The sequence below is a fragment of the Glossina fuscipes genome, unplaced genomic scaffold (assembly GCF_014805625.2).
Source record: "Glossina fuscipes isolate IAEA_lab_2018 unplaced genomic scaffold, Yale_Gfus_2 60, whole genome shotgun sequence".
NCBI classification, from domain to species: domain Eukaryota; kingdom Metazoa; phylum Arthropoda; class Insecta; order Diptera; family Glossinidae; genus Glossina; species Glossina fuscipes.
The window spans coordinates 5,925,163-5,997,251 of NW_023998432.1; positions in this window are offsets into that span (position 1 = coordinate 5,925,163).

The window sequence follows — 72,089 nt, forward strand, 5'->3', positions numbered from 1 at the left end:
GGATTCTGATGGTAAGGCAATGAAAAAGTATTTATTATATTTTTGAGGACGAAAAGTTAAACCCTTGATGCAGTCAATGCTGGCTTATTCACTTTCTCGTGAAAGTGATTTAACAAACTCTTAAATGTTAGTTTTGACAATGCATTTTGGGTCGTAAACTGTGTAGGCTTCTTGAGAAAAGTATGTAAAACTTGTATTTTTATTCAAAAAAACAAAGCGCGTTTGCGGAAAAGTTTATTCGGTTCACGTTTTGGTGTCTTATGTCAAATTAGCAGAAGTTCATATTATCACTAGCAATAAACATTAGCTGCCAAATGGTGTTTGTTTTAGCTTGCTATTCGGAACATTAACACCATCTTGTGGGCAAAACTTCGCCTCTTTTAGATTGTCCAACATATGTTTGCATATATGTATAATATACACACTTCTTTTTTTTTTCTTCTTCGCTTTTCGTTCAGAAAAGTCTAGTAGTCGACTGCCTGTTCCATTTTGCCATTCTTAAAGTCCCGGCAATAGCTCGCAATTTCGTAGCGTTCATTTCTAATATTTATGTAAGCGCCGAGTAAATTGAAGTATTGTGCCTACGAGAAAAGACGTTTAATTTAAATTAAAATTTTTTCATTGACCCAGAAATCAATTTGAATGCTATAAATTGTCAGAATATAACAACAATTTCACAGCCACCTCCAGCACCATTGTTAGCAATGTCGTCATCACCACCTTCACCTTCATCATCGTAAATAACATTTGAAATTTCCAGAGAAATTCTGCAAGGTATTGTTGCTGTTGTTGCATTCAAAGAGTGGGTGAAATTTTCTTACACTGCTTTATTTCTCGATCACTGATGATGATGTTGAGGTTAACGACTTTAACATCATCTTACACAAGAAGCCTGTACACAAAAGGTACTTTTTCCATTGTTGCATTGTATTTGCAATTGTTGTTAGAATTTTAAGTCATTATTTTTTTTTTCTATGTTTTTTCTTGTGTTTTCTGGACTTTTTCTTTGTTTTTTTTTTTTTTTTTTTTTTTTTGTTTTTTACGTTGTGCGAGATTGTTGGGTCGCAATTTGATTGTGTATAAGATTTTTTCCCTTTCTCTTGTTTTTTGCTCTCTCGTTTCCCTAACTTTTGACTGAAGTCAATATGTTTTATTTCAACAAAGGCAAGTTTATGCGCGTGCATTTTTGTTTCTGTGCACATTTTAGTTTCTTTCTTGTGTAAACAGTGGATTGTATGACTTTCTCCTTGCAATTTCTAAATTATAGAGTGTGACGTTACGCGATATCTGAATTATAAAACTCTGTTTTAATATATTTTTCTACTCACTTATAAAGCGTTGCGCAGCTAATATTACGGTGAATTAGTTTCTCTATCCGTCGCTTTGGGAGCATTTTAGAAAGAAGCTAATGTTGGTAATATTGCCATTTTGCAACATAAAAATATTTACGTATATATGGTCGATTGCAGTTAACAGAAGCACCATTATATCAAATGTGCTGAAGGCGAAGCTAAGCTATGAGACAAAGGCGCAATTTTTCAATACAGTCGCTTAGTAATTTAAAGTGTGCCAGGCAGAGGGGAATTCTATTGATTACTCACTCTAACTCTAAATCGCCTATGTGACACGACGTTAGAAAGGAGTATAGATATACTCTCCGGCTGAAAAAAAGGACTGAAGAAAATGTTGTGAACATGTGGATAGTGAAATGTCAGTTTTAGATTTTTAGCGTACTGTCAGAGTTTTTAAGACTTCGTCTCCTTGTCCTATACCAGCAAGGTTAGATGGCATTTGTATTAATCATCTCAAGGTGTTGAATATTGAACATATGCTCATTTTACCCAATACTCGTGCTTAGAGTGGTATCTTGAATCTGAGTGCGTTCTCAGCAATTTCCAATTTGGTCTTAGGCGCCCCAGATCCGCCAAAGATAACATTATAAGTATCATGTTCTGATTGCCTGTTTTTGTATAAAACATGACGTTTTGATTCTGCTAACATTAACATCTTAAAGTCCTTCCTACTGTCTTTGAATTTCCCTGCTAGATTCTGTAATTTAATAATTTAATAATCTCTTTCTTTACCAGAACATTTTAATTAGCAACGATGAGGTCAACGTGCATAAGGGATTTTTCCCCAGGGTTCTATGGAAAGACTTTCTGGCTTTAATATATTGGAACATAAGCCGTCTTTCGCGATTTTTCGTTACTTATTTAATTCCTTTTGAAATAAAGTTCGTGTCACTGATTTGTGAATTATAATATAGTGTATGTTTTATTTACAAAATTAGGAAATCTATTTACAAATTATTTACAGAAACTTATATTTTTAATTCTCGTTTTGATCTTGTACGTTCTAATATTGCAATTCAAAATTGTTGATTCGACTCTCTAGACTCACTTTCGACTGAATTTTCGACGCGCTTATGACTGACAGAAATACTCTGCTTATATATCTTTTTACAAGCAGGTTACCATTACCTAAATTCAATAATCCGTTTTTCCGCTAAATTTCTGTCAATTGTTGTCAATTTGTGACCACTCGGCGGCTGCTTGACGTAGGTAAGACGCTATGAATGTTGGTTTTTTCCTTCTTTAGAGTTTAGCTTGTTAGAAAAACGACTAATTTTCATGAAAACTCAAAACATTAAAAATTGCATTTGCGTAAAAATATATATGTTAAAATAATTTTCAGCTTTCTTCAGAATATCTCAGTTGGTTATAGTGACAAACTGATCAGCTTCAATTTTCATTCAGATGAAGAGTTGTGTAGACACTCTCTGCAATCCGCCCTTGATATTAACTCCTTTCGCTTTGAGCTTCTTCAGTCCATACTTTCAATTAATAAGACTAAGTGCGTGGTCTTTTATAAAAAAGTAGAGATGCTACTCCATTTCTCATATGTGGTGCCAATATACCGTTTGTCAAAATCTCCGATTTTTCAGACTTTGTTCTTTCTCCTGCTGCTCATATTGACAAAATTACCAAGGAATGTTTCCAACTAATTAATATCCTGAAATCCATTTGTGGTATTTTACGGAGCTATGATCCTTCTTGTATAATTCAAAAATATATCTCGGACTAGTAAGGTCAAAATCGGGATACGCTTAGCCGCCTTTATTGGACATTTCCACTAAGTTTCTTTGGAATTGATGCAAAATTCAATAGAAATGTCTTCCTAGCTTTTGGCGCCTTAAAATCCACTCTTAAAGTAAGCGTAGAACAAATGACAAATACTGTGCCTCTATCTGAAAGCTTTCGTTTTCACAGTATTTTCAACGAGTAATTAAATTTCTGCCAATGAAGAAATCACACTTACTCCTGCAGAAGCGAAACGCTGTTACTTGAATTTGGTTAACGCCAAATGGACACATTTTTCACCCGTCCTTACTCTGGATGTAAGTCTGATTTTGTAGATAGCGGTCCCTAGTTCCCAAATATTAACCTCCATGCTTATTTCTCAAATCAGTCATGAAGCTCTGTATTATTAGCTGAATGCCTTAAGATCTTAGAAATCATCCGCTTTGTGAGTACTCAATCACAGAAAAAATTAAGTGAACTCATCGTTATATATTAGAAATCAAATCTTTACTATAAAGTCTCATATCTGATGCATTTTGTTTCCATTTTCTCTGGGTGCCTAGTCATATGGGAATTGTTGGCAATAGCACTGCAGATAAAATTTCTTCTTTCAGACCATCTAATTTTAATGATCGTACTCTAATTTCTGCAGATCTGAGGGCAATCGATAAAAAACATTAATTTCTTTCTTGGCAACAGCGATAGAGTAACTCACCTTATGGTCGTCATTTATAGTCTTTATTTCCACAAATAAATAAATTGGTTTATCAGTTGCAGGCTCAGACATGACATTATCTGTCTTATTAATAGGCTGATGTTTAATCACACGAGATTCTTAGGATATGAATCCTTGTCATATCCTATTTGTCTGTCCGAATGATACCGCTTATATTCGCCGTTCCGCACTCAGAAAATTGAGTAATGTGGCCTTCGTGGCCACTTCGCAATCTTTTCTTCCTTTAAATCATGACATGAAGACGTATAAGAGTTCACAGTCAAATTATAAACCTAGTCTCTTTTACTATCAGACTCATCAATTCCTTCATATGACGCTTTATACTCATGTACTACATTACTTCTTACATAACGGAATTTACTGCTCGCTGTTGTGTTCTATCTTATATGGCGGACGAGTAATATATACATTTTAATAAAAATTAAGTAAAGAAAAAATAATGAGGGGAACGTACAGCACGCTAAGTTAAAAAGACTTTAACCAAATAAACATTAAAATAAATAAATAATAATATTATATGCCAAATCTAACCCCAACTTTACTAAGGCCCAAACAAAGAACTCTGTGTTCACATTAGGTCTTTTTTACACATCCCAGCGAATTTTGGTTTGGCCGTTGATTTGTTGAAAACAGAAGAAGAAAAAACATATAGAAACTCATTTTTGAAAATATGTTTGATATTTGGACATTATTTCTATATTTAACTATCGTTAACAACCGAATCGTAAAGGCATTAGATACGCGGGCAAAAGAACTGCTCGTAATTTCACTGAATGTTTTTTGCAAGACGACCGACGCTACTCGCATAATGCGTATGCATATCATAAGCATCCAGCTGTATTAGCCTGGCCACCGTATGGCGCAGAACAAATAAAGTATCAAGCTTACGGTGTAACAATAGATGGAAAAGGGATATTAATCAATTTTGCCAAAATTAAAGGCAAACTTGCATACGTTAGGGCGCAGAACAAATAAAGTATCAAGCTTACGGTGTAACAATAGATGGAAAAGGGATATTAATCAATTTTGCCAAAATTAAAGGCAAACTTGCATACGTTAGGGATTTGTCACGCATACTTTCGCCACAAGGATATTCTTCCGGCTGGGAAAAAGTGATTAACTACGATGACAGCCATTGACTCGTAATTGTTTTCTGAGCATACTCTGGCTATAAAATTCAAGATTTTTATTATAAATTTACCTGACAAGAAAATAGACACAGGTATTCATTGCATTACATTAGAGAGCAGTGCTTATCCGGGTGTCCAGACCTACGCGAGAATGATATGTTTGTTAAGCTTAAATGACCTTCTAAAAAATATGTTAACCCTTGCATTTATACTGTTGACTTGCCCGCTTTTACTGATTACGTCTTAGGGGATATTATTGGTGAGAATTGTGATATTGAAAAACGACGTCCTTTCGTCAGCGTGTGCAAGCACGTCGTGTGGATTAAGGCGAACTTGAAACAACAACACACATTGTCATGGGAGTTTTCAGTACCAAAAATTGTTTTCAAATGTATATTACAACTCAGTTTTTGGGGCATAAATATAAACTAACCATATGTGTGAGAAAATAGAATATACATGAATGTTTACCTGGTTCGAATTGATTTCTTCAAGAAAAAAAATTAATCTATTTTTTCTTAATCAAATAATGTGGTAAAGTAAAAATTACACTATGAACTCTAATTCACCGCGAAGTAGGGCTTGTTAATTTCGATTCATTTGAGTTAAGTCTTAAATTCTTCAAGAAAAAAAAATTAATAGAAACTGAAGTTGTACGTTTACGAAATGTCTAATGAATGCGACTGTGCACGAGCGATTTGATTTTGCGAGTATCATGAAAATTAATTCAAGGCGTCTGTTTGTTGGTTTCATGAAATCCAAAAAATTTTCTTAGTAACTAAGCTGTTGAAAGGAAAGAAAAGGAACGACTTTGCAGCAGAAATCATCATTCTTTCCTTAATATTATTTGAGCTACTGCATTTTAATCGAAAAGTAAGAAAGCCGTCTTAAGCCGTCCGTAAATTTTTTTGTTTGTTTCGTTTTTATTAAAATTAAGCTGAAGCACAGCTCAGAAAGTTTTTTTAGCCCATAAAACTGCCCTTATAGCTGCGTCAAGTTTTCCATTATCATATGTTGCTTCAAAGTCTATCATTTAATCATAGTTGAAAGTTAGCGCAAATTTACTTGTGTTAACTAGCCAGTTTACGCTCATAATAGTCTGTTTCGTAAGTAAGTCTTCTATAAAAATTCGTGTTGGCATAAGTATTTAATAATGATCTCAGAAATCTTAGAAATGTAAAAAGTAAATGATGGAGACGTACGCGAAAATGCTGATGGTAATATGAAAATGGGTTCTGCACGATTAATTTTTGTCGAATTTTGCATTCGAGCGAAATTATGAATTGCTTCAACGTCAATTGTTGAAAATAAAGTTCAGTACAGCGCGTTCTTGCTGAAAAAGTCTACATACGAATAATTAGTCAGTGCACTGCTAATAACCAATTTTGTATATTTCCGATAGCTTTGATAAATTATATTGGAAAATTTTCGGTTGCTATAGGTAACAAATTACCTACAATTTTTTGGGATGTCTTGCATGTTTCGTTTATTCATTTTTTTTAAGAATTGTGCTTATGTTCATAAATTAGTTACTATCACACAAATTGCGAATATGCTTGCTGTGTTGAGAGGAAAAACAATCAATTGTAACGTCCAAAAAATCTTCAGATATCAGTTGAACTCTTATTAATCTGCAAATTACAACCGGGAAAACAAAACTATCGTTGCCCCGTACTATATATTTTTGGCGTTTGATTTTGATGATCACATCAAAATTTAAAAGAGAATCCAATTTAAAAAAGAAAAAAGTGTATCAGTAATGTAAATTGATTGCTGTTTATTAATTTTGTTGCTATTTAAAATTATATGTATATACAAAAATTGTGTTTATGATGATTACCTATACCTATGACGATGACATGGCGATGATGATAGTGTGACGAACACGTCGATAAATTTTTATTCAATTAAAAATTTTTCGATTTGAACACATAAACTGTTTACTTGACAGTTTCATAAACATGAATATAAAAGATATTAACAGAAAAATAAAAAAAACATAACAGAAAATTTATCTTCATTGATGATGATGATGAAAAGAAAAAATTCAAGAAAATATTGCAAAGCAAGTAGTTACCAAGCACAGCTGAGAAAGGCGACAGTTGGAAAGGGGGATGTAGTAAGAGACAGTGAGGCGGATGAAGGGGCGAGGAGGCAAGAAAGAGAGAGAGAAAGAAAGAAAACCAGTTAAGTTAGTTTCCTTCCGGATTCAATTATGTCGTTTTTTTTAGTTGTTTATGCACAAGTAAATGGTTGTTCGTTATATGTGTATCAGTAAGCACGTGTTTGTGTGTACATTTTTAGAGTGTTTTCCTGCATTTGGCACCGCAAAGTGCAGACATAAGCAATAAGGTAATATTTTTCATGTTCACGGCCATAACGATCTGGCAATCGAGCCGGTCTTTTTTCTCCACGTTAAAGTCGTCGCCAAGTCAGCGAATTACTAAGTCAGTCGGTTAGTAAGTAAATGTGCGAGTGCATCTTTGTTATAGCGTGCGGAGCGCTATGTCATTAGTATATCTTATTTTCCTATAATAATTTTTTTCTTCAATTTTTTAATTTTAGCTTCGTGTGGTTTTTTTTTATTGTGAGTGTAATGGTGAACGTGGTTATGTTTTGTGCTTATATGTTTGCTGGTACGTTTATGCGTGGTTGGATATAAATGAATGATAGCGTATTGTGGTTTCATAATTTTTTTTCCTTTTTAAGTTATTTTAAAACATTTTGTTTTGTCATGTTTGCCTTCTTTTGTCTCTTTCTAATTTTTCTTTTCATTTTTATTTTTTCTGGTTTTTAATGTACTTTCCTAACCAGAAATCCGATTTCTTTGAAAAGCAGTCAATAATTAATTAAATTTAGTTTAATTGAGAGAAATTGGAGAAATGTGCTGTACGAATTTGTTGTCTGTTGTCCACTGTGTTATGCTATTTTTGCGTGTTATGTTGATTTTTGTCGGAAAGTATAGCTGGCGACACATTTATAGTCAGACTTTCTGACTTATCAATATTCACCGGCTTCAGTCGACAACTGCATATAGGCGAAAGTGTTAATTGGCTACATTTTTTTTCTTATTGGGAAAGTTTTTCGTAACTTCAAAATGAAAAACTAAACTGACTCAACTCTGAAGTAGAAGATGTAATGAATTAAAAAAAAAAAAGCTGCAAGCGTGCGTTACGTAGATGTTGTGTAGAAAATAGTTTTAGTGAAATTTCAATTTTTTTACTTTATAATCTCTCACTATAATATTAGGGAAATTAAAAGACTTAAGACACAAACTTGATAAGTTAATGAAACAAAAGCTTGTAAAGAAAATTTCATTAAGGAATTTTTAATAGCTTTCATTTGTTAATGTAGCCTATATATTATCATATGTACGATTACAGGATAATATAATATACACTTACATTGATACCATCATAAACAAAGAACAGGTGACAGAGCTTCTATAGCATACGATAATGGTTCATTAGTACGAAGACGCGGAATTGAAAAAAATATCATTTTCTTTGCTAATATAAATAGGTCTCTACCTTTCTTGATAAAAGCACTTAGTGCATATTTGGTCAAATTTCGCGGAGAAACGAGTATCGCTTTAACTTATCTATGACGCGAAGGAATTGCTTTTGGTGTATGCAAAGTTTTTTTTCATTAGATTTTTAACTGCCTGATAAGGTGTATGTATCTTAGGATAAAATCTCAACACGCACTTATCCAAGTGTACATATACTTAATGAAGAAATGAATGAAGAAAGTACATTTGTTTCGTGACGCATCTTTACTGTCCAGCACTTATACCAACTTGAAAAAATATGTTGATAATTTTGGGTATTTGGCGTTTGGTAAATTAAAAAGGTTTCTATTCGGATTTTGGTAATAATATGGTTAAACTTAATTTAAAAAATTAATTACGCCGGATCATAATATAATTATTAGAAGTCAAGTGCTTTTTCTACTTTTCATCCAAATGCAAATACTTTCAAACTTTTCATTTTTTTTAGTAGATGTCTATAGAGTCGCGTAATGTAAGTAACCTAAGTAACACGAATTTTATCAAACCACTTCGTTCACCGTCTATTATATTATTATTATTATTATAATTTTAGACTAATGAAATAAGCTCTTAGACTAAAAATAAGGACATTGAGCATTAGCAGTACAGGCTATTGGCTCTAATATAAATAAAAGTACATTAGATAATGAGCTTAGTAGTATTAATAAAGCAATATATAGAATCGATATTCCGTTCTGAAGCTGATTTTAGAATGTCCAAGGGGTTAGTCGTGCCAAATGCAGTACTTCTAGCCGAGGAAAAGTTAAGGCAGTAGCAGAGAATTTGCTTTGTAGCTTTCCCCACAACTGCAGATTGGGGAGGAAAACTTCTTCAAGATCCATTGGTGAGTTGCAGTTGTATGACCAAGGCGAATTCTCGTAAATGTTTGAATCTTCGTTTTCTCAACATTTGGTATGGTAAATTTCCTTCTGCAATTTTCTCTTTAACATTTCTTCCAATGTATCTTTGAAGATCCAATTTTTCGATGACATGATCCATAATTAGAGGAGCAGAAGTAGCATACTTTGCCGCTCGATCAGCCTGCTCATTTCCCAATAAACCGATGTGAATTGGTACCCATAACATTTTAATTTTTCTGTCGGGTGTAGTAATTATATTCCTTAATTTGTTGATGGTGTTCCATCTCGAAGTTGAAAGATTCCGAATAGCTTGTAATACAGACACACTGTCAGTAACAATGACGGTTTTGAGTTTATTTTTATGGGCAAGGTTCGCAGCATGAAGGATAGCTCTGGTTTCGGTTGAGAAAGTTGAAATACTTTCTTGAAATATGTGATTGAGAAGAACCTGTCCTGTAGCATCTACCACGGCACAAACAGGAGGCAGGCCAAAAGATTTTGAGCCGTCTGTGTATAAAAGATTCCAACCAGTACTCTCCGGTACTTGGGTTTTTTCAGCTATTAGATTCCTGAAGACGTAATTTGGAGTATCTTCTTTCTTATGCATAGACAGCGAGATGTCAAAAGACCAGTCTTTCAAAATCCATGACGGTTTAACACCAAAAGAGCGGAAAATTTTTAAGGGAATATTCAATTTCTTTGCGACGTACAAACAATGGTCAATTGCGGATGGTGACTTTGGAATTTTCTTCGCAACAATAATCTTTTTCACTTCATCACCGGGAATAGATTTGTTTGAATTAAGAAGCTTGGCGACTATTTTAGCTTTTAACTCATAAAGTCTATTTTCTAAAGTTGGGAGACCAGTTTCAATTATAATGTTATTTATGGGCGTCGTCCGAAAAGCATAACAACTTGCTTTGAGGGCTTGGTGATAGATCGGTTTAAGGATGTTGATATTAGATTTGCAGCTAATGCCATAAATTATCAAAGCGTAGTCAATCTTGCTTAACGCAAGCATTTTGGTAAGATAAGCAATAGTGTTAATATGCGCATGGATTCTCCAAGCAACATACTGCATGAAATTCACCATTATTAAAATAAAATTTTTTAACCGAAGACAGTATGTTTTCCAACAATATTTATTGGGAAACGTGAGCCCTAGAATATGGAGCGTTCGCACTTTTAGTACTGGTAAAGCATTAATATGCATCAGTAGATTTCCTGCATCACATATCTGCTTTCGACAAATGTGCATGTTTTTGTGTTGTGAGATTTTTGTATAGAAATTTTAGCGCTTGACCAGTTTGCCCATGCGGAGATCTCTCGTCCCATAGATTCGATGATGTTGATTGCCTTCGTGCTATCTTTTTCTTTTGTAAAAATGTATATATCGTCCGCCTAGATATAATGTTCGATTCTCGATACACGGCAAAGCATTTTACTAATTTCATTGAAAGCGATCTAAAAAAGCCTGACAGAAAAAGAAGATGCTTGTGGAATGCCACTCCTTAGCGGAAAGGAATCAGAGAGATGATTTATGTACTTGAAGAATTTGGGTACTACATTCCATTATTTCAAGAGTCTTAAAATCAGAAATGACTCGGCCTGTTTGAAGTAATTATTCCAATCCGCATTATCTAGAAGCAATTTGTGTTGTTTTGGTAAAGTAACAGAGGACTCCCAAAGGTTAAGATCGATTATGATTGGAAAGTGATCACTGTTATGTGGACCACCAGGAATAGACCAGGAAACCAAAGGAAGAAGTGACAGATGTGAAAAGGTGTGATGAGCCGAAAAGTGCGTCGGTTTTCCATCATTTAAAATGCAAAGTGTACCGTTTTTTTGAGAACGCAGCCTAGCTCTTGGTCGGTAGAGCGGTTGTCTTCGGCCCGTGATTCCTCATCACAAAAAAACATTAAATAATAATAAAAACAAAATAAAACAAAGGTCTTTCATTTACACTATATACTTTTATACACTTTTATGCGTATTATATCGTCTGTCGTGTACGTTGTCCGTTGGTCTCTCCTTCGTGCGTCGGCATCTGTCTAGGGTCCCCCTACTTCCCCTCACGCGTACACAGCCTCGTACCCCCGCTACACTTTACTTAAAGTTTACGAATACCTGACTGTTGACAGCTGAACATGTACCGCCCTTTTGCTCCAGTCGCTGAGGTTTCACAAAAGCAGATGTGGGCACAATACTTGCAATATTGTCATCCATACTGCCGACGATCGATATTGTCCTAGTTGAAGCGCTACCGCCTGTTAGATGGAATGGCAAGGTTTAACACCTGTGGGAATGCCCAGTTGCACACAAAGAGCAATTACGGTTCCACGTTTATTTTCGTTTGGATCCAAACCTTCGAATGGCTTCAATAGTGATAGATTAGCATTAAAGAAGTGCGGAAATAGGACGGCCAAAGGTTTATTGTAGCCGCAGGCGTTATATTGCCCTGATCTCCTTTTTTTCTACCGTCACTGTCAAAGGACTTTCGTGCAATTTAAAGTTATAAGCTTCAATTCCATTAATGGTGCTAGGATGGGTAAACACGATAGGTAGTGTACGGCAGAATGCTTTGCGGCAGTTGGAAAATCTTCCCCCTTCTCTGCATCATGAGGAAATAAGAAACGATCGAAAGTGTCATATACCCAATTGCAGTTGGTTAAGTTTCGTTTTCTGTATAATAGTTTGGCTGTCGGCCCTTCGATATTTTACTGCCAGTTTAGTGCATGTTAACCACTTTACGGCCTCCATAAAACATGTGTTCTAATAACCCGAATTTCTCAAAACTAATAATTTTGAGGTAAGTCACTGTTATACCCAAGATTGGTTTCAACTGTAGTTTGCTTGCCAAAACCTTTAAAGCCATGGCAGTTATCATTGAGCAGGAAGAAGCCACCGACGTGGGACCCAAATAAGGTATCTTCTGAGCAATGATTTTATCTATCTTAGGGTCACCGGATCACTTACAAACTGGACCGTGCGCTTCGGTAGAAACGTTCAATTGTAGAATTTTAAAAATTTTATTTAACTGTAGTGACATGGAAACGGAGTGGTAGGTGGGTTAAGTTTACATGTCAGCGTCCCCGTCGAAAATGCCGCTATAGGAATTTTGCGTGAATAATTTGTTCTTACCAGCAGAATAATCTGTACTTAGGTGGCTGCGTATATTTGAACCGCCACGAGTGGGCACACGTGAATAATTTGAAATTGAAGGTTGATTAAGGAATGAAAGATTGGATTCATTACAGCTTGTAATTTGTTGACTAGAGTTGAGAGCTTCTGATTCGGGAGGATTTAGATTATTAGATTTCGGCATATGTGTTGTTGTTTTAATTTTATCAATATTTGCTGTTGTTTTAATTTTTTCAATATTTTCTTTGGCGGGCAATGGAACTGGTTTGGCAATGTAATTTTTGGTTGATGGTAGAACAGGTTTTTCGTTGGAAGGAGTTGGAGTTAAAAGTTTATTAGGCACTATTTGCGAGGCGACAACAGCGTAGGTATTGCTTCTGCTAATTCTTTGGGTTCCAGATGGATTAATTTCCCGGTATTTGCGTCGCGCTTCACCCATGCTACAGTAATTATCTGTTTTGATTTTTAGAATTTCACGCATTTGTATAAAACGTGGGCATTGTTTGTCTAACGCTGAGTGCTGATAATTGCAATTTATACAGCAACTCTGCGTACACCTTTCAACATATGGAAGAAGACACACAGCTAGCGCATAACGGAGCACTGTTGCACCTTTTTGCGGTATGACCCAGGCGTTGGCAGTGTCTGCATCTCATGGGATTTGCAATGTAGAGTTCTACTTCACATTTCTACCACGCTACATCAACCGTTGGCGGAAGCCGATAACGGTCAAAAGTCAAAATAATTCTTCCTGTAGGAGAGCGGGTTTTTCCATCGTCATTTAATTTGATGAATTTGTAGACTTCAGTTACTCCTTGACTGCCCATTTCACGAACAATTTCATCCTCCGGCATATGCTTTAAGCATTGGGCATAAACTACGCCTTGAACCGATTTCAATTTGTCATGCAGTTTAGCGGATATAGCACATAAATTAGCTAGTGATTCCGATTTTATGAGCTTTTCGGTTGCGCTTGGGTTCCCGGCGAGGACAAGTAAATTCCCATCGCGTAAAATCGATATAGAGTCTATATATGTTGTAACGCTATCTAGTGCTTTTTTAATAGCGGAAGGGCAAATTTGCGAAATTTTTGTGGAGGGATCAGTTGGAGAAATCACAGCATATTTTTTGTCAATAGGAATGATGTTACTGGTTGACAACACCGGAAAGTCGGAATTTTAAATTTTTTTTCTTTTGGGGGATACGTCTGCTAATAGATGAAATCTATATGAGTTTTTATCTGGCGCCATCGGGGCCATTATGCCTTATGGTTGTCTATTATTTAGTAAATTGGGAAATAATCACTCACTTGAAAAGGTTTGGGAGCTGCTGAGTATAATGACAATTGTTTTCAATATTTTATTTTTCTTTTATGTTTTTTGTTTTTATTTTGATTTTTTTTATTATATTTACAGAAAACGAAAGCAAATATCGTATCTGCGATAATCAGTTTTTGCAAAACCACAAAAAAAAACGCGGATTAAACACACAAAAACACCGCAAAAAAATAAAAAATCGCAGACGAAAAACAAAACACGCACTACTCAGAACACAAGTCGATGTCGAATGCGCTCACCGTCTAAAAAGCGGCAGTTTAGACGTTTTTCCGAAATCAGTGGTACAAATATAAGTCGCCCGTTTCCGATGTGGACATTGCGATGTTAAAAACGCTTCTGGATCTGGTCGGCCAGTGGTTTTTATGACATCAAAATCGTTGATAAAAATGGACTGAAAGCCATTTTAGATAAGACGACTGGCAGGCTATAAAAACAGAGTTTTATGGTAATAAAAAGATGGAGGAGCCGGCGAAGCAGCGCTAAGAGTAGCCAATTCAAATTGACCTCGCATAAAATAATGCTTTATATTTAATGACGTTGCAAAAGAATAGTGCATCGCAAACTTTTTTCATCCGCCCGGACGATTGATTTCAATCCGTAATGTTAATAACCATTGTGCAAAAATCTGCAAATGTCACTGGATTTAGTCATTGGATACAATTTTTAGAGTCATTGCTCAACGGTTTTATTAAAACATAGCGAAAATTGATGGGTCAAAACGGCGCATTTTTGGTTTAATAAAGTTCATTTAAACTATAAGAAAAATATGTCCGAAATTTAGTAAAAGAAAATTGTAAATATAAATAGATAACTTTTAAATGATGTATAAGGTATTTGTTTAAGGTATTTGTCTAGTCAGTACCATTTCACTCAAACGAAATTTGATATATTGGAAGTGTTAGCAACTGAATGCAATATTCTAAAAAGAATTATGTTTTTACTTGGAACTGTTAAAAGTATTTAATTATATAAGCATCAAATTTATAGACTAACTCGCTGCGTTAGATAAAACTTCTCGAAGAATGTTGCCCAAAGACACGGGGGCTGACGTAGCCATCGTCTCAAAAAATCTTCATCTTAGCAGCACAACTTTTTCATTTTGACCACACATTTTTGCTGGTAACGAAACTTCGATTTCAACATATGTCACAACTTCATCTTGGTTTTCACAGATGCTTTGCATGGGTTTTTTAATCGGTACAGTCACAAAGTGTTTACACCATCTTTATCTATTACCTGCCTTAAAAAATTTTCGTTTAGTTGATGGAAACAGACTATTTACAACTCCTTCTCCTTACTTTAAGGGCATCATCTGGCGTGATTACTACTATCAAAAGCTGAAACCACTATAAAAGATTTTTAATGACTTCCATCAGATTCATTCAGTGTAGTAATAAGATGCATGAAATATGTAATCGTACAGAAATAATCGGTCCCTTCGTTTGCACCAAGGTTAGAATTAACTCTCGCTTAAGAGAGCTAAAATGAAATTGTCTGACTTTCTAGAAGTACGCGGTTCAATCCTTTACACATGCTTCCCTATAGGTTATAGGTTTTTAAATCTGACCATGAACGATACACGCTCCTTTTCAAACCAAGTACGTGTTCTTGTTACACTATTGTATTCAAATTTCACATCGTAAACGTCCTTAGCGTTTCAGCTGCGCTTGGCTTTGTGCAGCACGAAAAGTATTTTTCCCAATTTTTACGATATGTGATTTCGTTGAGCAAAGAACAATCGGTCATGAATGGCATCTTTAAGGAAAATATCTTTAGGGGTTTAACGTCTGCACCTGTCATGAAACCTTAATCAGACACGTACCATAGAACCATCGGCAATTTGTCTAGTTCAATTGAGAAGCCCCCAAGAAGTAAGGCAATTGAAGGGGGCGTTACTATCCTGAGGCAGCGGAATAGAAACTTGACTACAACCATGAAAAAAATTAAAATGATTATAGTCCATTTTCTATTTCTGGTTTGCGTGGAGGTCTATCTAAACACCTCTTAGAAAGTTGCCCACGAAACTTCGGGGTAAGCTGCCACGAGTACTCCGTGAAGGGTCGCACTCAGCAGTCAGGTAAGACGGTTAGATGGGTAATGAATCCCCCGTGGACACCCATTAAGTTCATGGCTTATCGTTCATACAGAACTTACGACATACTTTGAGTGATCTCTTACTGTACGCAGCCGCAGCCTCTCTTGCCTTCGGACTCTTCGCACGTCCCGGTAGGCTATTCAAACACCATCGTTTCGGAAATAATGCTTCTATTCATTGGAAAAGGGAGCCCGCTTCCGCATATAATTTTGCTATAGGAACTATCTTTATACAAAGGTTCTCAACTACTTTGCATTGATTGGCTTTTTTTTTTAAAAATCGAAGTCCTGGCCGTGAGCACTAGCCGAAATGTTGTAAACTTTGCCAAGAGTCTGAAAATTACTATTTTGGTCTGTTTTCTCAAGCGGAAGGTTAAGCACAAATCCTTGCTGCTATGATCCATTTTTCGAACTGATCTGAGTTAATTCCAATAGCGGTGGCGAGAGGTCAACATATTTTTTTTAATTTTGAATTGAACTCAAATATGTCAGAATAAATTGCTAATTTTTTTAAAAGAATTCGGTTGCCACAAATAAATAACAAATAACAATTTTATACAGATTTAAAAATAACATTTGTCTTAAGGCGAATCTTCGATACCCACCATCAGCTGGACTCAATAATTCAAAGAACTTGCCAATTTGTTAGCTTGTTGATATGTACAACTTTACCTTAATGTATTTTATAGATCTTAATTGGATAAAGGTAATATACTAAAATTGCCATACTTTTCCATACATTGCCATAAACTTTCTTTGCATATGTGTGATTCAGGCATAGTTCACGCGTATCGTAGAACCAACAAAATTGAGCGTAAATGTGCCCGATTTTTCTTTTCAATTCAACCTTTTAACCCTTGAGGATCTCGCTTGCAAAACGGTGGATGCGGAGGTAGATATCAGAATCTAGTTCATTGGGAAAAATACACATCATTTATAAACCTGTTGGTATGTATTTTTAACTTGAATTTTTGCTTTTTTCTTTTTTTTATTGAAAATATGTGAGCACCAAGCAGATATGAATAAATTAGTTGCACAATTTCTGAATTCATTACTGCCATATGGCTTGTTAACTTTCTGATACACCTATGCATAGTTTAAAAATGGAATGATAAAAAGTTTTATATTTATATCTCTAAGGACAATAAGGTAGATTTTTAAGGCAGACCATGCCGTTTTCTGTTTGCAATTGTGCAGCTTTAATTATTAATGTCCGACTGCCGGATATATTTCAAAAATTACAATTGGGAATATATATATACATAAGCCTGTCCTGTAGTATAATTCTAAAGGTATAACACGATTTGGATATAGTCATCGAAAATGATTTAACAGCGTCCTTCAAGTTGGATTTTTAGATAGGTGACACCCTTAACGTCCCCAATGTTTTTATTGCACTCAATCGCAAGCACGTGAAGTATGAAGAAAACACATTAATCAAGTCATTAAATCGATTACAACTGCGCACGCTTCCAAACCCCATTTTTGCTGCGGGAATGCATTTTTTCACGTTTTTCTAGCTTTTGCTTCTTAAAAATTAATGGTATTAACCTCACACTACATTTGTACTCCATGTACACCATATCACGCACCCCTTTTGCCTGAGTATGTGTTCCTTAATTTGTATGTCTACCTATCAACGAGGGGGAGAACTCATTACCCGTTTGCCTCTGGGTGTCGGAGAGATCGGCGTTTTATGTTTTCTATAAAAATAATATTTAGGCACGAAGTTGATGCTGGCAATAGTCAATGTTGCCTTCTTTACGCGGTTAGCTGATGATTCGAAATCCAAATAGCGCCATTTTGTTAAAATAATGAGTTGTGTGGTATCTGATCAGCGATCGACTTTCTTATATCCTTGTTTTTGAGCCAATGTTTTCATCATTATCCGGTAAAGCATAGATAGTATTTTGTATGCTGTTTCTGCCACATTTTTGATCAGTGCTCTAAATATAAGTCAGTAGTCAGTCAGAACTTTTTGTGCTTTTGAATTCATTCGTCTCATTCGTCTCAACTATTTCCATGTTTAGAATAACTATTTCAAATTTTTTGTTCTAGCAGCGTGAAGAGTAATCGTCTGTTTCTTATGTCAAACTAAGGGTTTAAAGTTAAATTCGAATTTAACTAGTAAAGACACTAACTACTTCCAATAAGAAAAATGTGATCAAAGCTCTGTTAAATAATTATAATATAGATAAAGTTGGATTTGAAAGTCTACTCCTTCCATATTAAAAAAAGCAAAATATATTTGTGGACATTTCATTAATCGATATGAAAATACCTTCCAAGAAAACTAAACAAATTCAAATTCTGCTTATGGAAGCTACTTCTGACGATGTTTGAAATTTGGTATGTTAGAGAAAAACTGATATGGAAACTCTAGAGTCTCACTAGAGTCTCAAATTTGGGGGTTTTTCCATATTCTTTTTTCTCTAACATACCAAATTTCAATTATCGTCGTCCATAAGTTTCGATTATGAATCTAGTTCTGCTTCCGGGATGTTTTCGTATTCGATAGACCACGTTATTTATCCTTGTGATGAGTTTATACGGACCCTGCCCGTAACATCGCAGTTTTGGTAATAAACTTTTTTTACTTAAAGGATTCTGCAAGAACACTAAATCCCCTTCCTTAAATCCATCAGTATTAGCCCTCAGATCGTATCTTGCTTTCATCTGGTCACTTACGATTTGCGTTCTATTTCGAACCTGGCGGTGCATTTTACCTAATATCACCCTCAATCTAGCAACATATTCGGTCTCGGTCCATTGGTCATTAGGGGGTGTCCCGAATTTCCAGTCTGCTGGTAGCCTCAGATAACACCCGATCAAAATCTGCGACGAGGGTAGAGCAGTGGTGTTGTGCATTGCTGACCTGTATGCCATTAAAAAGGTTGGTATGTGTTCATCACAGTCCTGCTCATGGTCGTCGATCACTTTTCGCAGATGTTCTTGGAGCGTTCGATTAAACCTTTTGGCCATTCCGTCAGACTGAGGATGAACGGAGTCGTTCTAGTTTTAGCATTTAGCAAACATTTAGCAAACGTCTTGAAAGATCGAAGATTCAAAGTTCCTACCTTGGTCTGAATGCAGCTCGATGGGAGTTCCAAACCGCGTAACCCAATTATTGAGGAATGCTTTGGCTATTGCCTTTGCTTCTTGGTTAGCTATGGGCTATACTTGTGACCATTTACTGAAGTGATCAATGACCGCCAGTACATATATTTCCTCCATTTCGATCCTTTTGAACGGTATACCCACGTTATACTGCTGCAAGCGCGCCCGCGGCTTACTTTTTCGGCCTTTTGATTTGCTGTACTGATCGCAGTTGCGGATCCAAGCAGCTACGGAATCCTTGATGCCTACCCAATAGAAATTTTCGTTGATCTTCTCCACGGTTTTTTTGATGCCACGATGCTCTCCGTTGGTCTGTTGTGGTATTCCCTTATAATTTCCCGAGTTCTCGCTTGTGGGACCACCAGTAATTTCTTAGCCCACGAAGCATCCTACCTATGCCATATGCGCCACAAGCATCCATCTTCAACGATGAGGCTTTGCCACTCAGCCCAATACGCCTTCGTAATCTGACTTTTTCTTGAAATCTCTTCCCAGGTAGGACGCTCTTCCTTTTCTAAGGCCTTTAATATTACGTTTAAACCTTCGTCGGCCATGCGCATGTCTTCCTTCGAAAAGCCTCTGTCCGGCAGATGACACCTCCTTTATGCTCGTGCGCAGTATTTGCAGTGCGGGTCGCATGTTCGTCTGGACATAGCATCAGCAATGCCATGCGATTTGCCGCTCCGGTGGGAAATCGAAAATTGGTAGGTTTACAGTTTTTCAATCCACCTGGCTAGCTGTCCTTATGGTTCTTTGAGGCTGAGTAACCATCGTAGAGCAGCATGATCTGTTCTTAGTTGAAATTGTTGCCCATACAGATATTTGTGGAAGTTCTTGACAGATTGCGTTATTGCCAGCAGTTCTCGTCGCGTGACACAATAACTCCCCTCGGATTTAGATAGGCGTTTGCTGTAATTTGCAATGACCTTTTCGTTACTGTCAAATTGCTGGAATGAGCACACTGCGCAAGCCTTATGCATTTGCATCGATGTCCAGTATAAATATTTCGCCTGCTACTGGATAAGCTAAGATGGGTGCTGCGCATAAAAGCTCTCTTAACTGCGTGAACGCGTGGTCTTGGGACTCCCCCCATATAAAGGGTTGATTTTTCTTCGTAAGGTCATGCAGTCCACTAGCAACCGTGGTGAACCTGGGGACGAATCTGCGGTAGTATGTACATAGTCCTAGGAAACTGCGAGCTTCATCCAAATTGTTTGGTCGTGACTAATCTTTTACTGCTCGGATTTTCTCTTCATCCGGATGAATTCCTGTCGTGGAGACCTGGTGCCCAAGATATGTCACTTCCTTTCCAAAGAACATACATTTTTCGGCACTCAATTTCAAACCTGTTGCTTGTAATCGGTGAAAAACATTTGCCAAATTTTTCAGGTATTCCTTGAAATCTTTACCCATGACAATAATTTCATCCAAATACTCCAGGCATATCTTCCAGTGCAGCCCTTTTAGCACGCAGTTCACTAGGCGTTCAAATGTGCAAGCGAATTGCATAATCCAAACAGCATTACGGTAAACTGATATAAGCCGTCGCCAGCGGAAAACGCGGTCTTTTCCTTGTCATGCTTAGCGACCTCCACCTGCCACTACCCATACTTCAAATCTAAAGTTGAGAACCATGACAATGTGTCTAAGGTGTCGTCGATCCTAGGCAAAGGGTAGCTATCCTTCTAGGTCACTTCGTCCAACTTTCTATAATCCATACAAAATCTGGTAGACCCATTTTTTTTTTTAACAAGAACTACTGGCAAACACCGCGGATTATTAGGTGGTTCGATAATTTGTCACTTTTTCATATCTTTGATCAAGTTCGCCACTTCTCCTCTTTTTGCCAGTGGAACTCTTCTAGGCCGTTGCCGAATCGGATCAGCTCCTGCAGTGTTGATTACATGTTTCGCAGCGTTAGTACGGGCACTCGAATTTGTAACGCCGACAAAGATGGGCCAATTTTCCAGAAAAAACTTTTTGGCATATTTCCTCTGCTGCTCATCCAGATTGCTAGTCCGTTTTTTTATCAGTCCCTGGGGATACCTTTGGGCATGTTTTCGGAATTTCGGTTTGATGATTTACCACATATTCGGCTTTTTGGCATTGTGCAATAATGTCTCCTTTGTGAATTTTTGTTTTAACGCCGGTTGGATTTATTAGCTGTACTGGTATTTAATTGTTGACCGGTGAGACAACCGGTTTTCAAATGATGGTGCTGTCCTTCGTACATTCTTTGTTCGGCTCGACAACCCATATCTTGTTTAGCCTTAGCTCTTGAGTAGGTGTGGCCCACACTATTGGTTCGGAGTTTGGAGGGATCTTCTGTTGTCGTTGTACTACAACTTGTAACACTTCGGCTTGTCTGTCGTATCCCACAATCAACGGAAAAGTCACATTAGCGTATTGTAACACTTGCCTTTTCATAGCCAGTACGAAGCCATGTTTTGCCATATAATCCATCCCCAATATTACCTCGTCCATTATATCTGCCACCAGAAACTCATGCTTCATCGAAACATCGCTAATCGAAACGTTTCTCATAATTTTACCTCTACTAACAGCTTCCTCACCTGTTGCCGTTCGGAACAGTGCTCCAACTAACGGGTTGAATTTTTCTTTGAGTGTTGATAATTGAATGAGAAGAACCAGTGCCCAGCGTGATGATGTGGTTACAGCTCTGGATCGTTAGGCTGCTATTATTTCTCTTTGCTTGAGTAATAACGACCATAGGGGTACTAAATTTCTGAGTCAGCCGTTGACCGCGAGTGCTGACTCTTTTTAATTTAACGCCTGTTTGTTGGATATTTCGCTGGCACCTTCACTAATATTTCGTGTAGATGATGTGGAGCGTGTTCTTTTGTGCTTTGATCGGCATTCCGCGCAGACCACATCCAAACTATCGTTCTCGTTGGTAACTTCCGTGCGTCTCACCTTTATGCTTGCCGTCCACAGCACACTAGCTGCTTCTTGTGTAAGCGCGAAGCCAAGCGTTTTCGTAAACGTCGTCTTAGGTGACGTCCATACAGCTTTTTTAAGCTCCGTGTCACGAAGTCCTTTAACAGAGGCGTCGATTTTTAATCTTTCCAGCACGTCGTTGGGCACACTGATATAAGCCAGATTGGCCAGGCGTTTGATTTCGGTAGCATGATCTTGGATCCTCTCGTTCAGCTTTTGGTAACACGAAGCCAACTCCAGCTGGCTTACCTCCTTCACATGTTTGCTACCATATTTCCTTTTCAATGCATACATAATATTCGTGAATTCCGTTCTTTTTCCTTCCGGGATTATCTGGATCATTTCCGTTGCTGCTCCTCTCAAGGAGGTTATTAAGACGACTGCTTTCTCGTCATCATCCCACATATTTTTTGTTGCAACAACACCAAATTGTAGCTTGAATGTGTTGAAGTTAGTGCTGCCGTCAAAAAGGGATGCTTTCACTTTTATAGAGCTGGTGGTTATGTCGTTAGTTTGTAGCTTAGCCATTTCTTTTTTTAAGGCTTTTATTTCACTTTTCAAGGCGTCTGCATTCTGTTCCTGTGCATTTATTCTGGCATCCAACTGCTCCTATGTTCCGTCTGTATGTGTTCGCAGGATGCGTTGATTTTCCTGTATTTTCTCGTCAATTTTTGATTCTATCTGTTCCGTTTGTTGTTGCAGTTGTTCCGTTTGTTGCTGCATTTGTTGCGTTTTTTTTTGCATTTGTTGTTGCATTTACTGTTGTGTTTGTTATAAAAACTGCATAACATGTGATATACTTGCATTACCTTCACCTTTTTCTTCGCTGTGTTTTTTTCCTGCTGTAGCTGCATTTTCTGTTCCTCCCAAGTTGTCGGCTTGCTCCCTTTCCTTGATATTATTCGAATTCAAGTATCGACGGGTCTTGGCCGTCTTTTTCTAGCTGTTCCAACAGTCTTTGTTTTAATGCAGCTTTGCCACCGGTTGTACGAAGTTTTCTTTTTCCCTTCTTGCTCCTGTTTGAGCTGATCCACTTTGAGTTTCTCTAATTTCACCATTTCCCTTAGTTTCCATGACTCCATTTCTGACAGCAGTTGTTATGGAATTCGCCTTTTTCTAAGATACAGTCCATATAACTGGATCGCGGATATTTTGTTCAAGAGTTCAAAGTGCTTTTATTTACGATTATATTTCTTTAAATGTACGATTAATTACAATTTATTTTTGACAATACTTTCGACTGCTTAACTCAAAAATTCTTTTACACTATCTTGCCTTTCACATATATTCCATTTGTATACATTTTTACCATCATATTACTAGTACCTAATTTTATGACTTGATTTTTAATTCGTTAATCTGCTTTTCTGGTAACCGTTTTCATTGTCCTGCAGCTGCATGACGCGCCTGCGAATATTCACTCGGTTTTTACCTGTCTGCTTTTCCGCTAATCGTTTTCATACGCCTGCAGCTGCATGAAGTCTCGCGAATGTGCATTTGGTTTCTTGTCTCTTTAAGGAATTTATTATTTGACTTAGCTAGAATGAACTAGATTTGGGATTTCCGTAACAGTATTTATCAATATCTCAGTCATTTTGGAAGTATAGTTCATGTTTATCATTCGTTTGAATTAGCCAATCTGTGTGTGAAATTTGAAAAAAGTGAGTATCGTCCTACTATTAAGAATTCGTTTTGGAAATGGTTTTTAGCTATTTAACTCCTCGGCCATCTAATTTAAGCTAACGCATGAAGAAAAAGGGTAAGGCAAGAGGGAGAATAAGCAAGGTTGAAAAGCAAGTTTCCAGCGTTCCAATAGCCCAATTTATGTTATGTGCAATAAATCGGAGTTTTGGGGCCAATTAATTGCTACAATCTCAGGGACATGAACACGCTAAAAACAAAACTGTAATCAAAACAATGGACTGCGAAGCGACCGTCCGTTCCAAAACAAATTTAAATGGTTTTATCTGGGAAAGTCAGACTGACGGCTATTACGAAAATTTACGAAAAATGTTTACAATTGCTTGGCTATTGTCATTATTTACCAAATATAGCATTAAAGAGACCTTTTTTTAGTTTCTAAAGTAAAAATTGGGCTCAGAACATAGAGATTTTTGTGTTGTTATTAACTGTTTTGCAGAGAAAGGCTCCAAATACTATTTAAAACGAATGCTTTACCTGGCGGCGTGCACCACCGGTGGCTCACATCAGCTATAGTTTTGTTAGATGAAAACAACTTTGTGGTTTAAAATAATTTTTTTATTGAAAAATTTAAGAGCTTATTTTTTTAGGTGGGCTATATTACAGTTAATATGTTTACTTATTCGTTCTTGTGAGTTTTTTTAAAACATTCAAGGCATAGTTGTGGTTCACCTTCGCAAAATTGGCAAAACCTTGTAATCCTTATAGTTCTATCTCGTCGAGCAGATAAGTTTTTATAACATTCATCACATCGTTTCCGTCACTTCTGAAGAAAATGTGCAGTTCCTATTTTAGGTTTTAGGTTTAGGCATTTCATCCAGGAGCCGGTCAAGCCTATTTTCTCTAAATTGTAAAACATCAAAATGCTTGGTACTCCACTTCTGAAGAATATACCATGCATTTGCAATTGATGCTGCGCAAATCAACTCTATGATAATTTTTCGGTACCACTTAATGGATTTGGGTAAGGAATTGTAATATGGTGCAATTTGATCGGATATATCAACGCCTTTTTTTGCATTGTAGTAGTCAAAAATAGCATCGGGTTTTAGTTTACCACTTGTTCCTTCAATAATAGTACAAATATGATTGTTGCAAGTAGTTAACATGCAAACACAGCCTTTATCTGTTCATTTTAGAAATTTAACTCCTTTAGGATTTTCAACATTCACAATGTCACCTCGTTTTTGTTTTAATTTTGCTACTACTAGTAGAAATTTTCTATTCACTTTTACAGTATCACATAAATTCGTTGATTTATCTAAAAGTTCTCCAGCTAACGACACACATGTATAGTAACTATTTGTATATAAAGTGCGACCCTCAAATAACGATCCATTCATGAATCGCATTACTACATTATGTGCATGTCCTTTCGTTGTGGAGTTTACGGTCTTTCCAGTATAAGTTTTACCATTACATGTGTGAATACATTGTATTTTTCGACCATATAACTTAACTTTTCGACTTATAACAATATAACTTAATTTCTGGCAACAGTACTTGACCCACAATAACTAGTATACCAATAAACTTTTTTATTTCTCCTACCGTAAGGGCCATCCAAGATTGTTGATGTTTTCTAGTGGCGAATAAAGATTTACTTTCAACACCAACGTTAGATTGTTCAGCATATCTATTTGTTTCTTTTACTATCAATTCTAGAAGATTGTCTGACAAAAATAACTGGTACAACGAAAAAGGATCATCTCAATTAACATTTCCGTCCAACAACTCCTCTTCTCCCATAACTGCTTCTTCCTGTGACCTGCTTCCATTCTGTCTCCTCCCAATTATAAATCTCGTTCTCCTCTGTAGAAGATGAAAGCACCATCAGCCTTGGTCTTTTCTTGTGAAATACAATCGTAGACTCATCTGATGAATCATCTATTCCCGTAAAATCCATTTCATCCATTTTCTAATGGGTGAAAATGTTTCATACATATATATATTTTACCGGCTATGTCTTGAAATTTTGCTTACCAGATAAAATCAACTTTTAATTCTTTTTAAATTTCCAAATTCTGTACAAAATTAAAAACAAAGTTACACCTCCAGAACAGTTCAATATCATCTACCATTTCATTATCTATTTATCTACAGAACCAACAAAGTGCAAGCGCCGTGGGTATGAACGCTGCGTATATGATATAATAAACGTAGAATAAAAGGAAGCTACACTTTCGAGTATGAAGTTTTGGTAAAGAACATTTTGTGCAAGGCGCCGCCAGATAAAGCAAAGTACGACTTTTGCTGCCGCCCAATAAAGCGAAATAGGAAAAACTGCACCGTCCTTAACGTGTCAAATATGTTAAAGGCCTGGGAGCACCGCTGGAGTATATATGTAGACGTACGACGAGACTATGCAGAAAAATCAAAATAAATATAAGAAGAAATGCCTCGTTTCAGTCTTAGGACGGGAATTTTTCAAACAACAATTTCATACTTGTGCATGAACATATATGCATAGATTTTTGATCTGAGCATCTCTCTGTCCTCTACCCTGTTTTCTTAAAGTTAGAATGTGTTCATTAAAAATATTTGGTAAAAGCAACTTGATGTTCTACCATGCTGTGAATACTTGTGCAACAAGATGTCCATTTACTTTTTACATAAGTTTTTAAAGCCTAGTCATGTATATGTGTTCCGCTGCCGTAAATTGCAGTTTTGTGCTTTTTCTTTTATTTATTTTATATACATATACAACTATATTATGTATATATGTGTATATTTTTGTGTTGAAGAAAGGAATTGACATTCTTTTGGTGAAATTCGCTTTTTTTGGGTAATAATTTGTTTAAATTAAAATAATAGTTTTCCGAAAGTTTTTGGTTTGCGAAATATTTTGTTGATTATCTCTACTTCACTTTTTAGATTATAATAAAATTGTGAAAAAGAAAGACAGTAAATCGTTTAAGAATTTCGAATAGTTGATAATATAACAATAAATCATTTAAAGATCTCATTAATCCTGATCATATCTAGCAGAAATTGTGGATTAAAATCTATTGCATTTATATATTTCAATTTTACGTTATCGTGATTAAAAACTCTCGTTTGTTGACCAATTTGAAATGTAATGTGATAATAATAATACTATTATTTCGAATCAGAGTTAAGAAAACATAAGCGTTTTCGGCTAGAAAACAAGGTAAACTAGTGAAAACTTTGTTACAATCTTTTCATATTTGACTAACAAACCCAAAAAAACTATTTTAAAAAGTGTTTCAATTTTTTGGGTTTGTATTTTCATATTCGATTTACGAGTTAAGAATCACTTTAATTTTTAGCTATTCCTATATTCTACATCCCGCCGTCTATTTCAAGGCTTTCATAAATGCTGCTGATCATAATATCTGTCATTGTGCCACAGCAGAAAAAATAAGTGTTCTTATTTTTAGAAGAGCAATCCCCATTGTTTTACTTTAGATCAATTGCCACCATTGAGAAAGACATTTTTTGACTGCAGAAAATGGTGTTGAATTATTTGGTTTCGCTATAAGTAATAAAGCTCTCTTTATACTTGTATTTTGTATAGACAACAGTTTAATTTTACCAAAGTCAAACTCCTCTAAGTTGGCTGCTAAATTTTCTTTTTGATGTCAGAAGGCACATATTAAATAATATGCTGAAGGTGGGTGTATTGCAGTTTATTTCAACCAAATGAAATTATCAGTAAGGATAGCTACCAATGAAAACTAATGCAAGTGTTGTCGTTTGATATAGAACCCAATATGATAAATATTATGAGAATATGACTTTTCAGTATAAGCAAATTCGGCCCCATATTGAAAGTCACTCATATATTATTTGCAATTGTAACGTCTGGAACGTTTTATTCTGGCTGCTGTTATCAGAAGACATTACTTCTTACGAGTTAGAAGACTTCCCGTTTGTTCGAATGGTGCTTCTATTAGCTCGACGACACACAAATATGGCTTCTTTATGCATAACTTCACGAATAACTTCACGTCGACCTCGCATTTAATTCGTATTGTTCTTTAAATATAACAGAGTAATGGCTACTGAACGATGCAACTGTTCACATTTTTTTATGATTCCATTTCAATTTTTCTTTAAAAGGTACGGATACTTATTGACACACCAACTAATGTTCCAAATATCATTAATAAGAACTTGGATTTAATTTATTCAAATGAGCATAATACTTCAATTAGTCGTATTTTGCTCGTTGTCTTACCTCAGTCATAACCTACCACGATTTGCTTTTAATATGATTGATTTTACCTATTTAAAAGTCTATTTTCGTGCATGAATTTGATATCATACTTTACGAACATACATTTTCTCTTCATATCTCAATTGTAGCATTTCACAATCTATGTTGGTTTGCAAAATTTTCCAAACTAAAATTTAGTTGAAGTAAAAAAAATTCCAAAAATTAATACTGTCTACAATAGACGTGATCTGGTCAACACATATTTCTCTCCATTCAGCAGTAAGCATTATTCTAAATGCTTGCTGAAGATGAATCTTCTTTTCTCTTTTATGAACTTTCCTTTCGTATTTTTAAAAACTAGGCCACGAAAATCTAATAATTGAGCGTGCAAGCCTGCCGTTAACCGTTGCCTGAGTTTTAATATTTCAAATTTTGGAACCAATTGTCAAAAAAATTCAAGAACTAGTAAATAACAATTCTTTGACTGCTGTATAGGCATGGTTGGGAGAAACTTTTCAATGAACTAAATAACCCTTACAACCGCCAAAGTCCAATAACCGACATAAAACAGTTTGCATGATGATTTTGTATAATTTTTACATATACATACATATAAACAAAATAAGTAAATTTTTAAATTTTTGATGTTGTATCTGAAGCAGTTAGGTTGCGTCTTTTTCGGTATCCTATGACCGATTTGGCTCAGTTTCAATACCAATCTGCGTGCAGGAACTTCCAATCTTTGAGCCAATTTCGAAACCGATTGCTGCATTTTTACGACTAGGACAATGTTTACCAAAGATAGAGAGCAGGCGGATGAAATTTGATGATGATCAAAAATGTATGTGTCCTTTGTGGGGTGTCTGAAGCTTTCTTTTGGTCACCGTACTGTATCCTCATAACATCAATCGCATTTTAATACGAGAAATGTAACGAATCTACGATTTCCAAGGTATAGATTTAGAAAGGCGAAGCAAGCATAAAATGTAATAACTTACCTTCTGCTTTAAAGTCGCTTAACAGAATATGAATTCTTAAATTTTCTTGCAAAGAATATTTCCATAATAAAATGGAAACGCTCCTATAGTAATCTAAATTATGTTACAAGTACCTTATGAATAAGTATTTTTCCTTTATGCTCTTTATATTGCTACGTTGTATATTTAGAATATATACACAATTTTGCCCACAGTAAATATTTATCTACAATAAATTAAATAAATAAATGTAAAAAAAACTAAATAAAACAATAATATATATTAAGTCAGAAACATTAAAAACTTATTATAACCGTGATACCGAATTATTAGAAAGTTTGAATTAAAAAAACGGACTAGTTATCCTCATGCATTAAAATAGTTCCTTACGACAAGCATCGCAGTAAGCATTAAAAAGATCATAAATATATGTATAATTTTAAAATTTAAATAAATTGAAGGATTTTGTAATATTGAAGTTAAGATTTAACCTAGATTCTTCTTTGGTACACAATTCACATGAAATAACCATTTTCAAGTAGATGTTAGCATAAGTATGGTCACTTATGCGCCTTTAAAACGCCTTAGTTACCTAGTATTTAAGGAAGACTCCGACAGATATTTACAAACAAAAGTCGCATGGATTAAAGAAGAGGCGATCACTTTCGGTAATTTTTTGACGTTTTTTAAAATACCAAAAACTGGAAAATGGATTTCCGAGGAGTGTGTATTGCCTTTTTGGAAGTATATATGTTGAGCTGAATCTCACTAACATTATTATAGCATCCGGACTAAATGACTATTCACGATATAAATTTATGTAACTTTCCATAGATTTCAAGAATATATTGATCGATTCTTAAAATATTGATTGGTGTCGATGGTGCAACACACATACTTCGCTTTAGTATTTTGTTTTCTAAGGCTTGTATTTTCTTTTCTTTGCACTTTGAAAATTTACAAGAGGCCGAGAGGCCGAAACTCTATTTTCGAGCGGACTAACAACTCATATCAGTGTTCTTTGATGGCAATTCTGTCCGCAATTTGTAACCATGCCTTTACCGAAAAGAAATTCATCAAACTTCAGGCCGCGACTATGCGACTGGTTCGTTGCCTTATTAACTACTATTAATACATAAAGCAGCTCACCAACCAAACGTGAAATGCGTAGAAAATCTTTGATTCCCAAACGGAGACAGGTGTTGCTATCAAACATAGTCAAACACACCGCTGACACGATTTTAAAACCAAGGCCAAGAGGCATTACTATATCGATCGTTTCATCTTGTACATTTGAGAGCATACACTTAAGAATTTCTCTCTTGTTAAATGCCAATAATGAGAAATTTCAAAATTTATTTTTCCACATTACAAAAAACTTTCTTAGACAATTTATGCTGAATACAAATCAAACATCGTTTTGTACATAACTGACTATTACTGACTATAGAAAAGAATAATTTTGATTAAGTGATATATAAGAAAATACTAAATAATAAATAAGATAATATTAACATAATAAGATAATAGTAAGTAAGAAAAACCCTTTGCAATTGTTCATCACACTTCATACTAATTTTGTTACAGGGTATATTAAGTTTGTGCGGATCTATGCAACACTCAAAAAAAGAACACTTTTATTGCACCGATCGATTCAGAATCATATTCTGGACTGATTTAAGTATTTCTATTATTTGCAACCACTCTCTATGGAGACTGGCGTTATATGTAACGCCTTCTTTTAAAAAAGTGTTTATAGGAAAAAAAATTGCGTTTTTCACATTACTACGCAAAAATCGCAAAGTAATAAGATGTCGGTTGGCTACATAGATGTGAAAAATTCGAACAGAGGGGCCGACATTTTGATACCCCCGTCATAATATTGGTGGACAATAATCAATAACAGTAGTCTGGCAGAAAAATCAATTGCACCAAATATGATTTATGTGGGTTTATTTTTTTGTATCATAGCTCGTGTAAGAGTTTTGATGGAAATTAAGGTTTTACATTATAAAAAATTCTATTTTCTAATATTTTGTGAAGAAAATAACTCCATAATAGTGCGGCGAGCTTGAAAATGTTGACGGACTTGAAATCAATTAATAAATATGTATAGTAAAAATTTCAGTTTCTTGCTAAAAATAAATTGCGTTTGGTTACGTCCTTGTTACGGAATATTTTCATTATTGTGAGTGTTCATTGCGTCAATATTTTCATTAATAGCAAAATTACATCACAATAGCGATATGATATACACATGAATCACTTACGAGGATAATGAAGATAGTAAGGTATATTTAGAAATCTGGAATTTTTTGGATAGTGTCCGTGAAATGGTAGCCACAATTTTAAACCAAGGCCGTCTTCCCGGATTTCTTTCTCTCATATTCCTTCTTGGTTCTCTTTGTTGACGAGTCCATTGAAATTTCCTCGTTCAGATTGCATACTAATTCGTGAAGCAGTTCACAATTTCATTTTATTTCATATATTTTTCATTTTACTTGTTATTACTATTTGCACTTCCTTTCTTTGCTTTTGTTATGAGATTTATAGGCAAAGGATTTTTGTCAACTTCTTGTAAGTGTTTCAAAAATGATAAGAAATGAGTGCGACCTTCTCATGAAACAAACGGCAAAGACGAATTGTCTGAAATTTTAAAGAATTATTTCGGCCCATTACTAAGACATTAAAATTAGTTTTTTTCTAGTTTTCTAACGAATATATCTTACATATAGGAACAATTTGCAAATTTCTCCTTTACTGCAGTTATATACAGAAATCTAAAATTAAAAAGAAAAAACTTATGTTTGGGAAATATTCTAAGTTCAAAAAGGGATAGTGTATTCTATTTTGCCATGCTGAGTGTTCCATATAGAAAGTATATGCGACAGGAAAAATCATGAAAAGAAGCGTTGAAATTGGTATCAGTTTGATTTGAATTTTTCAAAACAAACAGCTTCTTCAGTGTTTAGGTTTTACACCATCTACTCTAAATAACATTTTCCACTTACTGTCCTGTAAACTATCAACAAAATAGTCATTCTACTCCCTTGCAATAGAACTAGGTCTTGCACCATCTACTCCATAAATAATCCTGCCCACTTACTACCCTGTGAACCACCAACATCGTGCAGAGCTCTTCTAATCACTGCAATAGAAAACTTCAATACAGATATTAACATCTCCTTTAAAATATATGCTCCAGATGCTCTTGTATGTGGTCATATTTCAGCACAATTTAAACTTCCCGAGAAATTTCAGATTCCCTGGCAAAGTTTCCAGCTTCGCAGCACTTATAGAAATTAGTACAGCTGTCGAATGCTACCCAAACAGCTTAACAATGTATCGTAAGATAGTCCTCATGACTGACAATAAATCTGCTCTCCAAATAATCTCTAAAAACGGATGTTGCTAACATCCGTAAGTGTATTGAAAATTTTTTTATAACTGAATTGGATCTTGTTTGGGCACCGAGCCACTTTAGTCTTCCACTCTACAAAACAATAGATCGGCTGGCTAAGGAAGTAATCACTTATAGCGAACATTTTCAGTATAACTTTACTCCTAAGAAATCCATTGGGATCACCAAAAATTCTCTACGCGAGAAATGGAATAATCAATACAAATTATTGCCAGAGCTAAATACGATCACGTTGTTTATCAACTCTTTCTAAAGATAATCTCTGAATCATGCCTTTAATCGCCTTCCAGCAAGTCACATATATGGCGAAATCTCCCTTCATAATCCTTGCGACACATGCAGCTTAAGAGAATCATTTAATCTTCAAATGCCAAAAATATGTCAATGTCAGAAATTGTTCTAACTTTTTCTTATCTTTCCTGGATTGTAAGTCCATCTTCTTAGCTAGGGATGGAGGAGTACTCAAAGAGCTGACTTCCTTTATTAAAGAAACGAATATTCAAATTTGATGTACCGGTCGACTCCACGTTATCACTCCACATTCAAGTACACTTTATATCGTCATTTCAGTTACGAAGAAAAGTAGTTTTTCTTAACTTTCATCACATGGTGGTGCCATACAACGTTTGATTATACGCTAAGTCGCCCATTCATTTTTTTAATGTCAGCCTACATTTACAACATTTCTGCCCATCCTCCCGCAAGCTCTAATATCATTTATAGCCAGTGTCTCACTAACAATGAATGAATTGGCTAAAACTGCGCCAATCGCTAAAAGACAGTCATTAAGATTACTTTAATATACACCAAGTGTATTTAATAAAATTTTTGTTCAGTGTATTATAATATATTTTGCTAATTAAGCACCTTTTTTGAAAATATTTTCAACTGGTCAAGCAATTCATTTATATCAAAAGTCTTCTTTGCATATTTACATTTTTATTAGCTGCATTGATCTGATTGGTCAAAATCATTAATTTTATCAAACACCATGTTTTACTTATTTAGTATTAGTTAATTTTTACTCTAATTTTATTGAAATAGAACCCATTAGAAAATCATCAAATTTTATATGTTTTATCAAACCCACATGATATTGTGGTTCAAGCGCCAGAATATCCTGTACTAAATCCATTAATTGATGTGCCTGTGCTACACAAAGAAAAGTTAATCTTCTTAAAATTCTATTGAGAATTATTGAATGAACACACTTTCAAACTTGTTTACTGAATTTTACTATAAGGAAGAAAAAAAGTATAAGAAAAACACAAAAAGTTTTCATATGTTACTATGTTACTCAGAAATACTTATAAGTTGTTTAAAGGTTACAGTATATTTCAACACACCTCTTCAAGTTATTAAGTTATTAAACCGAATTCATTACAACAAAAAAGTGTTTATTTTTAGAGACAGGTTTTAGTTAGTGGTTCAGCAATCATTACTTTAGATGTAGATATTCTAAGATGATTGATTTCTGTTTTAATGCCTCACGTCGAAAATACAATAAGTATGTTTGAATCAAGCGTGATGGCTGCCAAATATCACAATGTGTTGCGCAATCTGTGAATCTGTATATAATATTATGTGTTTTTCATCCATAAAACCAAGTTATTCAAAAATGTGTCTCGAACAAACTCTGAAATTTCTATTTCATTGCACACCTCATTATCATCTTCTAATTTTTTATATACTGGATTTAACTCAAAATCATAATTATACATCATAGTTAATTGACGCCATAATATCTGAAATATGTGGAAACATCTTGACAAACTAGTTGCTGTCCATTGTCGTTACGTATCGCTTTCATTCTCTGCCGGTTTGTGTTTCAATGTAGCGCTTAAACTCAGTGAATTTTTCTAAATATTCATTCTTCCTTCCTCAAAAGTCTACGAAAACTTTCCTTGAATAATTGTTAATAAACTTTGCAAAGTTTATGCATCTGGCTAATGATTTTGTTTTCATCGGAACACAAAAATTTGTATGGATAAGTTCTAAAATTTCAATGGAAGATTTGTTATTTTTTCGCGGAAAATTTAAGTGAAACGGCTTCCAAGAAAACATGTACTGCAAGATATGTCATATGTTTTTAATTTACGCATCCCTTTGACCAGGTTCTTTCTTAAAATTTTCTTTAGTTGGTTTTGATTTAAATGGCCTTACATCTTGTGCGAACCACGGAATGTTTTCAACTATTTGAGTTTTATTAGTTGCTTTTTAAATATCCACTATCTACACCCCCCCTTTTCTATTTTCAATTAAAATATGCTTATTTCTTATAACACCGGCTACAAATTTTTTCGTTATGACCCAGCATCCGTTATTTGTAGGGTTTCCAGTCGATATCAAATTACAACGTAATTCTGGGACATACAGAATATTTAGCACATCTGCAGTTTTGATTTGTCCATTCACTTTTAATCTATGCTAAACAGTTCCAATACTTTTTATATCTAAACAAGCTTTTCAAAAAAATTTTCGAAAAGTGGTTCTTCTTTCGACTATTTCGCTTACTCTGTTGCAAGGCATAAATTTAAATCCCTCAACCGCTAATACTATTGCAGATACCTTCAGTTTGTTAAATCCTCCTTGTTTGCTAACCCTAAATACTTTTTTAAGTTCGTTAATTCCAAAAGCAAAATCTCCATAAATCCGTCGTTTGTGTCTTTTAATGGCTCCGAGTCCTCGGATGATTTTGAAACCTCAAATCTCTTTGTGGAATACTTCCGACAGAACTTTTCAACTGCCAGTTTTGATTTATCGGTAAACTATCCATATCCGATTTCTAATTCGATTTCAATTCCTAACTTTGTTATATTTGAAAATGACGTTTTTGGAGGATTGAGCTCTCTGAAATATAATTGTTCGCCTGGTCCTGATGGGATCCCCTCATGTGTACTTATATCTTGTGCTGGCGAGCTTTGTGATGTTATCTCAAAGATTTTTAATAAGTGTTTGAATTTAGGTGTTTTCCCTTTGTGTTGGAAGACTTCTTTCCTTATTCCTATTCACAAAAGTGGTAGTAGGCAACTTTTAGAGAACTACAGAGGCATTGCCAAGTTGAGTGTCTTACCTAAACTGTTCGAGCGAATTGTGGCTCAGCATGTAGCCTTTTCCATGAAATTGTATATTTCTCCTTTCCAGCATGGTTTTCGAAAGGGAAGATCTACGGTGACCAATCTGTTAGAGATTACTTCTCATGTTTTTAAGGCTTTTTCTAGTGGTTCTCGCACTGATGTCATTTACACTGACTTTAGCAAAGCGTTTGATATGGTTAATCATAGACTACTTAGATTTAAACTCCAGACCTCTGGCTTTCTTCTCTTCTTAGTGGAATGGTTAAGCTCTTATTTGCATGGTAGATCATTCAGGGTTTTGTTTAACCTCATTACCTCGGATGAATTCCCCGTGACGTCTGGCGTACCTCAAGGTAGCCACTTGGGACCTATTTTATTTAATTTATACATCAATAATTTGCCCTCCGTGATTAAGTTCAGTGACATTTTAATGTATGCTGATGATGTGAAACTGTTTTCTTCTTTTTCCGTAGAATCGCAATCACTTCATCTTCAAAGTGATTTGAACAATTTGGTTGCATGGTGCTCTCTCAATTTTCTGAAACTAAATCTAAATAAATGCAAGAAGCTTTCTTTCTTAAGAAGGAAGTCGTTCAGTACTCAATACTTCATTGATTCGCACAGGTTGGAAGACGTCGATTCGTTCATAGATTTAGGCGTTCTATTTGATTATAGGTTACGTTTCAATTTGCATATTGAGTCCTCGTTAAGCAAAGCTAGGTCCGCGCTTGGTTTTATAAAGAGGTGGTCCAAAGAGCTTGATGATCCTTACATTACGAAAAGGCTTTACACGTGTTTGGTTAGACCTATACTTGAGTATGCCTCTGTTATGTGGTCTCCTTCATATAGGTGCTACGTAGATTCAATTGAATCTATACAAAAGCAATTCTTGCTGTTTGTCCTTAGGAATTTGGGTTGGGACCCGATTTCCCCTCTTCCACCCTATGAAAATAGGTTGCTTCTGTTATCCTTACCGTCACTCGAGAAACGTAGATTTGTTCTTGGGGTTTCCTTCTTAATCAAATTAATAAATGGTGCAATTAACTCGCCCGCATTACTTCGTAAGATAGGCTTTAATGTCCCTAACCGCTTCTCTAGGCATTTTATGTTGATAAAGCTTAGTCAATGCAAATATAATTTTGAACTGTTTTTCCCGCTCAGAGTTGTTTGCAAGAACCTAAATGACGTCTATCATTTATTCTCATTAACGGAATCTTTAAAGTCCATTAAAGCAACATTGCTTAATACGCGCGATTTACCTATGTGTAAACTGACTTAACCTTAAATATGTCATTATGAGTCGAAAATTAATTTGTTGTTAACAATTATCGGTTGCCAACCTTATGCATGTTTGCGATGGCTTAGGGGTTCACTTGCAATTTGGTCCTGTATCGGTTGTGGGTGTGGCTCTATGCTAATTGTGTACATGCTTTTTCTTTTTCTTTTTTTTCCTCCTTATTTGTTTTATTGTACTTATACTAAGTTTTATTATTAATTAATTTTAAGATTTACTTAAGAGTCAATTGAACTCGACTGTCATTTTGTTTTAATTGAGTTTCTTGTATAAGTGGAATAAATAAATAAATAAATAAATAAATAAATAAATAATTACTTTCCGCTAGCTAATTGAACTCTTCCATTAAAATTGTTGTCTGTACGAACAAAGAAAGATTTATTATTACACATATGCGACGTAGCTTCGCTGTCTATGCACCGAAATTGGTCATAATATTTAATAAATAAGCACAAATTGTTCCTATTAAAAAGTGCAATAAAGTATTTTCATATATATACTTTGATTTGTTAAGCTCTCCTATGATTATGTTGCAATTTTCAGCTTTACGGCATGTTTTTCCGCATCAATAACAATTAAACGGAAAATACGGTCTTGACGGATAGCCTCCATTTCCGTCTTCCACGTACATAGTTTGTACCATCAAATGTGGTCATCCGTTTCGTTTTTATACTTATGTGTTTTATTGTATTTATTACCATTGTCTAATATTGATGGGCTTATGAGTGGCCAAAATATATATCGCAATTAAGCATATTATTTTTTATATATATAAAAACTCTGAAGCCAATGAATGAATAACACTTATAAAACTATTGTCTTGTTAGCAGCTCCAATCTACAACATTTAATACCTAGAAGGTTTAACAACCAGACATACGCATTAAGGTTCAAAGTCAACATCTCACCTGCTGTATATGTGAGTGCCGATATTTCAAAGATACAAATTGCCTCCAACAAGATAGGACTTTATGAGCGAACACGATGCACTTGAAAACATGAATTGCTGTTAAATTTTTGCAAAACCTCGCTGTGATCAATTCAAATAAAATCCTTGGATAAGTAGATGAGGCACTGCAACCCCGGCGTTACCCTGTTTGCCGATCATTCACTAAGTGGACCTGTGAAATGTGCCGCGAGATTTGAGATATTATAACATGTTCAAATACCTACGACAATATAGGTAAGAAGCTTATGGGTTTTAGGTTTTTGTTATTGAATGAAGCACCAGTTTTAGTTATTGGAACAACTTTTGCGACTTTCCAGTTTCCTGGAAAAACAGAGGTTGCTATAATACTATGAAATAGAATAAATATATAGTCACTTATTAAAGGAAAAGATATTTTTAAAAATTTTAATGGTATTCCATCAACACCGTAGGCGTTTCATTTAATGTCACCAAACTCGGTGTAAGGCTCATAATGGTGAATACATGCAAAAGGAAATGTGTTATGGGATCTCAAAAAGAGCGTACTTTTACATATGTTATCAGAGCGAAAATGCAAACCATCTAAAAAATAGTTATTTATTTGATCAACGTCTAATTCGACGTTGGTATTGACTGAACCACTATTGCTAGCTAATATTTTCTTAATTATGTTCCCTCAACTGTCCATAACCTATTGAGTGAATACGCTTTTAAACGTATTTATTGAATAAATGTATTATAAGTAAGAAAAAAAACACAAGAAAAACATACAAACAGAGTTTTCATATGTCACTGTATTACACATTATTACAAGCTGTTTAAATGTTACAGTATATTTCAATAAGAATTACCACCAGTAGTTAAAAGACATTCCCCGTTAAATAGACAGCAGTCATTAAAGCCAAGCCAAAAGCTACAGAGGCCAAGCAAGCCGTAGCAGTCGGTAAGAAAACATATGCAGTCTTGTTTACATTGCAGGTCCCATTTCGGGCCACTACTAAAATCAAAACAAACCAGGCTTTGACAAGGTGGCCGAAGCAAAACTTGTAACTCTCTTAAAAGACAAATAAAGCTCAAAGACGTGCGAAGTTCAAGAAGATCGAAAAATTTAACTTTTTGTTAAGTATAATTGAATGTATCTTTGGTATTCGACAGTACACTTTGCACCAGCGTGCATTTTCGTAGACTAGTCTGACAAAAACGAAATATCAAAGAAAGTCACTACCGAACAGAAATCGGTGATTGATTTCAAATTAGCGCTTAAGGAAATACTAAGTTTACTTTTTACGCCTGTGGATGCTTATAACATGATTAAATATCCATTGACTACTGAGACGGTGATGAAGAAAATCGAAGATAATAAGACTTTAATAATTTTCACCCCTTCGCAGGCAAATACAAATCATGCAGAAGCTGTACGCAAACTGTACGGTATTGTAGTAGCTGAGAGGTTAACATTCAAATTAGTCCTGATGGTCAAAAGAAGGCGTAACGCGTTTGACTCAAGCCTATAACACATTCGACATTGTCAACGAAACTAGCATCACACAGATGCTGTGTTTTTTTACAAATGTGTGGAAAATAAAGGAACGACTATACTTATATATAGTCAAGGAACAAGGATGCCAATAATGAAAATCAATCAGTTTTTCACTTTAAAAAAGGATTTATTGAAAAAACAATTAATTCATCAACTGCTAAGAAGTACGTTTACCAACTTTTTCGGTACCAGATCGTTCTTTGTCATTGACATTAATTCCACCACTTTTAAACGGTTAAAACCAAAATCAACAGTTAGATTCTAAAAATGCTTGATGGGTTTCGGCAGTAGATTTCTTCAAAACAAATAGCAAAAAAAAAAAAAGAAGCAATTTTGAGCTTTCCGTGATTAGCGCGTGTATGCATTGAGTAACTCAATAATATTATATGGGAAACCCTTATTTTATGTAGAAAAAGGTCAAAATCATCGAATTATCTACATTGATGCCTCGCACTATTTTATAATTTTCATCAATAGAAGTACTGATTAACATACGCACATGCACCTAATACACGTTGATGAAAACACAAATTCAATGTGCACAGATGGTGCACAATTTATCAGATTTTCCTTAAGTCTAAACACTATATGCCTATAAACGTGTAAGGAGCCAGGACGTTTGAAGGGAGTCGCAGTGGCAACCAAGCACACTTGAAATTTATTAAGGCATGAAGCACACGAAAAACCCATCGTGCACACATTGCAAGTACATTATCTGAAGCTTTTGTTTAAATAAAACAAAACAAAACAAACCTCAAAAACATGAACCCATTGTACCGCTTGGGATGGCTGATAGTAAAAATCTAACAACCCACAAAAGTAACAACATTTCATATAACCGTGTAAATTTGTGTGTACACACGCACTCTCTCTCACTGCAGTTGTGCATGAGCTAATAGTCATCAGCATTATCAAGCTGGTTAATAATGATGATCAGCACAACCAACGGAAACAACATGATCGTCACACACACTAACGTTAGTGTGCTGTTGAATTTATGCTTCTTATATAAATACATGTGCGTGGCTATACATGTGTTTGTGTTCAACACATACATTAATATCGTTTCCGATCAGCTGTCACCCCAGTGCTCCACTTTCGTAAAGAAAATATAGGTCAAATTGTGGGGCATTGATTTGTTTAGTTCAATGACCCTTGTTGCTTATGGGCGATGGTCGTAGTAATAGTAACGACTGTAGCAACTATATTCAATGCGCGAAAACAAAAAAGCCGGCTGCACTTTTTCTCTCTTAAAAATATATAGTTACTCATATTTACATCTCTCTCACGCTTCTCTCTATCTCTCCAGGTTTTCAATCTCTGTTTATAAACAATAGAACAAATAGTGTGTTTTTTTTTTACAATATGAGTATATTTTGTTGTTGTTTTTATAAACAAAATTTGAGTGTGGCAACTAATCAAAGAGAGCTGTCATAAGGAAGACGAGAAGCGAAAACAGTAACTAATTTCTGCTTGCGCTGAAGTTCGATAGTGTTTGAGTTGGAATTGAATTCTCAATTATTATTGGAACCCCAACGTGCGTGAAAGTTTCTGTTTGAGTAGTTTGCATGAGTTTGCATAAGTGTGTTCTTATGACACCCGTTTTGAATTTTGGAGAGAATAAAATTTATTTTGCTGCGCACTTGATTGCGTTGACTGCGAGCGGACAAAATATTACAATAAGAATCCATCCACTAATGCTGCCAAGTAATATACCAGAAGGCTCTTGTATGGCGATTTCGGTAGTACGGTTTTCACACACGGGGAAAATTTTACTCTTTGAGAGGAGTTTCTTTTTATTTAAGCTTTGTTTATCTGAAGCCAATAAGTGAAGAAGAAATTTTTCTATTATCGAGATAAGACGAAGAAAGCTTTTTCTTCTTTTCTTGTCACTATATACATGTGGGTAGGAAAACGACTTAATTACGTCTGGTTGTCTATTTGCCTACCACCTATACGCTCGTTGAAAATTGTGAAAGTCGATAATCACTAAAAAATTAGTCAAGTTTCCTCTCTTTCTTTTAATTCTCAAAATCGTACAGCTGATCGCGTCAGATTAACGTGTTAAACCTTACAAAAGTACGATTTATGATGTACGCGATGCACCATACACCCCGGTTGTAGGCAATTGGAACTCTTTATCTGATAGAACATACCCACGTAAAACATTTGCAGTTTAAAATTTTTCTCCCTAGTAAATTAATATTTCCTGTATTTTTGGAAAGCAAATGGTTTCAAATCGATCAATTTGATTTGATGAGTGATACACTGGAATCTACCCATGTATTTTTAGGTTTGAGATTTTGAAAACAGATTCACTTTCCATTCACAGATAGAATGCGATGAAAAAAGGGTTTTGTCTTAAATGATTTGAGCAAAGAAAATACGTTGTGGGCGAATGCTATTCATTTGGCATTAATTCCGACATTTTTGTTGTCCTTTTAGGTTGCAATATTTATTGACCTTACGATCGGTTATTGTTGCCAATATCTTAGCTATAAAAAACACAACTTCAGACATATAAGGCATCTACACGCATTGGTAACACCATCTGTGGGCTAATTGCGGTTTCATATTTACGTACGTAGTAAAATTCTGTGAAACTGATAGACAGCAGCTTAAACAGGTCTGATAACGATAACAAGAAAAAGAGAGAAAGAAAATATATAAAGCAAATAAGTATCGAGTAATTTCGACAAACAATAAATGTAGTCTTGCCGAGAGAGAATAATAAATCTTCGCTTTGTAGTCAAGCATTGCACACAAGTTGACGATACGTATTAAAAGACTGAATTTTCGCCATACAGACCTACTTTTTTCTTTTAGTTTGGGGGTCTGCGAGCAATTTCTTGGTGGATTGAACCAAGCACCAAACCCTTCTTGCGAACAGCCTAGGGAATGGAGAAGCATTGCATTGAAGTTATGTTGATCTGTACCATTAGAGCGCTCGAAAAGTGCGTTTATGAAAATCCGTTATTTATTTATTTATTTATTTTAATTTTAGACTAATGAAATGAATTCTTAGACTAAAAAAAAGACATTGAGCACTAGCAACACAGGCTATCGGCTCAAAATCCGTTATATATTTATATATTTGGCTGTTTTATTATGAGACAGACATGTACAACAAAAAATCTATGTTATTTTTAGAAAGCGACACACATCACAGAACAAAATTTGGATCAAACTATGACGTCATTGCGGAAACTAAAGCCTACTTTGATCGTCGTTATTGAGAAGATCCATTTCAGTGAGAGGCCTTGAGAAGTAGACGGAGAATCGGCGGATACTTTATTTATAATATAGTTGAATTAAAAACAAATATTTCCTACTTAGTCGTGCTGACCATTCTTTTATATATTTTTATGGTCAAAAAGTAATGAGAATAGCTTTTCTTTAATTATTATGGCTGCTCCATTGTGAATTCCTTCCATCTTTTGATTAACGATGTAAAACTGTATCAATTGTGCTTTTTGCACTTTTTTAGTGGAAACGAAACGCATCACCTTAACTATTAAAACTATTGACATGAAATTTGACATAGATGTTAGTTAGGGCGCTAGAAATCTATAAAAACAACTTGTCGTTATACATATATATATATGTAGATTTTTATGGAATTTCAAAAATGAAATGTTGGTTAAATGTATATAAGTGACGAAACAATGGAAAAAAGAAACTCCCACCAAGTTCTCAAATACATTACAATGGAGTGAAGAGGCTCCTTTTTTAATATGCATTAAGATTTATTTAAATTCGAAATTCGAAACACTTGACAATGCATAAAATTTGCGTTTAATAATAATTTAGTTGGCTATTTAACACAGACCCAAAAATTCCACATTTAACACACCCTCTTTTGTATTTTTTCTTTCCTTTATTTTTATTTTAGTCTTATACAAGCGTGCAAGTGCATGCAAGCACGCATATTTAAGATGCTTAAGTGTTTTTAATTTATAGCCATGAAAATATTTTCGTTGTAAATTCTGTCGTAGTAGTAAACTTTAGGCGTATGCGCGCCATAAGACCTGTAGACAGGAATCCGCCCCATTAGCATTCACGTTTCGCCATTCTTAGCACCTACATATTACTTCTCTATGTCTACTACTCCCCTTTATTGGCCCACTATTAGTTCGCGGTGTTGTTTGCAATTAGTGCGCTTCATCTCACAGGAATTTAGTGGATTCTCTTATGGATTTCCGTTGCCTTTCAGTATAAATTCCTGGAGAAAAATTGTTTGCTGTGCTCTAAGCTTTGTAGCTTAAAGAATACTTATTCTTAAAATAACGATAACATATTAATATCAATAAAATAATTAATTTCAACAGTAAGATGAATACGAGAAAGGTTTTGACTTGTTCTGATGGAGTCCGGCAGCAGTGATCAATAGTTAGGGATTAAAAAATGCTTACGTAGCGTAGCTCAAAATCTGAAAAAATTTGTTTAGTTTATTTTTACACAAAAACCATAGCGTTTCTCTATTTCTGTACAACTAAGTTAAGTTGAGCTTCGAATGCACCTTAGCTCAAGAACTTACTAGTAACTAGAACTAACTAGTAACTAGAGCCAACTAGTAGTTTGAGACATAAGTTTTCTATGTACGACCTTAATTAATTCATCTATATGTAATAATGACTCGAGCCATTAACGGCCTTCTCGGGTGCAAATCAAATAGGGATCGTTGAATGATTATTTTGCTAAAAATCATTCATATTTTTGTACTGAAAACAAACCCATTAAAACTACAGGACAATATTTAAATCCATTAAACCGCATGATCTTCTTTCACTGCATTATCAAATAATTTATGCATTTGCTGGAATTATTTGAATGATTCGAAACTCTAAGCTTTAGACTTGAAATACTTAATGTATTTGTGTAGAAATAACGTATTAAAAATGAAAGTTTGATCGCATTTACTTAGGGTAATATAGCATCTCTCCACGATTATTCCGTTTCGCAATTAATCTTTAGAAATAAATCTGCGTAGTGCATAGGTGCTTGCGCGTATTTTGGCCAATTGTTCACTTGAAAAAGTATTTATTGAGAAAAATTGGTACAATATATATCAAAACATCAACATGTATGAATCAAAACATTCGGTATTATTTTCTACAACTTTTTCCCATCTTGCTGGCAACATGGCGAAACCGTGTCGAAAGAACGATATTCTTTCGGTAGGGACCTCATCATCGACCCATCTTTGCACTTCTTCAGCATTGTGAAACCGCGTGCCAGCGAAACTATGCTGCATCGGTCTGAAGAAGTGTTAATCAGCAGGTTCTATATTTGATGAGTACGCAGGGAGAGGCAAAACTGCCCATTCGAGCGAGCAGTGTGTCCTTTTCAACTCGTGCATCATGTGGTCAAGCGTTGTCATAGAAGAGGATGTCTTTGCATCTGTTAACAGTAATTGCAGGTTTTTTTGCATTAACACATCGTTGATTTTATTCAATTGATGTGATAGACATCATAGACATAGACATTTGCAGTAACAGTTTCATCGTGTTGAAGCAGCTCGTAATACACTAAACGTAGGTGATCCCACCATATGCACAGAAAATCTTTATGCCCATGAATATTTCGCTTCGGTGTCGATATGGATGGCTCTCCTTGACTAGCTCATGACTTTTTGGGTTTGGTGTTGTCGTAGTAAGTCCAATTTTCATTGACAGTCACAATATGCAAAAGAAAGCTATCCTTTTTGGCAAGCAACACTAGCCAATGAAAGTAATGAACGTCGAAAATGCAATTTTGAGCATTGCGTGATTTTTATGTTTACGTTGAGTAACTCAATAATATTAACCGGAATACGGTTATTTTATGTAGAGGAAGGTCAAAATCATCGAATTTAACCATTAGGTACATTGATACTTCGCATTACTTTGCCATTTTCAACCAATAGATGTCGCCGAACAAAATATATGCAAGCAACTATTATTTTCCGCCTTCTAATGTAATTTTAAATACAAAATAATATACTCAGTGTACATCCAACTTCGGACTTATTTATTTGACTTGATTCGTGGCTCGATGCAACGTGCCTTTTATGATATTTTAATGTACCTCAATACTCTAAGAAATTTTTTTAGTATAGTTCTGAAGCCTCAAGCAAAATCTACGCAATGTGGTCCAAAGTTTGAAGGAATGAATTTAGTTTTAGATTTTAGACCTTTTTTGGTAATCTCATATTAATGTATTTAGTGTAAATCGAAAATCGGGCTATACGCATTAGCCATTTTACTAACTAAAGTAACGTTAATATAATCTGCGAATTTCTAAAAGAAAAAAAAAAGGTTTTCTTTAACATTATTTCCAATTTTACTACAAAATTTGGATATCATCGCGCACAAGCGCGGCCAATACAACTACTATCAAATACTCAAACAATTACATGCAAACTTTGATGTATAGCCATTGCGGCAGCTACAAATGTTCAAGTAGGTGAAATGTCATTGAACCTTTAGCCGCTTTTAATGTCGCAGTGATTAGAGTAGACGTCTTGGCGCAGAGTGCTACTTTTTCTTATACATTATATGTAATACTTATATACATTCATATGAAACATATATACATGTGTATATATATTGTACATGTATGTGTTAATGTACGTCCGTGTTGTGTGTGTAAAATGTGGCTGTAAAAATAAAAAAAGCATTTAAAGTTTTTATATGCAATTATTGAGTACTTGGGGAAACGGCAAAAGATTATTGAGTGTGTTTTAGTTTTCAAATATTATTTGTTCATTTCAAAGTGTAAACTTTTGTACATTATGGGCATAGCTAAGCGGTTTATTAGTTCTCTAGGTTATGTAACACCCCTTAAATACGATATCAAATTTAATTACTAAAATTAAATTATTCGGTGAACACATCCGATGCTGATTACTTTTTATTTATTTTTGATCTATTTGTTTTTTTTACATGTAGTCCCAATATTATTATTATGTGTACGATTATATATAAACTGCACATGCTATACGCGCTGCATACAAGCGCGCAAGTGCAGCTTTAATATTTGTTTACCTTTGTATGTTGGTTGGGTTCATTGCACTCACTTTGGCATACATTTGGTATATATGAGAGTATTATTTATTACACGTCAATGAGAATTTGTGACCCTGCGTGTTTGTGTGTGTTTTACTTTTCTTACAGCCGTCGCCAAATTTTAGATATGTTAGGCTTTTCGCCGCAAGCTTTGCAAGAGAATTAGTTTGACGTCTATGGCAATATATAGGCATAACTTTCTATTAAAAAACATTTATTTGTACAGGCTTAACTATTGCCATAGCCTTTTTATACGTATTGTTTTTCCAATGCTAAACTTAAAATAAACCATTTTAATTGTGTAACAAGTAATATAAGAACTCATCCCTAACGGCTTCTTAGATTTCTCTTTTACACATCTGTTAAGTTTTTCTTCTCATAATGTGTTTTTATATCCACAACTGAAAGTTGGATTTATATGCGTTTTCACAAAGAGAATCCTCAGAGATCTGATAAAATGTAGATATTTGGGATTAGTCTTGAATTCTGGCTATTCATCTGTCTGCCCATCTGTGTGCCTTTATATAATGAACATTATCACGATCTTGGATATGAACATGTGAGCTTCAAACTGGCTAAGGCCGTATAAGATGAAATTGCTTTTTGGGTTTTTGGGCTTTTCTATTGTTTCATTTTACCTGGACAAAGGTGAAAAAATCTGCTACGCTTACTCAATGTTATTGAATATTGCAATTTATATATTCTTGTTTTTTATATCTCATATCACTTCTGCTAGTAAATATATTAAGTTTGTATGAGTGTATATAACAAACAGAAGGGCTTATGAACTATAAACATGACCGTGGGACTGACGTCGTCTATATAATTTTGTATTCAGCACGATAGGTGACAAATCCTGAAATTTGAAAATGCATGCGATTAAATCGCGCCTGCGACCGCTCCTTATAAAACGTCTTACGTTGAAACCGATGTCATGTGAAAAAATTTTCAGTTTTCAAAGTTTCTTAACAAAACTTGTTGAGTAATAGCATTTCGACATATTAAACTGATGTGCGATGGTCCGCTGTTTTGAACCTGTTCTTGTATAACTAAACCCATAAATGGTAACTAGAATATCGATCATATTATAAAGATTTTTTATACACTTAAAAAGTAGTTATACCCTGTAGGACTTGTGGTACAGGGCATATTAAGGTTGTTTAAATGTTTGGAACACCCAGAAGTACTTGAGAAAGCCTCACACTTTATTAAGCTGATTGGCTTAGAATAATTTTCTGGATTTCCTAGGTTTGTCTGTCTGTTTTCCGTATTTCCGCCTGTTCGTTAATCCGTATATTTTTTTTTGTTCAGCCTGTAGGCTACAATTTTTGATGGAGTTTGATCTATCTACGTGTTTTGGTACAAACGCTATGAAAAAATATAGGACCTATCGAGTAACTGTATTAAGCGAAGTTTTTTTGGGTCGGATTAGGTTTAATTGTTGGTCGTGGCCGATGTTAGAGTTTTTACTTGTTTTTCTTAAGAAATATATCATAAGGTAACATAATATAATGTCTAAGGCATCGGTGCTCCTCAACAAATTCAACGGCAAATTCGCTAAAACATGATATATTTAAGACATTCATACGCTTAATACTACACACATACATAATACGCGGAAGTATATATCATTAATATCAATCCACATGTAACAGAATTAGACTTTGAATTTTGAGATTTTTGCAAATCGGGAATTTCTTGTTTTATTAAGTGTGTTATTTTTTGCTACAAAAAATATCTTCAAATTTTATGCTCAAAGAAGTTTTAAATAATTTAATAATAATTTTAAATTATTTATATATGTAAATAAGTGCCTTCAAGTTCAAACTAAGAATCTATAGGCAATCAATTGAACAAAATGAAAGATCTATTATTCCAGAAAAGAACAGCAATAGCGGCTAACAGACATAAAGTCACCCTCTTCCAAGGCAAAGCTCGGCCACATGTTGCAAGAGTTTTCATGGACAGACTTCTTATAGGGATTTAAGGTCCGCACCTGGTGTGAACCTGGTGTGCACCTGGTAATCAGACTGGTTGCCTACAATCATCGGCAATTATTTCAGCCAATTGTGGACTCCCCAGGGAGAAAAACAATCTTCATTGAAGGGGGCCTTGCTACACTGACGTAACGTAACAGAAAATGACTGAAGGTCATTTTCTCGTTTAATGGTTTATGTCGAGCCATATCTAAGCACCTGTTAGATAGCTCTTGACGAAATTTTGGAGTAATCACAGCCACCACGTATACTCCCTGAGGGGCCGTACTCAAGCAATCAGGTAAGAAGGCATTCTCCCGACAGTCAGATGGGCAGTGTGCACCCTCCTGCCAGAAGCAATCCTACTTTTGGGTTTATCGTTCAATCATAGAACTGACACCAAGCGCTCATACTGTACGCGGCCACAGCCACTCTTGCCTTTGGACTATCCACACGCCAAAACAATATTGTTCTATCAACACGGTATTGTGATATGTTCAGAAAGATAGCAAAAACTTGTACAAAATCATGGAAAATCTTTTGATTAACATATATTGTACTAATTTTCCTCAATAAATGCCTTTTCAAGTGAGAGAATATATATGTAAGAAATATATGTAAGCTAAATTGGAAATCGTTATTTTGTATGGAGGAGAAAGGTCAAAGTTATCGATTTAGCCGTTGTGTACACTGATACTTCGTATTATTTTATCACTTTACCCAATACATTTCGCTAATCGAAATAAATGCAAGCACCTATCAATAATCAAAAATTTAGCTAAATTGGTTTGTTTTAAAATTACTTCACTGTGTTATTCATATTAAAATCCATATATTAATAGGGTTGCAATTACAGTTTTTGGTGTCGGGAGCTTTACATCATCTCGTTTCTTATGAAAGATGCGTTGGGTAATTTACGTATTGTTTGCGAATGCACGCTTTGTACACGCTATTACAGCTATTAAAAACAACATTAATTTTTTCAAGTTAACAACGCATAGAAATTTGCTTTATAAAATTATTGTGTCAATATAGTGAAACTCAATCATAAAGCATGCGCAGTTCTTTATCCGTTCGTATTTGAGTCAAAAATATCTAATTTCGTACACGATGTGAAAGCCGCAAATTATGCGAACAATTTAAGAAATAACTCATTGAAATACATGACTTGTACAAAGTTTATTTATGTTCGTTACATAAGAGGCAAAATTTGAACTTTCGACGCATTTTGAAGTCAAAAAATAAAATGCTACCTAAGAAATTACGTAGACAAAGTTTTATGAAGAATGTATCTTATTTATTTATCTCGATGATATTGTTCGTGCTGTTCGACCGAGCCGATGGTTCTAATGGCAAGGTTGCATGAATTAAAGTTCGAACTGCTGTTCTATCCATCGTATTCCCCAGATCTAGGCACAGGTATCCATTACCTATTTGAAAATTTTGAAATTAGAATCAAATGATGAGATTATTGCGAAGTGTACGAGAAGCGGAGGACTGATGGTATCATTCTGAAATGAATAAAATAGGATTTTTCGGGAAGAAAAGCAAAAAAGCAAGCAAAAGGTGAAAGATAAGCCTTAAGCCACAGCAAAAGAGTGGGACATCAAAGATTTTAATGGGAGATGGGTAGCCGAATATAACTTTCTTACTTGTTGTTTTTAGTCCCGGGCATAAATTATTGAGCCATGTATTGTCCCACACTTTTATACAAAGTATATTATCTGTTTACGTTAATAAGATGATCCCTTTGAATCGTTGTGTTTTTTTTCTCGAAAGTATATATGTATATATCTTCAAAAAAACACCGTTATGGTCGCTTTTGTACATTGTTTGAAGTCTAAGATTTTAGTTCATTAAAACAATGCAGAAGGGCAACAGCCAATAGCATAGTATATAAGATTAGCGTATTAAATAGTAGTAATAGTAGTAACAGTAGTAACTTTACTTGATACATGTTACAAGTTTGATATCATTATCAACCTCGCCCAAGTTTTCTTTTCTTTTCTTAATACTCATGCTGACTTCTCTCTCTGACTCGCTTAGGGCGGCAGCTAATATTCTAGAAAATTCCTTAAATTGTTAGAAAAGTAACGTAAAGACGATTCAAAATAGGCAAATATTCCCGATAAATTTAGCCAATAAAAGGACTAGCAGAACTACGGAAATAATTTTAAGAAGTTTATAAGCAGGGGATGTACTTAAGGTAAGAGAGAGGGTTAAATTTTGATAGTCGATGAAAGAAGTTGAAAATGGGAGCTAAAGCGTGGTGAAAATAATTTCTGTGCAAATAGATTTTCTACAAAATTGTAATAATAATAAGAAAGATCAGCGCCAGAAGACACGTAAAAAAGAAAAGCCATTTAATCCTAAATATAATATATTATTTTTATGGTAATTAACGCTTCCGGTTTCATTTTTTTTTTGGTATTTTGTTCTATAAATATTTCTATTAAAATATTAAGTAAATGTAGTACTTGAAAGCGCTAAAATTTCAAATCCATACTGTATATTGTAAGTATTATCGTATAAAAACGTTTCTGATATCAGAAGAATATGAAAATGTTTTCATTGCTATGTCTTTAATCATTATAATATACATTCACGTTTAGTTTTGCTCTTTGTTGTTTTCGTAGGCCTAAGACGTAAGAAAAAAATTCGAAAATTTCACTAGAAATTTTTATTAAAGCTACAAAATTCAGAAAAGAAAAACTGGATATATAAGCATATTCAAACGAAAGTCTCATAATAAATCATTACTACTTTCTAGACAACGAACAAAGAGAAGGAACAAAACTCACAGCGAATTTTAGACACCCATCGTCTCCGTCCAAGAGCTAAAACATATATGAAAAAGCGCTTGCATCGTAAAGACGTATATAACAGATTTAGGGACCATTTTCATTTATCCATTACTACAGTCTTAGTGAGCTTTCATTAAATATTCGTAATGCCTTAACATTCTTATCGGAAGCAACCTACTTTGCATACATCCGATATATGACGAGTAGAAGTATAGATACACCTATGTCCTCTACATATAGACATTCTCCATATTAAATGCATGAGTTTGCGTTTAAAAATTTGATGACAAGGTCTATTTGTTTGCCAAGATAAATATTAGTAAAAGCTAGGAAACTTGTGAGTCGTCAGTACGGTTTCTTCCTGTAGCTTTTGGGTTATTCTCTGCTGAAGAGAATATTGTGCTTTCGTATAGGTGAATGAATAACGACCTAGTCATTGAATGACTTAGATAAAGAGTTGAAGGCTTACACTCATATATAAACATATATTTTGTAATTTCGTAAAATTTTAATACATGCGCAGCAATTCCGTAAAATATTTATTCAGCAATTAGAAAGAATGATTGTGCTTGATATTGTGGGATTCGTAACAAGCCGAACACAACGCCTCTGATTCTTGGTAGTGACAACGTTTGAAATTTTGTATGGGGAAGTCGAATACCGGCTACTGTTTCTCGTGAAGGTATCTTTTTACTAGTTTTTATGCCAACAATAACCAAATGAATTGGCAGATAAGAGAAACAAATGTAAATTAGAAATGTAGACTAGACCAAACCTGTATATAGGCTCACCGCGATACCTTACACACACACACTCTTAATTAGCATTAAATAATTTTTTTTCCGGTTTTCTAAAAATATATTATTTAGCTAGAGGTGATGATGAAAATCAGTTAGTAGACAATTTGTCTTTAGGAAGATTTAAGTTACCCCTGATTTCTTAAACAAATATATGTCAAGTTCCGTGTTTCGGTCTTTGCTTTTAAATGGCTTGGAAAAAATTGAGCCGATATCGGTTGTATAACATCAGATTCCACTGTTTTTAAGTTTTTGGCAAATTTGAATGCGTTTGTGAACTGATTACCTAAATCTTGAAGCTTAATCTTTGAATTAAGGAAAATTAATGAAGACTCGTCATATGAGGCGCATTTTTTGCCTTTTGCGACAACGGAAAAACAGCTGAAAAAGACACGTTGTGCTTTCGTTGAGGGTTACAAACGAAGTAACAAACGTAGTATTCTATAGTCTTTTGGTGGTAGGCGCAAAGTTGTAATGATCGATAACAAAACCATTAATGAAAAGACGGAAAGATGAACCGCTGGCTGTAAACTTTTGATATAATATAATATAACGGTAAAAAAATGAGGATTTTTTCATTACGAAAACTATTAAAAGGTTGAATTTAGTTCGAAAATCTGAATCTTTTCCAATTTCCACACAATTTTTCAATAGCGTTTATATGAAGAAGATTCCTATTCGATTAAGTAGTAATTAAGAAAAAAAATTTCATTTACTACCATTGCACTAGTCTTTGCTTCTTAGTTATAAGAAGACGTAAGAAAAAATAAATATCTTATGTAAGTTCAACCAGTATTATTTGCTTACTTAGTTGGTAGACGAGTCATTAACGTCACCACTGTCATCATTATTAACTACAAACTACTACAAAAAATAAAAAGAGTAATAAAAAAAAGAAAGGTTCTCATAAATAGTAAAAACGTTTAACGTTCACGCGTATATGTCGACTCGTGACACAAATGAGCATATTCTTGATGTCATTTATAATTTACAAAATAATACACACATGGTAGGGTTATAGTTACACAATGTAAAAAAATTTGTTCCGTTTTGTTTATACACTTAGCAACGAAGAACATAATAACCTAATCATCTTCCTTGTAACACTCGCTCCTAAGTAGGCTGCCTTAGCTAAATCCAGATTATCTTCGACACAAAACTTTTATGCAATTGCGCATTTATTGGTAAGCATAACCGGGGCAGTTCCTTATGTAGTGGTTCTTAAGATTATAAATATGTTATAAGATTAGCAAATTTCGATATTACAACAGTTACTAAGTAAATTACCAATTATAAGAAAGTGACAGGAAATATTAAAGTAATGCAGCTATTTTCGTACTGGTGGAAAATTTGATCCCTTATCATAGCAAGCAAATATGGAGAAATTTTCCCTTTATAAAAAACGTAGGCACTTGTTCATAGGGATTGGGTAAAAGAAACTTGTATGTCCCAAGCAAACATGTAACAAACGTCTAAATACATGATTACAAGCAAAACTTCTATGGCAGTTAATATATCGAAACTTTGGACTGTGATCATTTCATTAGATTTTAAGACATTTCATTAGATTTATAGAAAAGCCGATGGTAATTATTTATCGTAACTGACAAATAAATGACTTCGGAGTAATATTTCGATATGCCTTTCAAGGAAAAAGAATGTAACTTCGGTAAGTTTAAGCACGAAAAATGATAAATGGGTTATTCAATGTTGGTGAACTGGTAAACCATTGAAAACCATTTTCACATTCTATTGCTTGGTAACTTTGATAAGTACAATGTAATTAAAGGGTTATTTAACTTTATTTATTTATTTATTTATTTCCATTAATACTTTTCGCACAGAAACATTGGTTTTAATAATTCGTATCCCCACAGCCATATATTACATTGGACTATTTTGTTAAAAGCACATTTTGGGGAGGCTTAACTCTTATAATTTGTCTTAAAAACAAAGAAGCGGTGTGGTATGGATGGGAGTTTAGACAGTAAAATTACATTAAAGCCAAACCTCGCTTAATATCTTCCAATATTATTACCCATTGTTTCGTACATCATGGTACAATAGTGGTACATTAGCATAGAATTATGTAATCCAATATTTTCGATTTTTGGTTATGAAACTCTTAATTGTTTGTTTAGGATTGCGATCGTAGTGATCGTGAATTGGAGGTAGCACACCTAAAATTGTCCTTACTATAAATACGCATTTTAATGAAAAATTCTTAATAACTTGCTAACGTCCTTGAAGTGTGTACTATTCTCTTAGTAAATGGTAACTTATTAAGGAGAAATATATATGACGTCGGGACATAATTTCTACAATTTGGAATGAAAATGAAGAACCCTTTTGACAATAGATCGTAGACATTTAAAATTTTTATTTGCTTTTCAAGGATACTGCAGTGCCCTTATGGTTATTATCACGCGTCTTTCATAAATAAATACGCGCATTTTCTCACCTGATCCAAACGACTTATTCGGAAACATATAACATATATTGTAGTTTGTATTTTTGGGTGTTATAGTGGAAAACAAACATAAGTAATGTATTTCTGTTCACTGAAATTGTTATTAACAATCCATACGAAGAGTACCTATAATTCGTTCATTGACGAACGTAGCATTCTCGTTTACTTCTTCTGCTTCTTTGACATTTTTTGTCAAATCAAGCCACCGCAGAGTTTAATGAACTTTTTGATTTTTTCAAGTTGCCTACAGTAGCGTTGTCATTGTAGATTGCTGTTGTTGCTTTTTTTGGCTTCTGGTATGCTTTTGTACTAGCACTTAAGTCGCAAATTACAAACCAAAAGCTGAAGCTTCTTTCTCTGCTTATACACATGTAATGCATTGCTTGGCAGACTTTCTCCAGAGTCATCATCATTAATGTTACAATTGCCACAACCAACCAAAACTACAGAAAAAGAAACAGGGTTAAAAACGCCAACACTACAGCATCACCAGAAACATTACTAAAACGCTACAGCATCACCAGAAGCATTAAAAATTATATATACATATGTATGTATGTATATATGAATGTATGCGTACATGTAGACCATATACAATAATTTCCGTTTCTCTTTCTTGATTTCAACACAATATACAGTAAAAATTACCATTCAGACATGTTAAGCAACTGTGAAACCCAACAAACGTTGAAGCATCGAGAATTACGTTAATCTTGAAAATATATACACACAAAGTATATTTTAATAATTTTTACAAAAATTTAATGATGATTTTTAGTTTAAAAACATATGAAGAAACTTGAAGAAAACTTTTTGTTTATTGCAATAATAAAATTACTTTTAATTCATTTTTTCTGAACTAATTACGCACTTTTTAAAACTGTTATCAAAATATCTTCTCAATAGAGTTAAATGAAAGAAAGTAAAACGAAACTAAAATTCATCTTAATCGAGTCACGCTTCATAATAAACGAAAATTAAATAAAGCGTTAACTAATTTTCAAGCGAACTGCCTAGAAGTTAAAGTATAAGATTTTTGTCATTCTATTGTAGCAATCAGAAAATCACACCAGGGATGACACAAACTGAAATGGCTTCTTTGCTAAGAAATATCTGGATTGTTGTACATTCTGCATAATATTACGTTGCCCCATTTTATTAAAGTCTTATGTAAGAAATGCCAAATTCTTTTGATTTACTTCAAAAATAACTAACTAACCAGCACAGCGCGATGGAAATCCCCATTAAGAGCAAATAGTATGACCTACTAACAATTTCAGCACAAACTGCGTACCAAACAACTTACTTTTGGGACAGTTGTCTCATTTAATGCAGGTCTTTTCGCTCACCAAGGGGGGACATTTTAGTCTACCACTAAAATCATTGAACTAAGCTTTGGATTCCGAGGGTCATCACCTTTCTCAACGTAGTCTAAAGATCATGCATTTAATTCGTAACTTGCGAAGCTCGAATTAGCCAAATCGTAATCGATTCATTCTTTGCACATCTATGGGTTACTGTACGTCACCGAAGTATTAAAGAGTGTATACTTCAATTCACATTTTTTCGCAAGATCTTACTGAGATACGAACATTGCCAATGAATTGAATTCCTTCACACATCGAGACATCAAATGAAATAAGAATCAAGATTGCGATATAATCTCAAAAGCAGCAAATGAAACTGTGTCGCGCCATCGAAATGACGCACGGTTAATTTTTTCTTGATTAGCGTAAAATAATGGGTTGGCGTCCCTAGCTATAAGCGTTTGAAAATTGTTTAAAATAAACTCTTTATGTATTGTGTATTATGAAATGCACAACATATTGTTACGGAAGTCCCAAACTTAGTTTCATTCCAGCTAATCGATTTCCCAGGAAATAAATTTCCTAGTGAAGGAAAACCAAGTGCAAATTCATGACGCGTCATGCAGCTGTCGGCCGATAAAAAAGATTAGACGAAAACACATCAGTTATGGTAACCTACTTATATAAGCAGAATATTTGAACAAAACGAGTAGATCGGAAAAAAATATTTGAGTCGAAAAGAAAGATTAAGTTTAGACTGCTGTCACACTAAGTAAACTGTAAATAACTCTACCCTCCAATAAATGCAACCACAATCCAGTGATACGAACCGTATCAAGAAAAGCATTTTTCGTAGCAATATGTATGTGGTGTTTTACTGAGTAATGAAAATCTTCTTTAATAGTTGATGTTATGCGCCGATTGATTTGTAAGCTAAACCGTTGTACGTCGTAGTAATATAAGGCTTGAAAATTTCATATGAGTTTTGGTCAAACGTTGTATGGAAGTTTACGATTTCTGATCTCTTGATCTTCACTGTTGTCGTTGTCAGACCAGTTGCAAACGATTCTTATGCCACTTTCCCTAAGTCGGACGATTATTCTAAAGAAAGCGATTTTATCCAAACCTGCAAGAACAATTTAGCCTTAATTTTATATTAAATTCGGTTACTACATGTGGAATAAGAATTAGTAAGTGATATAGCACTCTATATTATTTCTGTTAATGTTTATTGTGTTTTATGATAGACAAAGTTACATTTTTAGGAAAATTATCTTAAGGACTTAAGCAATAAATTTAAATTAAATATGTATTAAAAATAGTAAGCACATTTTTATAGATGTATTTCAAGGGAATGGATAATAAGTTATCAGGTGTACAAATTTGAAATGAGGATATGAGAAACAGAGGGCACGGTTGCCTTACCGTGTACTTACAAGTGTAGTAAAATATCTGTCAAGAATTACATAGTATTCTTTGGCTCTACTCAATATGTCGAAATATGGACGAAATAAACAGCAGTTGACTTTTTTCTTTCGCGAAAAAAAATTGTTTGTTCCATCGTATTGTTACTCGGGAAGGGGGAGATAAACTAAGCTTTAATGGGGAGCATAGATGGCCGAAACCCTCACCTCCCAGTGGTGATCCCCGGGCAACGGCGTCGGCCGGCTAAGAAGGGTTTAAGGTTTTGGGCTACTAACTCGGCGACGAGTTTCTGAGAGTTAGTGGAGGGGTTGGCTGGAAGATGAACTCTTCACTCAATAGCTAGTTACTACCTAGGAACTTTCTGAATGAGTTTAAGTACGTAGGTGGTAGTAATCTACCAAGTTCATGGTAGATCGCCCTTGCCATGTCAGTGCAATATCCGAGACCTATATATCTCGAAGAAAAGTAGTTCTTGGTGTTGGCTACCAGGATGTATAGAGAATCCGAATGCAAGTGCGGTTGTTTTTACAACCGCCCAAAGTATGCCAAAGGCTTTGCAAAATAAACTAGGAGTCACGGGGGTCAGGAGGCTCGCCTCACAAAGCCACGTATGCCTGCGGGTGTATGATGGACTTTGTTCATAAAGTCGTAACGGAAAAAAATTTTTTTCAAGAGTAGAGTTAATGATACAAAAAAAGGAATTGACGGATGGTCTTTCCTTTGGCCTATTAATAAAAAATCCTCCTGAGAATTAATACATGCAAATATTATTACAAAAGGGATTTGACGGAAGGCTTTTTCCCCTTTTGCCTAACATACTTTTGAACATATGTCACGGATGCCTGCGGGTAATGGCGGTAATTGATCAACGGCGCCGTGGAAGCCTTATGGTGGAAGCGAGCGCAATTTTTCCCTTTTGAACGAATATCGTTGATCAATTTGTGAGCCCTGACTGCTTGGGTGCGGCCCTTCGGGAAGTACTCGTGATGGTTGTGGTTGGCCGTTCCTAGCCAAAGTAGAACAATCGAATGCAGCTATGCCTCACCACTGACCAGAGTGGGGTTTTTTGTTCCATACGCAATAAACCGTTCTGGACTCTGGTGCTGTTTAGGCCCCTACTCTGTGGGGATTGTCTAACTCGCCAGGGGGCGTAGTACGCTTAAAAGTGACTTGGGCCACCGTGGGGTTAAGCCTTTCAGGCAGGAACCCACGTTAAACCCCTGCCACAAATTCTGTTACTCGGGAAGAAAAGTGAGATTATTACCCCAGTCGAAAAAGTTCAACAAGGCAGACGTAAATTTTCTTTGAACGGACCACAAGTATGTGGTTTCTGTGAATCCATTATCCAGTGAAGCGGCTACTAACAAACGTTCCCAACAAAAACTAATCGATTTGAGTTTTTTGCTGTCTATAAACGATTAAATTACCCAAAAAGCCGACAGAGTCCTTTAGTACTGGCATCAAACTTTATCTGTGCCTAATAAAATTTTCGAATTTTCTTAGCAAATATTGCCATAATTTGCATTAAAAGTGAATCGTAACATACACGTCATCAGAGCTACCTTTCACAGAACTTGACTAGCAAAATATGCAAAAACTTTCACGGAGAAGGAATGAGAAGACGAGAATATGCTTATTATTATATTAATAGGATTATGAATGAAACCCTACAAAATATATTATTTTCAAAGTTTTGCGTATAAATTTTCAGTAGTCCGTACCTAACCGGGAACTGATTTATAGAAATCTAATTTATTGGAGATTTGTATTTAGATAGCTTAGATCGTATGTATGCAATTGATAGACATCGCCAAGTTGAGGATGTTACCTAAATTGTTTGAGTGAATTGTTACTCAACATTTACCTTTTGTAATTAAATCCTATATTTCTCCATTCCTGCATGCGTTTCGGAAGGGAAATCCTAATGTCACGAATCTCTTGCATTGTTTTCAAGCCTTTTCTAGTCATATGTATTGATTTTAGCAAAACGTTTGACTTCGTTAACCGTGACTTATCGATCTTCTAATTCTAGGCCTCCGGTTTCTCTTCTAGCTTAGTGAAATAGTTAAGCTCGTATCTGCATAATAGATAATTCAGGGTTCTATTTAACTTCATCACCTCGAATGAATTTCCCGTGACATCTAGTGTCCCTCAAGGTAGCCATGTAGGACCTATTTTAATTAATTTATACAATAATGATCTCCCCTCGGTTACATGGTGCTCCTTAAATTTTATGAAATTAAATCTAAAAAGATGCAAGAAGCTCTCTTTCTTAAAGAATTCCTTCAGTACTGAGCATTTCATTGATTCACACAAGTTGGAAAACGTTGATTCGTTCATCGATTTAGTGGTTCTATTCGACCAAAGATTCCGTTTCAATTTGACATCGAGCTCTCTTTAAGTAAAGCCAGACCTGCGCTTGGTTTCATTAAGAGCTGAAGAATCCTCACATTACAAAAAAGCTATATTAGATCAATACTTCAGTATGTCTCGGTTGTGCGATCTTCTTCTTATCAGTGTTATATAGATTGCATTGAATCACTGCAAAAGCTGTTTGACTTAGAATTTTTGGTTAGGAACGGCTAGTCTCTTTGCCTCCCTAGGTTGCTTGTGTTATCCTTAACGTCACTTGAGAAACGCAGACTTATTCTTGGTATCTTCTTCTTAATTAACTTAATTAAGTTAATTATCGATTTATCCACTTTACTTCGTGAGATATACTTTAATGTCCTTAGCGGCTTCTCTAGGCACTTTATATTCATTCATTATATTCACTTTATATTCATTAATCAATGTGAATTTGAATATGAGCTGTTTAACCCGTTTAGAATTGATTGCAAAAACTTCAATGATGTCTATCACTTAATCTCAACATCTGATTCTTTAAAGTCTATCAAAACAACTCTGCTTAATGCGCGCGATAGGCCTATGTCATAATTAAACTAACTTTTAATCCTAATATCTCGTTACGATTCGAAAACTAATTAGTATTGTTTATTGTATCGGATGCCAAGCTTTTGCATGTGTGCGATAGCTTAGAGGTTCATTTGCAATTTGTATTGGTTGTCGGTGTGCCGCTGTGCTAGTTGTGCACATGTTTTTTTCCTTTTTTTTCTCCTTGTTATTTATTTATTATGCATTATTATTTAATTTTTATTATTTTTTTCTTTACTTCTACTTATACACTTTATACTAGTTTTGAATACTAATTACTATAAGATTTAATTCTAAGGTCCGACAGCAAAGTTAATAACTGGGAACCAATTTGCTCAGCCGCCTTACCGAACACCACACGTTAGTAGTAGACTTCTTTAGGCTGGTACCTTCACCGTTTCACTAACTATATTTTGATGCTTTCGTTCTCGCCCTACTTAGAGTGCAACCTCAATATATTGCCCGAAAAGAACCAGTCTTCCTTTTTGTTTTATTTCAGAAACTCCTTTTTTTCACATATATTTTGCGATTGTAACAACATTGACATTTGCCTTGAATTGTATGATAATATACTCGTGTATAAATCATAACTTTCTTACAGTAAATTACACTTCTTATCAGTAGTTAAATACTCAATTTAATTTAATAAAAATTTCTTTTCGTAAACCAGTTATTTGTAATTTTTCTCCGGTTTTTCCTTTTTGCAAATCAACGCAAATACTAATACGACGGTTTTCTGCATTGGAAAAGGTTTTACCTTGGGTTGCCGTAGCTTAATTTTCTTTTCAAGTTTGGTTTGGTAATTGATATGCCATTTTTTCCTTTTTTCTTACCATGTTGTCGCTTATTTACTTATTTCTCCTTTTTTTTATACAGAATTTCACTTTGGTGCGCAAGATATTATCAACTTGTCAGGAAAAAACTTGCAAATAAAACGTTTTTTCTTTCTTAATATGTACAATAATCGAACTCAAAATACATAACTGTACCAATAAACTACGATTTATATATTTTCCTTTTTTTTCAATATTTTCCTTTTGGGAACAAATCTACTCCAAATTTCTTTTTTTTTACAAAATATTTTTTAATTTACTATCCAATCATTTGTTTTTTTTGCAGTTTTCGCTCACATTATAAATTATAATAATGTCCACAATGTTTGTATCCATTTTTTTATCCATAGAATTTAGCTTCTTTTTTTGCTTTCTTTTCCTTTTTTTTTTGTGAATAATTTTCTTTTAAATCAACTTAAGCACATGTCAAAGTCTAGTTCCTGTTTTTTTTCATACACGAGTCCTCTCCTTACTTTTTTTTTTCCTTTTTTTTTTGAACATGATTTTTTTGTCTAAACTTTTTATACAAAATCTTAAGTTTTCAATTTTCTTAACAAAAAAAAAATTTCACTACGCGTTTCGTACAAAAAAAGCCTAATTTGCAACCGAGTTATTCAAATCTTTAAATAAAATATGCGTTTCTTTAATTATTTGTTATATCTTCTTTGTACAATAGGCAAATAAAAGCTACCGATTGCTTGGGCAGCTACCACTCTCACGAAATATCGAGGTTAAATAGGGGGTGCGTCAATGTAGCGATCTAGGCATTTTCCTTTCTAATTTTCGCTGATGATGTCAAGTCTTTGTAATTACCCATGTAGTCAGTGACAGCATGTTACCCCAGTGCTTGACGTTACCAATAATTGCTTAAGAACCTTAAAAAACTCTGATTTTGTTCTCTTGCTAACAGCACTTTATACTGTTCCGTCGAAAAAATAAGGTACATTTATTTATAATCCCAAAAGCCAAATCAATTTCATCATCAAATATTCCTTGTAAAACACGTCACTTGGCGGCTTCAATTTATATGGCAGCTCTATTTACTTGTTTTTGGTTTGTTCCATATTTTACAAATATGACGTGGAGTTTCATTCAATATTCATGCATTCATAATATTCTATGTTTGTAATCCGAAAAAGAAAACTTTTTTCAAGCAGACATCATTACATTTTGCAGAAGAAAAACACAATCCTTTTCAAAAATATTAATTTCCTCGATAAAACTTATAGTATCGAATGCTTGATCTTCATGAAAGTTATTTCGCACTCAATGAATCGGTTCAATACATTCTACTATAAAACAAAATTTTAGGTTCTCTTCTAAATTAGCGGAGCAATAATGCGTAATTGACTTGGCTCTGCTTGCCTGTCGCGTAATGACTGATGGAGGTTACAGATAAAGACAATCTGTAACAATTACTTTTTGGCTTCAATTGCCAGCAGCCTCTAGAATCATTTCTTTATCTTTGCTTTCATGCGTGTTAACAAAGGTTTTTTTTTATGCAGAGAAATAAAAACGAGAAAAAGTCATGTCGCAAATGGGGAATGATAGACTTTTGGACATTAAATGTTTGGCAGCAAGCAAAAGTATAAGAATGATCGCTTTTTTTTATTAGCAAAAATTAAATGCAATCATTCCATTATTTCTCTCTGTTTTTTTTTAATCAGTCCGAAACGCAGTTTAGCAGGTCATCTAGCATGTTATATATTTACATTTTTAAATAATTAAATAAAGGATAATACAAAATTTCTTGAATCACAAAGTTCTGCTCCGTTGTAATTTTTTTTTTTTTTGCTTTTTCTTGTGCTGCAGAAATTTCTGAAGCCCGCTGATGATATTCTTCTTGGTATTCAACTCATTTCCGGTAGAAAGGAGAACAATGGGCGTAAGCTCTCTAAAAGAACTAGGTTTTTTCCTACAACTTGATGAAGCTTTAACTTTAATGTACGGTTCACTCTTGAGAAATAGGATAGAGGATTTCAATCAAAAATTGACAGCAATCAATGTTTCATGCTAATTAACAACATATTTATAAAAAAGCTGCAACTACAAACAGTTTATATCACTTGCTAAATAAAGCCCCGTCAATCAGTTAATCTTCATTTTAATGAGATGTATAAATCAAAATAATTCGAGACAACGAAGCTCATTTAAAATTTATAGTTTTTGTGAAACGTAAAGTATATTTTAGGGTGCATTCCGTTTTAGTTATCAACTGATTAAAATCTCTAATTTTCTGGTGTCCTTTATGGCCCAGAGGATTGCTTAATGTTTGAAAGAAGATTGTAATAAATTTTATTGCATCAACTAATTGAATAGCATTACGAAACAATGGATTCCCTACCATTTGAAAGACAAAATGAATACGATCGATCAGTGGATGCGATATTAGTTAATAAAATATCTATTATCTATCTCTTAACAGTAAAAGCTAGTTAATATCTCTGTATTATTACAATCGCCAGCATCTCTCGTTCATGACAATTCTGCACTTTTCTACAAATTCTTTGGTTGTACTTGTAAAGATTATACTTTGATTTTATTTTATCAAGTTATCAGAGAGAAAAAAAATTTTTTTTTAGAGAGGAGTTTTCTTTTTGCTTGAGGATATTGAGAAGGGGGAGAATGAAAAAAAGAGAAAAAAATTCAAAAAATCTTTCGAAATTAATTAACAATACATTATGAGTCGAAATAGAACGGCATGGTTTTCGCCTTTTAATGAGTAGATCTAAAAATAATATTTAAAAGGATAACATTTTCAAAAAAAAAAAAAACGTGTTAAAATTTAAAATTAATTGATTGCTTTTTTCTTTTATACTTTGAATTTTGACTTAGAAAAGAGAACAACGTGTTAAAGTTCAAGTTTATTAAACGTACATTATTGTCTACAAGAGCCGTGTCCGAGTAATTCTATAGCTGTCCAATATCTCCTTCTTTGCCAATATTGTCCGCGATACTTATACTTCAGACAATCTGTTTGTGTTAAGGTTTTCTGCTCTCCTGTAAGCACGCATGACTATAAAATAGTTGAAAGAACAAATGCATACGAGTAGCGGTACGTCGGACCGGCTCAATTGCCGACGAGAATAAGCCGGAAAGTTTGCGCTACTCAATGCGTTTGTACAAGAAGACTATTATTATTATTATTATTATTAATTTCGCCAGAGAAATAAATTCTAAGACTAAACTCTTAAAAGCACTAGCATCTAAGGCTATCGGCTTTTATTAAAAACTCTACCGCACTTTAGATTCGAACCCACGACCATTGACTTGCTAGTCGAGATTCCTCGCCTTCAGCTACGCACAAGAAGAATAATAAAACTATATTGTTTATTGAATACTACGCTTTAAGCTACCAAGAAATTTCTCTTACGAACTTCAAGAAAGATGCTTTTATGTTCAATCGGCAAAAGTATTCATGAATTATTTCATATCGAATATGCAATTAATGTTATCGTAGGTTATTGCATAAAAAGTTAGTTATGAAAGCATTTATAGGTAGGACAACAATGGTAATTCATTTCCCATCAATATGTTCAATCACGAGTTGATTTTGGTTTAACAGCCAAATGCAATCTTAGATCTTTCGTTTGGAAACGTAAATTATGTAAATTATATAACGTATTGAGCGCCATATTGGCCAAGCCTCGACCTATAATGGAATTTTTGGATAAGTACTCTGCGTTTCAATTGACAGCTAATTAATTTTTCCTTTGGCCATTATCTATACCCCAAGTGTACAACTTCAATATTTGCTAAGACAATTTCTAAAATACAGTTGTTCGTCTGGACCTGATGGAATTCCATCACGTGTACTTAAATCTTGCGCTGTCGAGTTATGTGGTGTGATCTCAAAGATTTTTAACATGTCCTTGAATATAGGTGTTTTCCCTTCATGTTGGAAGAGTAGTTTCCTTATTCCTATCCACAAAAGTGGAAGTAGACAATTTGTTGAGAACTACAGAGGCATAGCCAAGTTGAGTGTCTTGCCCAAATTGTTCGAGCGTATTGTGACTCAGCATTTGGCCTTTGCCATTAATTCGCATATTTCTCCGCACCAGCACCACTTTCGAAAAGGGCGATCTACAGTCACCAACTTGTTAGAGTTCACCTGTCATGTTTTCAAGGCTTTTTCTAGTGGCTCTCGCACAGATGTTATTTACACTGATTTATGCAAAGCATTTGATATGGTTAACCGTAACTTACTTACCTTTAAACTCCAAGTCTCTGGCTTCACTTTCTACTTAGTGAAATGGATAAGCTCTTATCTGCACAATAGATCCTTCAGAGTTTTGTTTAACTTCATCCCCTCGGATGAATTCCCCGTTACGTCTGGCGTACCTCAAGGAAGTCACTTAGGTCCCATTTTATTTAGTTTATACATTAACGATCTCCCATCGGTGGTTAATTCCAGCCAGATCTTAATGTATGCTGATGATGTGAAACTGTTTTCTCCTTTCTCTGTTGAATCGCAATCACATCAGCTTCAAGGTGATTTGGATAATTTTGTTGCATGGTGCTCTTTGAATCTGCTGAAACTAAATCTGAGTAAATGTAAGATTCGCATAAGTTGGAGGACGTTGATTCGATCACAGATTTAGGTGTTCTATTTGACAATAGGTTACGTTTTAACTTGCATATTGAGCTCTCGACAAGCAAAGCTAGGTCCGCGCTTGGTTTTCAAAAAGGTGGTCCAAAAAGCTTGATGATCCCTACATTACGAAAAGGCTGTACATGTGTTTGTACCCCTCATAGCATTGATTTTACTACCACGATTGGCCGCTAAAAGATAAGCAGCATTCATTCAATCGGTTTAGAATGGTGTTACGTGGTATTCGCGATAAGATTAGTACACCAACTCGCTTCTATTTTGTGAAGTAACGTGAAAAATATCACCATGTGGATCTACTCTACCATTGCGTTACTGATTTTGACCATCGGTTCGTTTCCCATGATCTACGCAATACTTTATTGTGTTGCAGAAGGCCCACCGTAGCTTAACCCACTATTTGATTGGCCACAACCTTACGATAGAACGCAATCACAGTTTATAGTAAAATAATCATGTGGAAACAAAAAATCGAAGAATTTTTGCAAATTGTTGTCGTACTTTCCTGCCTTGCGAGCTATCGCATGCACCTTCCGATTTTGTGGAAAGGTTGAAAATGACAGCCAACTTTGTCCATCAAACAATCTGTTCGCACATAATCAACTTTCTAAGCTCAAAACCAAGCTCCTTAAGTTAACGCAACAAAACGGCTAAATATCTTCCTATATAACTAGACTATATTTGTTTGTTTATCTGCTTTTCTATTAACACTATCTATTCAGCACTAAGTTCTAAATTGTGGTGCTCAATTTTTGACCGACCAGGTCTCACGCAAAAGAATCGTTCTGACAAAGGAGATACTTTGTATGGGATGTTAGGACACTTTCAAACGAAATTTAATTGACGAAAGTTTGTTGAACTAGTGCCGCAAAATCGACCGTTTGGATACTATTAGCAAATCCCTTCTCTTTTTTCTCTACTCACGTATTCTGAAAAATAATTCTTAACTGAAGTGTCGTTTATCGTATCAATATTATAAAATGCTTACTTTTTACTATTCTTGTTGGAGTGAATAAGATATCTACTGTAAGTATAGGCTTATCTATTCCGCAGTCGCATTTTGGCAGTCTTAAATGTTTGGTAATGTTTGCCGTTGCGCAATATGAACCGTTTATTAACTACTGAATGTGTTAAAATAGTAATACCTAGCAGGTACGTTCCATGCATTACAAGCGGATTAGGGTTGACATAATCGTCTATCTGATCGCACTATAGGCAAACTTGTGAAGAAATTTGAAGAAACTGGATCTGTAATATATTTGTGTGTGTGTGTTAAAATACATACACTGAAACGCACACCCGAGCGAAAATTTTTGTGCTGTTAGTCAAAATGTCGGAGAAGATCCAAATTTACCCGTTATACGGTGCGCTTATTTTAGCTTGTCTTACGCCACATTATTGCGTATTCTGCATTTACATTTGCATTTCCAATTTCATTCCAACGAAATTCAGCTAACACAAGAATTATACTTTACAAATAATAGCGAGGCGCAAGCAATATATTGAAAAGAAATTTGATCCAACTTCAACCAAATGTGTGTTTTATTGACATTTAATTTCGGACCCTGTACATGAAGAAACTAATGATTGTGTGAATTTTATTATATTTTGTGAACTAATTTTAAAAGATGAGCAATTAAGAGCTATATATTATTAATTTCACACACAAACCAGACGGTATAAGCTATCAATATGATTTTCTTTCTATTCTAGATAATGGTCCATGACGTTGTTACTTAAAGACAAATTTTTGTAAACGTACTCTTGTGGATGTTTATAAAAATTCGTTTCTGAAACACAAAATTTTTACGAACTTTTTCACATTAACCAGCATTTATTTCACCGATAAACCAATTACTTAAAATGGAGGAGAAAAAGGCCAATTGAAAAAAATGCAATCGAGCCATATCGCTTGACGATCAATTAACATTTGTGGAGATTGCTCTACCATTGAAACTTACTCCCAGTAAATTGATTTGGTCCAAGTTGAAGTATTACAATTTATGCTAAACAAAATCAGCAATCATATTTCCGTAGTGTTCTCTAAAGACTACAGTGTTTTTTAATTTATTTATGCATTCCCCGTATATATAAAGAAGTTTTTATTAAGAGTGATGAGTTTTGTGTAATGAAATAAAAAATAACCTACGTACCAAAGTGAATTGTAATTTGTTGTGAAATTAGGCCATTGCAGCTGTGTATTGAACAAAATATTGTTCAAAAGACAATGTTAATCACGTTGTCCTATGTTGCTTACTGCAACTAGTGCTCGGGAGCCTAAAAAATATTTGCTTCTAAATGTTCCAAAGTTAGTAGCTTGGAACATTGCCAGATCACACGATCGTGGCGGCGGTCCACCTGATTCCCTAACGAAAAATGAGTATTCACAACTGACCTTGACGAAATTTTGAAACGATTTTTTGATATTCAGGAGTCGTAAGTCGAGTCATAATGTAACTGTTAATTGTACTGGATATTTTCGAATCTGGAAACACACAAAAATATGTATTTTGAAAACAATCGCTCTTATAGAGAGACGCCTTGTTGTACATACGTAGCGAGGCTGATCTATGTACATGAAAGGTTTAAAAAAATACATCTTCTTGCAAACAATTTTACAAATCTAATTCACCGAATTGGGTACAAAGACTTGTTAGTTTCTTTTGGCTCGACGAAGCAGCTTCAAAACACTGCCCAATAAATGGTTGCTTCTCTTTCGAAAATTTGGAATCTTCCATCAAATTGGCATTAAGTACAGAGAATATATAAAAACATATTGAGCGGGCAACGTAAGACGCTAACTCCACGCATACATATTTGTTAGTTCCATATCGAGCTGTTAATTACAAGCAGAGTAACCTTAGATGTTGCTTAATATTAATGGTTATCATTGAAATGTGCTGACTTTCTCCAAGTCCTTCGTCTGAATTTTGAGCCGCATATAAATAACCCTAATTAGATAGTCATTCAATTTTGACTCTAATACACACCGAGTCATTATAACATAAAAACTACAACCAATTAATAAAAAAATTACATTTGCCGTTTTGCGAATTTTGTGTGCCTACCACCCTAATAATCGCAGCCTCTCTGCGAACCGGGTGCGGCTAAAATTATAGGAGTCAAAATTCAATATTTTTTGTGACTCTTTGCATTCTTAAGACGTCCAAAAGCATGCAGAAATATTTTTCCAGTTGCATGCACAGGAGTATTTTAAACGTTGCTGTCGTCAAAAAAAAGAGACTGCAATTCTTACTTTGAAATATTTTAACAAGATTCGCGTGCATTCATAGTGCAAATAACCAAAATAATAAAACCCAAGTCATGACTCGACAAGTTTTAAAATTGAAGATCCTTTCACCTGTTTTAAGTTTAAAGATATTAGTAAGGCATGCGTCTTCAACCTAAAGAGATGGTGTTTGCGGTCGTTTTATGCATATTTTATTCACTTATTAGCTTAGATCGATTACAGCTTCCTATCTCAAGTTATTTTCAACTTCGAAATCAGATACGCAAATGGAATTCGTTAAATTGATTAGTTATGCGCTTTCCAATCCTAATTTTGAGTTGCTGTTAAGGGTGTGATAAAATTAAGATGTCAATATTTTTCAGCGTTAAATATATAAGTGGCCGTATCATAAATAATTCCAAATTGGATTCCGATGAGATTCTTGATGTTTATGAAGTTTAGTTATATGTGAAAAACAAAAATAATGTACTTTTTTGGCATTTTCCTAGGAAACACTTCGCAAATTCTCGAGAAGATAGATTTCGGCTATGGCGGGAATGCGCTAAGCGTAAGTGTGGCAGGTTTTCGAAATATTGTTGCAGAGGTATTGATCTGCTTTTTGCTCCGCTCCGCCAAATAAGCTTGACCGTCAAGACGACTAAACATTTTGATGGCTCTGAAGACCGAAATCGACTTCGACCAACTATTTCGATAAATTCTGTATTTAACATACAGATATAACGATTAGTGATATAATATATATTTATGACTCACACAACATATAATCGAAAATGATGTAATAAAAAAGTAAGCTTCTTTATTTTTCCGCTCGAATCTCTCGCCATAGCTTTGGATAATATATTCAAATTGTGCATATGCTTCGGAGACAATTATGTCTGCCTCTGCTCAGTCGCCAGCTTATAAACAACTTTATATGCCTTCATTTATTATTGTTATTATATTATAAAATGGCAACAAATCATACAACCAAACGGTGCATATTTGACCCAAATCAGACAATCCGAAGCATGTTAAATAAAGTCCTGAGGTTCATATAAAAATAATGGATTTCTTTTTCCCCAAACTATTATAAAACCACATAACCATTTAGCACATATTTCAGTACCTTAAATTAACGTTTAGACAAATTTTTTTTGTATAAGTGTATAAGTAAATTTTATTTTTATTTATTTATTTTTTCCATAATAATTATTTTTGGTTTATATTCGGCTAGTGATTCCTTCTCTTGTAAAATTTGTTTAAGAAATGAAATGAATTGATCAGTGTATATAAGATTTAAATTTTTATTTTCTACAATTATTGACAATGTGCTCCAAACCGAAAAGAAATATGATTTTATCTACATTTGATGTGCTCGATATGACACACGATCGACGAATTAATTAATTAACGAATTTGCGGACTGCTTTTTGTACAACTAGCGAATAATTCGTTATTTTATGCAAACATATACAAAGTGCTGACAAAACGTAGGCAAATTTAATTTCATTTTTATGTTCTAGAGGTTCGTACCTCTGGCTCGTGAATTTACAAGAGAGATGACCTTATTTATAAAGCCACAAGAACTGTTAATTCTTCTCAAGAACTTAATTTGTGTTTTCGACATCTCTTTTCGTCTATCACAATTCAAATGCCCCGTTTCCTTTGCTTATAAGCAACCAAAATGTATTTTTTTTTTATTTGTGTTTGTTCTCTTAGTCTTTACTGTATATGTGTTTTCGTAAGAATATATCACATGGTAAAAAAACATGTCAATGGACCAAGTCCAAGTTATTGGAAATTGTGGGCGTGTCGCAAACGATCACATCAATTGCTTTGATTGCATATTCAAAACCGATCATCAGTTGTATCAAGCTGTTAAACGCTTATTAAAACTATTGTTTCTCCTTTTTTCTTGAGAATGATTTAGTTTTTCAACTTATTGTGAGAAATTTGATCTAATTTTCAATGATCTATATTTTTTCAAATTACAAATTTTCAAGATTAATTTATATATTTTACAACAATGCGTGAATATTTTAATGAAAACAAGCAAAAATGCTGTAGGGGGATATTGCGCATCATTAAATGCCATACACCGCTTCGTTTAATACAATTATTCATGTAACAACTTTTCAAAATAAGATGTTATATGGTGAGTGGTCGAAAAACTGGTCCCATTCATCTTCAATAGCATTCATACAAGACGACAACCCAACAAGTTGGCGGACGGACAAACTTCTGGACTGTTCGAGATAATAGCAGTTCTACCTCGAAAGTTTCTGGGTGTTCCATATATCCGCACTAACTTAGCATACCACAAGCCGTAGGATATAAAAATAGTACGGAATAAAATATCAGTGCGTTAATTTAATAAACTAGTATTTACAAAGGAAGATGTTTGATTCCCATCGGTCGGCACAACCGACAATGGTGACAATTTATTGTTCTAAAGTCAATAAAAAAAGAGACAGTGTTAGTTTTAAATGCGGCAAAATCACTTGATAAAAGCTGGATTAGGCAGATTAGGTAGTCATGCTGAATTGCCGAAAAAAGTTTTTAAAAAACGCCAAAGTGGTGGTACTTTTTTATTGAACTGAGTGGTATAGCTATTTCAAAAAATTAAGGACACATTAAATGACAAGCTTGCACTGGCATTTTACCGAAGGAAATAAATGGGAGTAAAAAAATTGTATTCGGGCATTGTATCACTATCTTTTTAAAAAAAATTAAAAAAAGAAGGAAAGAGTGAAATTTCGATAAGCTATAAGATTGGGTCGCTGTGACCCCTTTTTCACTTTCCATTTTGCGCCGGTATTGTAAGCATTGAGCGAAAAACCCAATGTTTTTACTTTTGAAAATAAAGGTGTGCTAGTGTGTATTGCACTGCAAGCGTGTTCTCTGGCCGATTTGACCAACTTTCAAAATCAAGCTGTGTACAAAAACTTCCAATATTTTTGCGAAATTCAAATAAAATATTTTAATTATTGTGACTGGGAGAGTGCTTACCACAGAGATTACATAGTCAGGTGGACGAACATTCCCGGTTCAGATTGATTCAGATATATCAATACTGACACCGAATTTATCTTCTTTACAACGTCTTCGAAACATTTTTCTGGATGCTGCAAATGTTTTGCCCAACGTCTTTGAAGTCACTATAAACAAATAAGAGAAGTTGTAATTCCATAATTTATATCGCATTAACAAACAAAAAAAAAGATCGAAACTGAATTATTTTTTGACATGAAGAGAATACCTTTCATGCTTTTGGAATCTTTGTGTGGTGCACTCTGTTATTATATAATCAAAGTTTATGGAATCTAAATAAAAAAATGACTGAAACTTTCTGTTCGGTATATTTGTTATTTATGATACAAACTCATAAAATTTTGAAAAACGGACATCTGGTAGCTACATATTAATGGGCACGTGAAAACAGTATTCAGTTTCCCACATTTGTCACACTGTGCAGAGGTATAAAATTGTTGGCCGTTCGTTTCAATTCCCTTGAATGTTAGGAAACTAACTGAGGTAAA